The sequence below is a fragment of the Camelus dromedarius genome, chromosome 8 (assembly GCF_036321535.1).
Source record: "Camelus dromedarius isolate mCamDro1 chromosome 8, mCamDro1.pat, whole genome shotgun sequence".
Lineage (NCBI taxonomy): Eukaryota > Metazoa > Chordata > Mammalia > Artiodactyla > Camelidae > Camelus > Camelus dromedarius.
Window position 1 is genome coordinate 56157963 of NC_087443.1, and position 59832 is coordinate 56217794.

The 59832-nt window shown below is 48.8% G+C and overlaps 3 protein-coding genes across 6 annotated transcripts in view; 2 read left to right on the top strand and 1 right to left on the bottom strand.

Annotated features, from left to right (window-relative positions):
• The first annotated feature begins 16997 nt into the window (after nucleotides 1-16997).
• Nucleotides 16998-21213, top strand: MARVELD1 (MARVEL domain containing 1). Its single transcript, XM_064488314.1, has 2 exons — nucleotides 16998-19234; nucleotides 20685-21213. The coding sequence occupies exon 1, from the start codon at nucleotides 17155-17157 to the stop codon at nucleotides 17674-17676; it is 522 nt and encodes a 173-aa protein (XP_064344384.1). The 5' UTR covers nucleotides 16998-17154; the 3' UTR covers nucleotides 17677-19234; nucleotides 20685-21213.
• A 9036-nt stretch (nucleotides 21214-30249) lies between these two features.
• On the top strand, nucleotides 30250-51332 carry ZFYVE27 (zinc finger FYVE-type containing 27). 4 transcript variants are annotated; one of them, XM_064488316.1, is made up of 13 exons: nucleotides 30250-30452; nucleotides 31891-32088; nucleotides 35414-35484; nucleotides 37036-37222; nucleotides 39521-39616; nucleotides 41101-41213; nucleotides 41916-42055; nucleotides 42648-42719; nucleotides 44130-44150; nucleotides 44300-44444; nucleotides 48193-48239; nucleotides 48560-48641; nucleotides 49271-49679. In XM_064488316.1, the coding sequence occupies exons 2-13, from the start codon at nucleotides 31892-31894 to the stop codon at nucleotides 49333-49335; spliced, it is 1236 nt and encodes a 411-aa protein (XP_064344386.1). In that variant the 5' UTR covers nucleotides 30250-30452; nucleotide 31891; the 3' UTR covers nucleotides 49336-49679. The 4 variants fall into 4 exon arrangements, 3 of the variants coding, with proteins under 3 accessions (XP_064344386.1, XP_010972702.2, XP_031317401.2); XM_010974400.3 differs by lacking the exon at nucleotides 49271-49679 and adding an exon at nucleotides 49691-51332 and having other exon boundaries at nucleotides 30252-30452; XR_010381966.1 differs by lacking the exons at nucleotides 48193-48239; nucleotides 49271-49679 and adding an exon at nucleotides 49691-51332 and having other exon boundaries at nucleotides 30251-30452.
• Nucleotides 51333-57491: 6159 nt separating this feature from the next.
• The window catches only part of SFRP5 (secreted frizzled related protein 5), a 5660-nt gene continuing 3319 nt past the window's right edge, over nucleotides 57492-59832 (bottom strand). The window contains exon 3 of the mRNA XM_010974401.3: nucleotides 57492-58575. Within this exon, the coding sequence (XP_010972703.2) occupies nucleotides 58229-58575 (347 nt within the window). The 3' untranslated portion in view covers nucleotides 57492-58228. The remainder of the gene's footprint in view (nucleotides 58576-59832) is intronic.

The following is a 59832-nucleotide window of genomic DNA, read 5'->3' on the forward strand; positions in this document are numbered from 1 at the left end:
GTCTACTATCTTCAGCCCGCTTGCAGAAGTAACTTTTACTCTCACCTGCCTTTTGTGGTCTTGAGAGTTTGAGCCATCTCTCCCTCCCATTCAGACTTCTCAGATTTGACTCTCATTCTTCACCCTGCCTTCCTGCCTCACCTCAATAGTCACCCTCCTTCTTCCAGCAACTTCCACATTCACCCTGTCCCAGTTTCTAGGCCTTCTATCATAAGAACTCCCCGCTCTTTTCAAAACATTTAACACCTAAAATAAATCTGCAGAAGACTTTCAGATAAATTAACTTCATAAAAATTGTGCTTTTTATCTAGAAAATCAGAATTTTAAAATCTGCCTCTCCTTAGGCACAATTATGCGACTCCAGTTAAAACCTAATATGTGTGGTAAATAAACCCCCAGAACCGGATGATATAAATATACTGTGACCAGAACACAACAGCCACCAAAAATCCCAGGTGGATAAAGAGAGATAAAAGCTAACTGTGGGGTATTTAATCTGTATCAGTGATGTGCAAGGTATTATTTCATCCTCAAAGCAGTTCTTAGGAATCAAGTACTGTTATCCTCATCCCAGTTCACAGAGGAGCAAAGAGAAACTAAGATTATGGGCACCCATGGCTCAGCCAGGCCAGAACCTGGTCTAAGTGACTGCAACCCGAGCTTTTAAACCACTGAGTTGCTCTCACAGCCACGCAGCTCAAAACACATCTCTTTCCATCATTTCTGTGAGGACTGTTTCACTATTCTTACCTAATTCACAAAGGAGGAAACTCGCCAGTAGAAGAGGAAGAACAATGGATGTCCCACCAGCCAGGCAGGAATGGGGTTGTGGAGTTTATTTTAATCTCTTTGCTAGCATCAGAGCTGTTTACAAACTCCCCAGCCTCGAAGCTGTGAACCCGCGGCACTCTGAAGAGGAAGATGCCCAGCTTCCACAAAAGAAACCTGGAACCCAGCCCAGCACACGGAGCACCGGCTTATGAGTCAGAGGACTAGGTTCAAGCCCTAGTTCTGCCACTCACTGTCTGAGAGGCCCCGGGCGCTTCGTATGGCCTCTGTGGGCCTGTTTCCCTCTTACATGTGAAAGAACAGGCTGATGCTTTTGGTCTCGGAGGGCGTGTGCCGGTGTTGAGAGCCAATGATTCCATGACGAGAAAAGGTCTATACTGAAGCAGAGAGGGTTTTGGTTGTCTGCCAGAGCCTAGGAGCAAGTGTCGACAGGTCTGGCTAATTAGATGCCAGGGAACTCCTCAACCAGTAGCGACCCTTTTCTGCCCTCCTCAGTCTTCCCTGAAGGCCAGACGTTGTTTTGCTGCCATGGGCTGTGGGGTTAAGGTCTAATAGAAGACAGAGAACTCACTTCTCTAAAACACTCTAGTGACCTGGGCTGGCCACGGCCCAGCCCGGAGCAGACTTCTAGGCGGATCTGGGTGGTGGGAGAAGAGGTGATATTCCTTCTCTTAGACTCAGGCAATCTCACCTTCCCTTCAGAGAGAATGCAAATGGGATCAAGTAGCAGCAGCTGTCTCAGGGAGGAAATGGCTTAGAGCCTGACTTTCCAGATGGTCCCAGCCACCTCTGCCAGGGTTGCAAGGCCCTGCCTCCTGCCTCCAGCCTCCATTGGCCAAGTTACAGAGTTACAGTGAGTTACAAATGCATCATTAAGGAACCACCTGGGGGAGTCTGAGCCTCCAGCCTCAACCATACCCTACATGAACCTCGAGGGTGGGGGTAGCTTGGCACCTCCAGATTTCGAGGCCTTTCACTCTTGGTTCTGCCTCCTAGCCTGGAATTCAGACAGTGAAGTGAGTCTGGGAATAAAAATCAGTGCATTTCATGCAGGATTAGATGGTAAACTTTGAGGAAACTGCATCAGAACAATTTTATTATCAGAAAATTTTCCTGTTTTGTTCAATGGGTTACTTTCCCACTAATTTCCTGGACAAGCCCTGAGGCCAGGGAAGTCAGCGTATACTTGAACCATGGCACTTTTTGAAACTGGAAAATGAAACCACAGGACTATTAAAAGATTATAAATGGATCTTTCATTTCAGAGCTGACATAAAAGATAAGCATGGGTCTGTGAGCAAATGAGTAAAGACTAATTGCAAAACACTTCAATTTAACCCTAACTAGCATAAAAATGAACTCCCAAAGTAAATATCAAATGTTGAAAAAGATTCTGTTCAACTTGTTTTGAAACAGGCAATAAATGTAGAGCTTTAACAAAGAAATATATTTAAGATGTGACTCACCATGCACTGAATTTACAGTATATAAATATGGTGCTCAACTGAGCATTCTTTTTAATGTATGAAGCTCAGTTCAGACAGCTGTTCTCACTGTGGTCTCAGGGAGGTGCAGGAAACTATGACAGGCACAACACACTCGTGTGACCTTGGTGGCAACTGCGCCCTCACTCAACTCACCCCCTTCAGATAACTCTGGTGATAGTAAGAATCTGAGGCCAAGGGCCTCTTAGAAAAAAAAAAGCTGGAGGCTCTGGCCCAAGGCCCAAGTCAACACTTGTGGCCTTGGCCTGCTTCCCTGCACAGACATACCACTGGACAGCAGCCAAAATCAGTGGCTCCTTCCAGCGAGAGGCTCAGTCCAAATGGCTGTGTGTGCCGCCCCACCCGCAGGGCCTAGATCAGCCAGGCACGCCAGAGAGAATGGGACACACACGTTGACCTCCAAATCTGTGTCCCAGGAGGTGCAAAAAGGAAATGGGCCTTTCTCCCAAATCAATTGTCAGATATGATCTGGAAGTAAACTCCTACTAGATCTGGGAACCACTCCTTCAAGAGTTCAAGAACCACGAATTCTGGCTGTGCCACTGATAACTGGGTGACCCTGGCAAGCCTCAGATTTCCCCTGCCTCAGTCTGCTCATCATCAAAATGGTGAGAACAAATAATCCCTACCAGGACAGGGAGATAAGTATGAAAAGCATCTATCTGGGTACATTACATCACGAATGAATGATACAAAGGAGAGGCTGTTTAACCACCGCGGACTATAGAACCACTGCCATTTGCACCCTCACCACCTAATGAAACTCCTTCAAAAGGGGCCTTCACTCTTGGGAGAAGAGGGTAAGGGAGATGAATTCATCTGTGGACTTTAAGATCATAGCTGCCATTGAGGCAGCTTGCTCCCCGTCAAGGGCAGAACAGCATTTTCTGAGGGGTTATATCTGTAATCCTCACAACCCCCTATGAGGAGGCACTGTTATTATCACACCCATTCTACAGATGAGAAAGCTGAGCTCAGAAAGGTTAAGTTCCCAAAGTCACACAGGTCATCAGTGATGAGGCTCCCGTATGAACCTAGTCTGAGCCCGGTGCCCACGCTCTCAGCCACTGCTATTTTTGTTTCTGCCAGATGGCTGACGAGGTCTTCACGGGGAGGAAGAACCCAGGAGGCTCTGAAACCTCTTGGAGCCCGCTATCTGCTTCTGCGGGTTTTGGAAGGCGCAGGGATCGAAAATCAGGTCCCCCGAGCCAGCCTCTGTGCCCTCGGCACTCCACGGTCCCGTGGGGAGTTAGAGCGATTATTCACCACGCTGAAGGGCAGCGCCAATAGACGTCAAATCGGGATGGGGTAAGCTAAGATGTGCCCACCCCACCCTCTTCCACGACTTTCGAAAGGGTGGGCGCCGCTCTGGGCTTCCTGCCGCGGCAATGCTCACAAGGACCGGGCGGCGTTCATCAACAGGACGAGAGCCTGGGAGGGGGTATCCTGGCTGAGGTCACACAGCGTCATGCCCAGCACCGGTCGGCCCCCGGGGCTCAGACGTGGCCCCTTCGCACAACCACAGGCCCTAAGCAGACCTGGGAGTTGGGGTCCCGGCCGCATCCCTGTTCTGACGGTCCGCACGCCCACTCCCATCTCAATGCAAGCCCGGCTGCCGACCTACATACCTGGCCGTCCGAGGCGGGCCACCTCGGTCACAGCAGCGGCTCCCTGGAGAAAGCGCTCCTCAGCCTCAGAACAGCCAATCCTCAGCCGAGCCTTGGTGGGAGCTCCGGGCGAGCCTTCCAAAATCGAACGCGGAGACTCCGTGAACCAATCAGCGGTGGCAGAGGAGCGAGGGGCGTGTCCAGGCTCCACCCCCTTCCCTCCGCTGGCCTCGAAACCCGAGTGCGAAGATACCCCAGGTCCAATCAGCGGCGGAGCAGCAGCGAGGGGCGTGTCCTCCCAGGCCATTTCCCTACGCTCTCGTCCGGCCTCGCGCCGCGCCCGGAGGTGCCCCCTTCATTGACGTCAGTCCCCACGGAGAGCGCGGTTTTGCTGGCTCCGGAGCGGGGCGGGGCCGCATTCCTGCCCCGGGGTGCGGTGACGGCTGGCCCTGCCGGGTACACGTGACGGGTGCCCCCCTCCCCTGGGCCTTAGGCCATTGCGCGCGGTGCGGAGTTCCTTGCAGCGTGTGGTCCTCTGTAAATGGGCTCGCAGCTCCTTAAACTCAACTCCCAGACCACTTGTCTTATGGCTCTAGCTTTGAGGGAGAGGGAGGGACATTCAGTGCTGTGGTCAGACCTTAGGCTTCAAAGCCATAATGTCCTGGGTTCGAATCTTAAATCAGCTGTCAATCGTGAGCCAATCATCTAAATGAGACACTATTAAAAAGATTTCATTAATTTATTCGCAGTGATCCTTTAGGGACCCAACCTGTCTGATTTCCTTGACCAGCAGTGAATCCTTAATAAGCCTTGCCCTGGGGAAATTTACAGCTTAGTAAAGGAGGCAGACATTTAAAGACTTAAAACATTTAGTTGTGATAACAATTGTGATAAACATTTTGGCTGTAAGAGTTAAAATGAAGGAACCTCCCTGAGGGAAGCCCTAGAAGGTAGAAGTAACATTTCAGCTGAGATGTGAAGGAGGAGTTGTAATTGGTCAAATGAAGAGGAGTGGGTCTGGGAAGATTGTTTAAGGAAGAGAGACCGGCACATGCTATGCCCGGAGGTAGCTTGACTCAGGAGGACTTGAAAGGAGGCCCGGAGTAAGGCCAGCAAAGGAGAGAGAGGTGGAGAAGCAGGAGGCAGAGGCAGGCAGTGAAGAAGTTTCTGTTTGGTCCTCTGAGGGGAGTAGCATTATATGTGTTTATTTAATACTTAATAGCACTTACTATGTGCCAGTAATGCCAGTCAGCACTTTACAAGTATTAGCTCATCTTATCCTCATGACAAATTTGTGTTTTTAGAAATTCACTTTGGCTGCAGCTTGAAACTTGGATTGGAGGGGCAGGAGTGGATGCAGGGTGCCAGTAGGTCCTTGATAACTGTTTGTTTACTTCATTGGAAAATGAGGAGTTGTTTGTGCACTGGTTCCAAAATGGTCACAAAGGCAGCTAGGTCTCCCTGACTTCTTTTTCACTTCAAAGCTGACCTTTGCAGTCATTTTAGTTAAGTTCTCTTTCTGTAAAAATTCCGAGGGAGAAAGAGTAAGAGCCAGCACAGTGGGATTTGTGGCTCCCTTTTTGCAAGGTGGAGGCTATGTTTGGGAGCTGTTCTTTATCCCATGGTTCCTCTCTCTGTGCTGCACAAAAACATCAGCAAGTGCTTTGCTGTAGTTTAAAGGGTTTTAACAGTGGTTTCTCTTTGCTTTTCCTGAAGCCCTGTGGAAGTATTGAAACGAACAAAGAAGTCAACAATGTTCATCTCCAATAGAAAGTATTGATGCAAAGCCTTTCAGCCAACTGCTTGGCTAAGGAGGGCACTGTGTAGACTTCTAAACCAGGAGGCTGAGCTTCTGAACCAGGAACTTTCTCTACCCTATTCTCAGCAATATGGAGGCCAAACTCTTGGCATATTAGTGCTTGGAGAGCCTAGGAATTCTGACGCCATGAGCTCAGATGAGCATACCAGGGTGGGAACTTGTGGCTTTTAGGTCAGATGTGACTAAGGCTGGGTGGAGAATATCTGGTGTCTCCACACATCTTTGCAGGCATGTGACCATGTGCTTACCATGCAGTGGAACCATTTCTGTTGTTACAGCTTTATGATTCAGTATTTCTGATGAGAAAATGGGGCACTTCCATAGTTGTGTGGGCCATGCAGGAGTGGGGGCCCGGGATCCACAGAATGCGTCTGGGAGGATCAGGGCCCTGTTTAGAGAAGACCCCCTCTGGAGAATGGAGGCCTGGTGTAATTCAGGTCCAGACTTGGTTTTACCAGGGATCAGATTGAGGTGAGGCAAGCGGAACACTCCTCTGGTGCAATATTTAAGGGGGGGCACTAAGAAACTCACTCACTGAGATAAATATTTTAATGCAATACTTTAAAAAAATCAAAATTAATGTAAAAGAATCATGAACAAAATATCAATGTTTAACATAAAGACAGACTGTTGTTTGCTTTATGACCTTCATCATTTTGCAATTGGAATGGAAATTAGTCATTTCCAATCAGCCCTGGGTTCCCAAGCAGGTCACCATTGTGTCTGCTACCAGTTGGCTTTATGAGTGGTGGCAATAGCGTGCAAACAGATTGGGCAACACAGGACTTTACATACGGTCATGTTTTCCAACTGTAGAGTTTTATCCACTTTTTTCATTTGGTTCAAAATATGGAAGGATGTTTTGATAAGTGTATGTGGGGTACATTTTTCCTTTTGCCTTAGGCTCCCATACTGCTCAGCAAGGTGCTAGTTTTTAGGGGAGTAGATTCTAGGAAAGGGGTTCTAGCTATTCCACCTTAGGCAAATGACTTAAACTCTCTGCTTCTCTGTTTTCTCACCTATAAAATGGGAATAACCAAACCACCTCTGAGTGTTGCCTTGAGGATGAAGTAGGTACTGTAGGCACAGCACATAATGTAAACCTTGCTACAGACGCTAAGCCAGCATTCGGTTCCGCCCCTCTCTGTCCTGCAGGAGTTGTTCAAGTAGCTGGACAGCCACAAATGGCCCCCCAGTGGGGTTGAGACTTGTTCCTATGGGTTTGTTGTTGCTGAATATTCTGTTCTGAGAAGAGCAGAGAGAACTTCCACTCTCAGACGACAAGCAAAAGCATGGCTCAGGCAGGAGTCAACTCCGTTGTTCTTGATAAATGACCTGGTCATTCTAAACTTTTTAAAAAGTGCCCTTCTGCCTAGGATGTTACACAAGGCAACTTACTATAGCCCTCTTTGCTGAACTTACAACCTGAACAGGCCCCAAACATCAAAGTCCTACTGGCAAATGATACATTAGAGCAATATTTAAAAAGAAATATACCATTCATGTAGATTAGAATTCAAGGTAAGTACTGCATTTGTCTGCTTGGACTGCCATAACAAAATTCCACAGACCGGGTGACTTAACAATAGAAATTTATTTTCTCACAGTTCTTGAGGCTGGGAATTCAAGATCAAGGTGCCAGCCGATTTGGTTTCTGGTGAGGGCTCGCTTCCTGGCTTGGAGATGGCCACCTGCTCACTATGTCCTCACCTGACAGGAGGGAGAGACAGGGCTCTGGTATCTCTTCATATAAGGACACTAATCTTATCAGATCAGGGCTCCACTCTTCTGGACACTTATTTAACCTTAATTACTTCTTTACTCCAAATACAGTCACATGGGAGGTTAGAGCTTCAACATATGAATTTGGGGGGACACAATTCAGTCCCTAGCAACTATGAACTCATGGCTTTTAATATATAGATAAGTAGATATAGAAATAAATATAGCTATAACTATATGTGCATGATTATATTTGTATGTGTACGTGTGCACGTATACACTCAAACACACACAAGCATACACATTCCCCAGGTTTGTCTGTTGTGAGGGCCTAGAAGTAATGACACTCCAAGAGGAATAAGCACATTTAGCACCAGTTATTGATTTCTCAATACCATTCTTCACAAAAAGAACCATGGCTCCTTGGAGAAATGATTAATTCCACCACTGGGGTTGAGGAAGTTCAAGATGATCCTAGAACCTCTTGTGCTGAAAAGTAAGGAATTACTTAAAGAATGATGGAGATGTGTCAAAAGGATCAGGAGTCAGTTGATAAGGGCTCCAATTAGCCAAATGTAGAGCATCAAAATAAAGTCAGACAGTAACAGACTGTACCCCAATGAGTAAAATGAGAATATGTAAGGTCATAGTAATATCAATAAATGAATTAGTAAGTAATAAGGAAAAGAGAAAGCCCTTCCTTATAGTAGAGTGCCGGCTAATAGATGCAGAAGGAACAAGACAGTTAGAAAGTCACTGATGTTTGCTGAAACAGCCTGGTGGCTAGTTTCAAAAACAAAGACGGTAGTAGTTCTGCATGTTCTCACTTTGTAATGTATATACGGTGTTTTTGTGCATACCAACTCCCCCCTCCTTTTCCCATTTTCATTTTATATGTATTTATATGGAAGTTGTTGGAAGTTAATGTTACAGTTTAGTCATTCAGTAACAGTATTTTTTTGGACAACAAAATCTGAGAAGCATTTTATAGAGACTGTTGGGACTGTGTATCTTCTCATTTTGAAGAGAGGTGAGAACTTCATTTGTAAGAAAGGTAGCCGTATCTCATTTGATGGAAATATGCAGTTATTTCGCTGTATGGAAGTCCAGATGTATATAGAAGGTAGTGTATGGAAGTGGAGCCTCTAAAGGGGTGGATTGTGCCAGTTATCTGTGAGAACGTAGCCGAGGCCCTTAAGTATTTCTTTTCCAGCTGGCACTGTGCTCAGCTTTGCCAGTAGAGGGAGCTGGCAAGGCACCGCACGACCAAGAGTTCTGGCGTGCTCCTCACACGCGGCCCCTTCAGCTTGCCAAGCTCCTCCAGAACACCCTCGTGCAGCACATGTGGCTTCTCCAGCAGGTCCTGCCGCATGGGCTCCTGCAGCCTGAGTGGCTTCTTCAGCGCCTGCAACCCATACCACGGTGGCTAGCTGCTTCCTTTGTCTCTCCCCCCTTTAAGTGGCTTTGCAATGAGTTTTGAAGTGCAGTAGATCCCTGTGAACGACGTGCCCCAATACCCTAGATGGCAAATTTCCAGCAAGTTCTATTAGCACAGCACCTCAGTGAATTCCTCATCATCAGTGAACCACAGCCATGTCCTCTCTAATGACGTCTGAACCTCGGCCCTGGTGGGAGGGAGAGGGAGAGACTGCTTCCCTGGGTGTCTATCTCAGCCCCAGGGGTATTGGTGTCTTCTTTTCCTGCGTTCTTTAGAGTTCTCTTTATCCCTCAGCACTCCAGCCCCATTATACTAAACAATTCCTTATGTTGAAGTTTCCCTGTCCGACTGGCCGAGTGGTTTCTGCCTTCTGGTTGAAGTCTGACTGGTACCGTGGAGAATGGCAAGACTGCTAGGATGGTGAAAAGATGAAGAGCCACAAGTGAGAGAGGTTTTTGACTTGCAATCCAGTGATACATTGACCATTAGGGAGCAGTCCCAAGCTCTTTTAGAAAATAACTTTGGTAATAAAGCTAATACCTGTTGAGCTCTAAGCACTTTATATCTCCTTGAATCCTACAACAGCCCTCTGAGATTGTGCCATTGCTATTAATCGCATTATACCAATGAGGAGGCCGAGGTTAAGAAACTTGCAGGACGTCATGCGTGTTCCAGTTACAATTGCTGCATAACAAACCACCCCAAAATTTAGTGGCATAAAACAACCATTTGAATATGCTTCCAGATTCTGTGGGTAGGATGTTTTATACTGCATTCAGGATCCTGGTTTTATTCAAGAATAGCAAGGCCAGCAGATCAGAAAATGCCTGCCACTGAAAAGATCATTTGTTATAGTTTCTGAGAGGAGAGGGCAGGCCATGTGCACGGCAGCACGGGAAAGCACCAGGGTCAGGAGTCAGAAGAAGCAAGAGAAAAGCATGGGCATGTGTTTTTTTGCTTTTTTGTTTTTTGTAGCTTTTGTGAGAAGGAATGGGAGGGGCAAAGCAAACAGGTTAGACAGGTTTAGAATTGGCTAGTTTGAATAATTCCAGCAGGCTCTGAGGCATGGGGACTGTCTCTAGTGGTTTGATACCTGACCCTGGGATGTTTAGGGTCGAGAAATATTGCCTCCCGAAGTGTAAGAACCAAAATAGAGGAGGTGGTTTGAGGACAGGCCCAGGACTGGTTGGCTTGCATGTCAAAAAAGTACTCATAGGCAAGATGCTTGCTACCTCTAGAAATTGGCTAACCTGGGAGAGGCAGCCACTCCCTGGATCTGCAAGGTCCCAGAATGTCAAAACAGCATAGACACAAAACAATACAGAAAATAAAAAGCATGATTAAGACAGAAATTCAGAGCCTAGTGGGAGTGGCTCATCTCTGTTCCACAGTGTCAGGACTTTGGCTGGAAGTACTGAATGCGGAGGCTCGGGTTGGAATTATTTGGAAGCTCATTTCTCATATGTCTGGTGCCCAGACTGGGAAGACTTGAAGGCTAAGACTGCTGATTGGAGTTCCTCAGTGGTTTCTCAGTGTGACCTGGAGTGTGGTGGCCTCAGAGCAGTCAGACTTCTCTCCTGATAGCTCAGGTAGCTCAGAACTCAGTGTGAGTTCTGGTGAACAAGGCAGAAGCTGCACTGTCTCTGTTGACGTAACTTAGAAGACCCAGTGTCATTTCGGCCATTCCATTAATTATAATCAACTCACAAGCCTGCCCAGATTCAAGGGAAGGGGATTCTCTTCTTGAGGGAGAATTCACAGGATTTGCAGCCATTTTTGTTTGTTTGTTTTGGTGGGGGAAGTAATTAGGCTTGCTTATTTATTTATTTTAATTAATTAATTGATTGATTGATTAATTTAATGGAGGTACTGGGGATTGAACCTAGGACCTCTTGCATGCCAAGCAGGCACTCTACTGCTGAGCTATACCATCCCTGCTGCAGCCATTTTTTAAAAAACCACCATAGAGCAGAACTAGAATTCAGACCCCAGCAGATAGGCTCAGACCCCAGCAGTTAGTCTCAAACCCCACTTGCTTAGTTACAGCGCATTTATAAGAGAAGACAGCCTTGGGAGAGGTAGGCCTCCTAAAGCATTTCAACTCCACTGAAGACTTGTTGCTTCTCTTGGTCCCTGAATGTTGGCTAATTTGGCATCTTTCCTGATGGGTCAGGGCCAGGTCCTCTTAGATCTCTAGTGACTCTTGTGAACTTTGATCTCTTTGGGCCATGGCAGCAGTGTCCTACCCTTCCTGTCTAGGTTAGGGGACATTTCTGAACAGCAAAGAAAGAACCAGAATTGGGAAAAATCTCCATGATTCACCACATCCTTAAGAGGTCCAGTGATAATGGGAGGTTGGAGACCCAAATGGTAGTGGAAGGGAGACTACATTTGCCTTTTTTAAATTGAAGTATAGTTGATTTGCAATGTTGTGTTAATTTCTGGTGTACAGCCTAGTGATTCAGTTATACATATATATATATTCTTTTTCATTATAGGTTATTATAAGCTATTGAATATAGTTCCCAGTGCTATACAGTAGGACCTTGTTGTTTACCTATTTTATATTTAGTAGTTTGTATCTGCTAATCCCAAACTCCCAGTTTATCTTCCCCACCCATTCCCCTTTGGTAACCATAAGTTTATTTTCTATGTTTGTGAGTCTGTTTCTGTTTTGTAAATGAGTTCATTTGTGTCATTTTTTTAAGATACCACATATAAATGATATCATATGATATTTGTCTTCCTCTGATTTACCTCACTTAGTATGATAATCTCTAGGTCCATCAATGTTGCTGCAAATGGCATTGTTTCATTTATTTTTATGGCTGAGTAGTATCCTATTGTGTATACATACACACACACACACATATATATACCGCATCTTCTTTATCCAGTCATTTGTTGATGGCCATTTAGGTTGTTTCCATGTCTTGGCTATTGTAAATAGTCCTGCTATGGGCATTGGGGTGAATGTATCACATTTGTTTTTTTACTGTGTGGTTTCAGTGGGTCATGTCTTGTAAAGAGTCATTTGTAAGACTGGGGAAAAGTTCATGGCTAAAGTAGATTCAGGGAATTTAAGGCAGCTATAGAATTTCTAATGGTCTGGAAATCTAAATTTAGTTCCTAGCTTAATGAGTCTGAACCTCATTTTCCTCAACTGTCAAGTGGAGATAATGAACAACCTGTCCCACAAGGTGGCCAGGGCTGAGGAGGTGATGCAGGTTAAACACTCAGCACAGAGCATCATCTGACGGTACCCAGGGCCGACTCCAGCCCAGCCCTTGGCGGCCACTCCTCTTGTTTTAAAGCTCCAGCTGTGGGTGAAGTGGAGACACTGGGGCCCTTTCCTGGGGCCTCCTTGCATAGCAGGGTGAGAAATGGGAATCACATACACAGTCAGGCTCCCCAAGCAGAACTGGGGACCTGTGACAACCACACTCACTCTCGAGGCCCCTTGCCTGGCCCCCTACCCTCTGACCATCTCCACCAAATTGAGACCATTCTCTTTGCTGCCACCCAGGGGCAGCCTTCTGATGTCTTCCCACCTCCTCCCAAGTCCCAGAGATATGCAGTAATTAAAAGCCTGGATTTGGAAATCAAATATCTGAATTCCATCGTCCACTAGCTATGTGATATTGGAGAAGTCACATAACGTCCCTGTACCTCAGTTTCCTCATTTTCAAGCCGAGGTGGTCTGACAGCCCCAACCTCACAGGGCTGTCATGGGAAGTAAACGAGACAAGTGCAGAAAGCACCGGGCGGGTGCCTGGCTCACGGGCAGTGCTCTGCAGACGTCACTTTTACTCTTGGGCCACTTCCACTTTTATCCAAGGCTGACGGGCAGGCTGGTGGGACTGACTCAGTCCACCCTGGCTTGGGTGTCCATCCTCACGGGTGAGGTCCCTCCTTCCCCCAGGACCATGGACCACTGAGATCTGTACCTCCCCATCCCAGGTCCCAGCAGGAGGCAGCCCCTTGACAGTGTGGTTTCAGGGCCACCTACCTTGGCCACCCACAGTTACTGAGCCTTGCCAGGCAGTGTCCTGGGTGGCTTCACATAAAGATTGGCCTCAGGGGGTATCTGTGGCTCAGGTGTGGTCCTGGCCAGCTTCCTCTGGAGAGTGAGGGCTGAGCTTTGCCAGAGTCAAACACCTTCACTACTTACCCAGGCCCTGCCCGTGGCCCCTCGCCTCTGCCTCTGCCCAAAAGTACCCAGAGTCCTGGCTGCCTCATGTCTCCAGCAGAGGCCCAAGAATTCCTTGGGAGCTGGATTAACAAATTCAAGAGCCCCCCAGAGTCCTACCTAGCTCCATCCAGAGAGGGCCCCACCCACCACCCCAGTAGCCTGTGTTCCCACAGTCTGGTGGGAGCCACATTGGGAACAGGCCTGGAGGCATAAGCCACTTGGTCCACAGATGAGAGTGTGTGTCCTGGCCTGGCTCACAGAGCTCCTGCAGAGCCCCCTGTCCTGTAGCTGCAGGGAACTTCCTGTCTGGGTGCCATCCCAATGGTGTCACAGAGTGAACATGGACTGGATTGTGAGTCAGGAGACATAAGCTCTAAACTTGGCTCCACCAGCTGTGTGACCTAAGGCAAGTCACTTACCCTTTCTGGGCCTGTTTACCCCCTTCCATAAAACGAGAAGCCTGGAGCAAATGATCTTTAAGGCCTCCTCCAGCTCAGGCACGTTCTTCCTTGTAGCACAATGCCAGGCAGACAGTAGGTGTTCAGGAAACGTTTATCTAGTAATTTAAGTACAAGATTCAAGGCAGGATTCTCCAGGTCCCTGCACCCATCTGCTTTCTCACTCTGAATTTTGCTTCTGCTGCTAGCTGATTTGTGTCAAGTGCCAGCTCAGGGCTTGAAACATAATAGTGTTAAACCATGTGAGTTGAATCCGTATATGTAGTCTGTTTACAGTAACTCGGAGACTGACGGCAGAACAGAATCTTAGTTGAACAATAGGAGCTGATCATGGGATCTCAGGGTGGACTACACTTTCCTCCTTGGTACAGGTTGCCTCTCCCTCTGCGCATACTGCACGTCATTGCACTGGGGCTCAGTGTCAAAGTGCCACTACTGTTCCCTAAACGATCTAGCCCTGCTTTTGCTCACATTGTTCCTTCTGCCTTGTCCAAGACACCTATCCCCCACCTCTGCTTGTCAAAATTCTATCCATCTTCAAATGACACTTTGTTTTTGAAGCTTTCCCCTGCCCTCCCATCACACATACTCTCCCTTCCCTTTTGTATTTTCCTTGTAATTCTCATCTATGCCTCTCTTTTGTGTCCACAACTGTCCCTTCCTTGCCAGCAGAGTGCAAACACTTTGAGGGCAGGAGTTTGTCCTCTTCATTCCTGCGTTTCACCCAGACTGCATCCAGCAGGTGCTTAGACCACATCTGTTGATTTGGAGGTATCAAGATATTTGTGCATAGTTATGCTTTTGCAGAGTCTGATGGACTGACTGCCCCTTGGAATGTCTCCAAGATTCCAGAGGCTAAATATATCTCCCCAAAGCCAGGGCAGGGCACTTCCTTGTAAGGAGTAGGATTCATTTGCCTTGTGAAGCTGAAGGCTGTGTCCACCAGGTGGCGCCTCATCCTCAACTCTCCGGTTGCCTTTTTTAGAAGAGGAAAGGATTCTCTTTCCTGTCTCTAAATGTTTGTTGGCTTAGGTCCCCCACTTACAGAGACAGTTTGTGTGGCATAGTTCCCTGTTATCAGTCCAGCACCCAGATTCAGTGCCCAGCTACCCATTCTCCACTCAAGACTGGCACCCTGAAGAAATTGAGGGTGTCCCTCCAGAGGTTGCTAAGTGATGCTGAGGGAAAAGCCCCCTAAAATCGGTATCAGAAGACCTAGGTTTGTGTCCCCACACTGACACTTAGTGGCTGTGTTTCTTTGGGCAAGTCATGTAACCTCTCTGGGTCCCTGTGAGTGTGGCTGAGAATAAACTATGAGAAGGTACATAAAAGCACTTTGAATGTGGACCTGGAGTCAGCCATAACCAGGCTCCTGTTTGAACTATCACACATCAGCTCTGTGAGCATGGTCCACTTCCTCAACCCTCTAAGCCTGGCTTTCCCCATCAGTGAATCAGAGTTAATTCCAGTTGTTTTAAAGAGTTGGTATAAGGATTAGATAGAACAATAAAAGTACAGTGTACATGACAGTGCCTGGTGTAGAGTAAGCATTCAGTTCCTAACAATCTCATGTACAGTATGTGTCCCTAGTCCTTAAAATAGTGCCCAGCAGTTAGTAGGTGCTTAATATATATTTGCTGAATGAAAGGACTTCAAAGATGAGGAAACGGAGGCACAAAGAGGTTAAACACACACACACACACACACACACACACACACACACACACAATCAGGTGCCAGCACTAGGGAACGGTGAAGCAGTGAGAAATATCCCTGCAGTCTGTCTCCAGGAACTGCACCCTGAATCTCTATGCCATGCTGACAAAAATGAGGGTGGTACACACCACCCTTTGTTCATTTAAGATATGCATTTAGAGTTTTCTCAGGTATCTGTAGGTGGGGCTGAGTTGGCAGTGAGAGGCATTAGCTCCCTGAGAAGCCACATAGTTTTTCTCCCCCAAGGAGAGCCAGGGACCAGTGGCTTCATCCATGACCAGGAGACGAGGAGCTCTGCAGAGTAGGATAAACTGGGAGCTTGATGCACACACGGTCCCCGGGACAAGAGGGCTCCTCTCACTTCCATTGCTGTTCCTGTAGCCACCCAGTCATCCACTCCAGACATTTACTGAATCTCCTACGTGCCAGGCACAGGCAAAGATGGATAAGATGTGATTACCAATGATTATCATGTAGCTGATTCAGATCTACCACAGAGGGATCCTCCAAGGATGGGGCCTAGAAGAGCAGCAATCAACCATCTGGGAGGCTAAACCAAAGGGAGAAGCATTTAAACTGGGCATTGAAGGACAAATAGGAGTTTGCCAGCCAAGTGGGGTCTAGGAATGAAAGGCATTCTGAGCCTGTTTGGGAAGCTTAAGAGGTTTGAAGTTGGAACGCTGGGTGAGAGCATGGGTAAGAAAAGGAAGTAGAAAACCAGGGAACTGGAAGTCAGTTAGGGCCAGATTGTGAAATACGCCCATAGAAGAGATGGAACACTATCCTGTGGTCCATAGGGGAAGCAGTGTATATACAACCAGGTCTGTGTTTTAGAAAGATGCCACAGTGCACAAAGGTTGGATTGGAAGGGTAAGGAAGAGAAACCAGCTGCAATTACCAGCTTTGTGTCTTAACCCCTCTAGGCTTCTTTTTCCTCCTTAGTAAGTGAGGAAAATAGTTGTACATATCTCCTGGGTGGTTTTGAGGCTTAAATGAGAATACCTGCAAAGCACAGTAATAGCAATAATGTAAAGCATTGTTAGGCTCATGGGCTTTGCTGGGTTTGTGTCCTGGTCATGCTGAGAAGGCTGTTTTTAATACGCTCGATGGGAAAGAAGATTGAAAAAGAGATTGCACTGATAGGACTCTGCAGCGTGGGAGAAGCAGTGGGATTCTAAGTGAATGACGGTCCCTTTCTCTGACACGAAGAACTCGGATGGCTGAGTCAAGGTCTGAGCCCACCTTTGGAAAGAATAAGTCTGAGGTGGGCACTGGCAGGAAATGGTATTCCAGATGTCCAGGTGAGAACAGATGTCGGTTCAAGCCCCGCACTGCTCTCCTCTGCTCTCCTCGAGCGCCAAGGAAGGGCCGGGAGGCCCGGTGGGCAGTAGTTGAGAAAGAAAAGGGCCCAGCCTGAGGCTGACAGGACGCTCCAATTCAAGATGACAACTCTCCTCTTCGAGGCTGGACCGGAGCAAGGGAGGCAGGGCAGGCAGGGTGGGCAGATGTGGCAAACTTGGCTCAGTCGGACCGAGCCGCCCTGCCCTGAGGAGAAAGGAATCCGAGCTGGGAGTTTGGCGCCGATGCGAAAGGGGGGCACCAGGGTGGTGTGCGAGGCCCAGAGAGAAGGCAGGAAGCCGGGAGGAGGGAGTCGGGTGGAGGCGGTGGAGGGGAAGGGAGAGGGCGGGCAGGAGGGGTGGAGAGAGAGAGAGACCGAGAGAAAGGAGGGTTAGGGGGAGGAGTGAGGGGAGGAAGGGTGGAGAGCAGGAGAGAGGAAGAGAGGACTCCGAGGGGTGCGAGCAGGCCGAGGCGGGCGCAGGGGGACGTCGGCCCGGCCGCCCCCACGAGCCAGGCGCCGCCATTCCGCTACTCGGGGCGCCGCCGCCGCCGCCACCGCGCCCGGGGGCCATGCTCCCGCCGCCCCCGCGCCAGCCGCCGCCCCAGGCGCGCACGGCCCGCGGCGCGGTGAGCCTGCAGCGGGCCTTCCTGCGCGGCCCGCTGGGCGTGCTGCGGCTGCTGCAGCTGCTGGCCGGCGCCGCCTTCTGGATCACCATCGCCACGAGCAGGTACCAGGGCCCCGTGCACTTCGCGCTCTTCGTGTCGGTGCTCTTCTGGCTGCTGACCCTGGGCCTCTACTTTCTCACGCTGCTGGGCAAGCACGAGCTGGTGCCCGTGCTGGGCTCGCGCTGGCTGGTAGTCAATGCGGCGCACGACCTGCTGGCGGCCGCACTCTACGGCGCCGCGACGGGCATCATGATCAGCCAGACGCAGAGCCACAGCTACTGCAACCTCAAGGATTATCAGATGTCCTGCGCTTACCACGCCTTCCTGGCGGCCGCCGTCTGCGGCGGCCTCTGCCTCGGCCTCTACCTGCTCTCGGCGCTCTACGGCTGCTGCCGCCACTTCCAGGGCGAGCAGGAGGTGGCATGAAGCCGCCGCGCCGCGGGGCCGGCGACCCGTCCTTCCAGCCGCCAACGCCCCGCGCCCGTGCGCCCCGGCGCCCTCCCCTCGCCACGCGTTCCTGCCGCCGCCCGCGCCCCGGCGCCCTGATCGCAAATTCCAGCCCGACGGCAGCGCCGCCGCCCAGAGTCTGGACCGCTGCGCGGGACGCGCCGTCTCCTGGGACCATGGCAGGGCTGCGTCCGAAGGGCGGACTCACACTTGCAGACCCGCCGCCCCGAGGCCAAGCCTCGCGGTTCCTCTTCCCCTTCCCCGCCGAGAGCGAGACGTGGACAGGCGCCGCGTAGATCCGGGGGAGGCTCCCAAATTGGAACCAGTCTTCTGGCGGCGCCACTGCCCCCTCCCCCCCGCCCCGCATTGGAAGAGCACCCCCTTGCCCTGGCCCCTCTTCCAGCCCCAAGTGCTGAAAAAAAAAAAAAAAAAAAAAGGCAGGCGCGCCGCCTTGGGCGGAGCTGGGGACGGGCCTCCACTGGTCCAGGGATGAGCGACGAGTTCAGTCTTAGTTTGGGATTGTGCGGGCATCCTGCGCAGTCCTTCCGGATCCATTCCTTGGTATTTTGATGTTTTGGGGTGGGGCCCATCTACAAAGGTGAGGAATGATAGGAAGGGCCCGCGGGCTGTATGCATGCGCCTTTGGAGTCTTTCTTCTCGGCATGTTTGTCTTTGTCTTCGCAGTTCATGGAGGCCAGGCTCTAACGCCCACTAGCTTCCCTGGCCTCGCCTTCCCAGCCTTCCTCTCACAGGCTTCTGCTCCACCCCCACCTCCCAATACCTGTCAAGGAGTGTTAGGGGACCTCAGCCCTTTTTACAGTTGGAGACTCAGAGCTTGCTCTTGGGAACAGCCAGAGTAAGATCAGAACCCAGTCTTTAGACTCCCAGTCTAATGCTGTTTACATTAAAGCAGTGGATGTTTCCAGGAATCCTGGCTCAGGAGCTGTCCTCTAAAAGAAGGTTTCAAGACCAAATGGGCTTGTTAAAGGTGCTGTCTCCCCTTCTTGGAGATTCTTGATGCTATATTCACGATGCTCATAGCATATCAAAGGCTCTGAGAAGTCCTGCTGTAAAAGAAGCCCGAGGAATTTAGTTTGGTGTTAACTGCTTCTGGACCTGAATCAGTTTTTCCTACCTTAAGGTTCCAAGCAGTCCTGTGTTGTCCTGGCCCATTTATCACCAAGGGGCCCAACTACTTGGCTGTGATCTGTTTGAAGATGTGAGGCATTCCATCTCTTCCCCAGGGAATTTCTTTAGCAGAGGGACACTACCCTCCCAGGTCCCAGTCCCCCTCCGCCCCAGCCCCCCATGAGAAGATAGCTGCCCCTGCCAGGGACTTGGGAACTGTGGATTTGAACATTCCTCTATATTGTTTGGGAAATGAAGCCAAGGTTGTCCAGACAGTTTCCCAGTCAAAAGGAACACCACCTGTGAGAGATGCTGGCGTTGACGGTGAGCAGCTGGCCAGGAGTGGGTCACACCAAAGAGAGAAGAAAACTCTGGATCAGGGGTGGACAGCTGGCCCAGCCTCGGTAAGGTAAGAAGCTTCTTGGCTTTCTGAAGGGGTCTTAGGACTTTGAATAAACAAACAAAATAACAAAACCCAGTGCCCCCTCCTTTTCTAAAAGTTAAGAGATTTTTATTCAGAGAGAAGTTGCAGGAGTGACACTAATAACCAAAATGTCCAAGAAGTTGTGACAATTCAACCTTTTTGCTAAATCCTGCAGAAGTCTGCTCTTGGAAAAAGTTCAGCCCTCTCTGGGTTAGAAACTGGAATGGGGGAGGCCAGAATGTGTTTTTGTGAGCATGTTTTTAAAGCTTAGGTGGAGAGGTCTTAGGTTTCCCTGTTGTAGTGGTGAAGATCTGGGGGAGGTGTGTGTGTGTGTGTGTGTGTGCGTGTGTGTGTGTGTGTGTGTAGTGCTTATGTAAGTTTTACATAGTCACTGTCTTTGCATTTATCCAGCCCCACTGTGTGCCCAGCACTGCTCAAAGCACTTAAAGTATTCATTTCATTCTCTCAACAACCCTATTGACCTGGGTTCTGTTATTCTTCTCATACTCTATGTGACAAAAATGAATCACAGAGAGGTTAAGTAGCTTACCTTGTCTCCCAGCTGATGAGTGGTGGACCTAGGATTTGAATCCTGGCAATCTGACTCTTCAGAACCAGGCCATACTATCTACAGTAGGGGTCAATACATGTTAGATACTGTTAACACAGGAAAGTTTTAGGAAAGAAAATTTTTAATTGTGCTAAAATATTTATAACATAAAACCTACCATTTAAACCATCTTTAAGTGTACAGATCAATGGCATTAAGTACATTCATGCTGTTGTGCAGCCATCAGCATCATCCATCTCCTGAAATTTTTCATCTTGCAAAACTGAAACTCTGTACCCATTGAAGTTGTGGTTATGTGTATTGTTGTGGTTGTTTTCTCTCCTCCGGGAAATCCCAGAACACAGCCCTTCAGTGTATCAGTTAGGCTGGGGTCCTGCTGCCATACTCCAGGCAGGGTACCCGTTCCCTCAGCTCCCACTGCTGCTGTCAGCCGGAGACTGGGGGTGGGCTTTGCTGGGATACTTGGGTGTGTCTTGGAAGCCCAGCAATTTTGGTTCTTCTGTTGCGGATTTCCATGTTGCTGAGGCCATGGAAACTCCCAGAGCCAGTCATGCTGACCTCTCCCAGGGCCCACTTCCCTGGGCCAGCAAAACCATTCTGGCCTGGGCAGCAGAGGGCCTCAGAGTTTTGATTGGCCATAGAGGGAGGCAGAGCAAGGGAACAGACTTTGCCCAGCGGCTCCCTTTCTGTATCATTCAGTGGAGGAGCCAGGATGATAAAGATTTATTTTGCCTTGACACAGAGAAATCTCTATTCTCCTCCTGCTATGACTTGGGGACAAACTTCCGGATACCTGGAACCGGCCCTGTACCCTAAACAGTGGGTTTGGAGTTCCAGCATTTGTTCCTTTTCTCTTTGTTTTAGGTCGCTACATAAGCCGCATCCTCAGCTCAGCTCCAGCCCTCTGAGGACCTCTTCTTAGCCCCCAGCCCATGGTGCTCTGTCTGTGATCAGGTGACCTTACTCAGGAGCAGAAGTCTCCTTGGCCTTCGTGGTACCTTATCCATCCAGATGTGCCTACAGCATTCCAGAGCTCACTGGCTCTTCTCAGTGTGCCTTCCTGCTTGGCCTCCAGCTACTTCTCCAGATGTGAGAAGGACATGAAGATGGCTCCCACACCCACCCTCTCCTCCCCCTCGAGGCCCTGGGCCATGGGAATGGCCACCTGAGCTGGCCTGGAACTTTTGGATACTGGAGGCAGTCTCATTGGCGTCCCTCTTTGGCCTCTAGGACTCAATCCAACCTGAGACCGCTGTGGGCTGCCCACAGCCCAAAAACCCTTTCAGGCCCAGAAGAGGATTTCTCAGTGTTCTGCAAAAGGCCAGAAGAGAGGGTGGGCATGGGAGGGTGAGGGTGGATGGGGAGAGGGGACCGATGTGCCTTATTCAATAGTTTGGTGGTGATTACTAATAATGCTTTTCTGAATAATAAAGTTTGGTTTGTCTGATCTTGGTGCATGTGTTTTCTCCCCTGGCCCCCTGCAGTGACCTTCTGCCAGGTCCCCCAGCCTCACTCCATCTTCCTATTTTGCACACTGTTGTCTGCCTCCTCTCTGTCTCTCCAGCTTCCCCTCCTGGAGAGGTCACAGATTCCCACTACAGTTAGGGCAGGACACAGGAACCAGAGGGAAGAAAACTGCCTGTGTCTGTCCCTGGCTGAGGCTGGAGGGAATTCCTGAGGCTCCAGCTCCGGCTCTCAATGGGCCCTCTGTTTGGAAAGCTCCTTTGCCTGATGGGCAGGCACAGAATGACCAGAAGTGTCCTGTTCTGGTCCAAGCCCATCTTTTTATAGAAGGGGAAATGAACCCCAGGGTAGAGTGGCAACTTGCCTAATGTCGCAGGGCTAAATGGACTCTCTGGGAGCCCAGGCTCTGGTCCTTTCCTGCAGACCATTGTGCCTGTTTTGGTGTTGCCTCTTGGACACACTCATCTGGTCCTCTCTCCCCGCCCTTCTAGCCGCAGTTGGCTGACTGAGGTGCCCTGGAAAGGGCTGGAGGGCACTTAACAGGCTTCCTTGTCAGCTCCTCCTTCCCATCCCCTGGGCCTGAAGTCTGCAGCCAGAACAGAGAGTCTTACTGGCAGATCTCAAAGCTCACCTAGAACAGCCCCAGGCAGGGATCTGATGTGTGCTCTACACCCCAGTCTCTTCCAAAGCACCTTCCCCAACAGAGCACAAACATACCCTCTCATTCTCATCTTCCTCTTCATGCTTTGGATTTCCAGGGTAAAGGAAACCTCCACCAGCTGCCCAGGAGCCTCCCCTCCCTTCCTCCCCTCTTCCATCTATGTCTTTTCATGAATATGCAAAATAAACAGTGGTCTTTACACACAGGCTGATAAGTCCCCTGCTCTACTTTAGCTTGGTGGATCATTTGCAAATGAAAATGTGCTTCTGCTTGCATTATCTTATTTGATCTTGTCACCAGTCTCAGAGGTTGGCATTGTCATCCCCATTCAATAGAAGAAATAGAGCCCCAGAGAGGAGAAGGGCCTTATCCCGTGGGCTAACGACTGGCTCGTGGCACGGCTGGGCCTGGAAGGGAGATGTTCTGACACAACCCTTGGCAGCTAGCTGGTTGCTAAGCCCTGGGGGCCTCTGGCAGTCTCTGCGGTGGAGGTGGAGTTTGGTTTTCCCTCCTGGAGACCAGGTGTGCAGAAATGGTCTGATCTGACATTTCCTGTTTAATGGTGGGGGCACTTTTTGAAATAAGATACTGCTCCTTGGGGACATAATTGAGTCCAACTGGGTCTGGGGAATCCAAGGGATTTGTTCATTACTATTACCTTTCCTGCTTTTCTAGGGATGGGAGTAGGATGGTCGAGGGTGAGGAAGGAGAATTAATAAATCACCTTTTAAGGAGAAAAAGGAAAAAACAGGGATATGAGAGAAAGATCTGGTTAGCACTATTTGTATTTTTATTGTTTTTGTTTGTTATGATCACTATTTGTAGAATAAAACAGCAAGATATACCCATCAAAAATTTTTAACTGTACAGAAGTGTACAAAGTGTAAAGAGAAGTTATTCAATCATCCTAACCTCACACCCAAGAGATACACTTTTGTTAACTATTAACCCTCTTTCCTTAATCTTTTCAATTTTATTTTTTATTGACGTGTAGTTAATTTACAATGTTAGTTTCAGGTGTACAGTAAAACGATTCAGTTATACATATACATACTTATATATACATATATATTTTCAGATTCTTTTCCATTATAGCTTATTACAAGAAATTGAATATATTTCCCTAATTTTTATAACTAATTAAACATGTGGGTGCACACACACACACACACATACATTCAGACTCTTCGGGGGAGGGTATAGTTCAGTGGTAGAGCACATGCTTAGCATGCATGAGGTCCTGGCTTCAGTCCCCAGTACCTCCATTAAAAAAAATAAGTGAGGATAATAGTAGTACCTACCTCCCCGGGCTGTTGAAAGGGCTTGATGAGGTGCTGCACACAGAGCAGAGTGACTGGCAATTAGTCTGTGCAGTTCAGCTCTCAGCAGTGCAACGCCATTGGGAGAGCTTCATAAGACTATCTTTGTAAAATGCAAGCCTGAGCCATAGTAAGTTCTCATAAACATTAATTCCCTTCTCTCTCACTCTACCGGGCTCTCTCCCCACCTGAAGAGGGACAAGTCTCAGCAGCTATGGACTGAACCCTGTACTGTTCTTTCTTGTGTCTTGATTTATGCTTTTTTGAAAAGATAGTACAGAGGCATTAAAAAAGTATCATCACCTTCCTGAAGGTCAGGACCATCGCCTTCTTTACAGAATCTGGGATCCTTCTTTGCCCTCCTTTTTATTCCCTTTAGTAGTCCCTGGACTGTGCCTCTGTGCACCAAGAAGTTCTGCCTCCTTTTAGCCTGGAAGGAAGACTCACTGTTGTCATCTTGTTTTCTGAAGTTCAAGTCCATCTGCAGAGATGGACTGACCGTGATTTTTCAGGTGTCAGTAGTTGAACGTTCACAGACTCCCATCATTATGTGTTTGTAGGATCTGCCATGATTGCATTCGAGTCAAAACTTGTCCAGGAACATAGGGCATTTACAGAACAGTTATGTGCTTGGTTTCCCTAGCTGTTTCGTATATGAACATCTCACAACACATCTTTCCTAACATCCTGGTAAACTCTCTTGTATTTTTCAGCTTGTCACCATCTCCTCCCAGTCATCCCTAGGAACTACTGAACTCACTAAGTTTATTTTTCTTTTTAAGTTAAATTGATGAACTATCTCACTGACCTTAAAACAGGAAGCCAGAAGACCAAGATGATGGGGTCTTTTTTGTAGTGACTGTGATAGCGATTTTAATAATGATGCTATTCTTATTGATAATGGCATTAATAGTAATAAAGATTACACAATGTCCCAATGGCTTGTGTTCACTGTTTGCAAAAACATTTTTACATTCGTTATTTCATCTCACCTCATATGAACAGATAAACAGCATAGATAATAACCACATAATCATATTTTGTAGATGAGGGTCAGAGAGGTGAAACCGTTGCATATACATATATATACATATATGCTTAAAAACAGATTAATTAGGGTATACTTCTGCATTAAACTGCACATGGTTCAAATGTACACTTTGATGAGTTTTGACATATGTGTCCACTTGTGAAATCACCAGCACAATTAAGACTGTGGATGTATCCACTGTGCCCCAAGGCTTCTTTGTGCCCCTTTGTAATCTCTCTGGTTTTTCTCTTCCCAACTCCCCACCCTAGACAACTACGGATCTGCTTCCTATGACTATAGATTAGTTTATATAAGTGGAATGTACAGTATGTGCTTTTCTTTCTTTCTTTCTTTTTTTCTGGGGAAGGGTCAGTGTCTGGCTTCTTTTGCTCAATCATTTTGGGGCTCATTCATGATATTGTTGTAACAAGAGTTCATTCATTTTTAGGCTGAGTATTATTCCATTGTTTGGATATACCATAATTTGTTTATCCATTCACCTGCCGATGGACATTTGTATTGTTTCAACTTTTTGGCTATTGTAAATAAAGCTGCTGTGAAAATTCATGTACAAGTCTCTGTGCAGACACATGCATTCATTTCTCTTTGGAAGTAACTAGTGGTGGTATGGTTCAGCTGTGTGGTAGGTGTATTCTTTTTGTTATTTTTATTGTCTATGTTCCAGATGAAGGTTTTTTTTTTTTTGTATGTGTGCTCTTTGTCTGACATTTGTATCAGGGATGGTAATTCTGGGCTCACAATAAATTGGAAAGTTTTCCACCTTATTCTGTTCTCTGGAATAGTTTGACTAAATCATTTTATTGATGGGTTTGAAAAAATTGTCCACAAAATAGTCTGATGCTTTTAGGGAGTTTGTTGGTTGATTCTTTCAATTTCTTTAATGTGATTGATCCATACAGGTTCTTTGTGGGTCACCTGCTACTCTTCCATTGGTAGCAACTTGGGTTGTCTCTCCCATTAATTCTTCCATCTAAGTTTCCAATTTAGGATTAGAACATTTTGAGGGAAGAATTCCATGCTATTCTTCTCTGTGTTCCTGTGAAAGGCATATAATAAGTAGTCATTTGGCGGAATGAATGAATATTGATGTTTAGCTGCTATGACAAACACACCCCAACATTTCAGTGGCTTAATATAATGAAAGTCTATCTGCTGTTCACATACAAACCTCTTTCTTCCTCACACAGCTGACCATTGTGGGTGTTCCAGGTCAGCGGGAGGCTTTTCATTATGATTCAGGGACTCAGACTCCTTCCACTTTGTGGCCTGGCCATCCCCTGTGTATTGAGATGGCATTTGGAAGAAGACAGGGAGAAATGGATTTCTGACATTTTAATGCCTTGGTCTGGAAGTGACACTCATCACTTCCACTCACTTCCCTTGGGGAGTCACATGACCTGATCCATATGTAAAGGGGTTGGGAAATGTAGTGCCTGGCTGGGCTTCTGCTGCCCAGCTACAACCCTATACCATGGAAAGGGGAACAGGACTTTCTGGTGGACAGTTAACTGCTTCTTTCATGAGAGGCCACAGGTTTTATTGCTGAGGTTTTCATTGCCCTGCTCTGTGAGACTTTTGTTGTGCCCGCGTTTGATGAATGGTTGTTTTCATGGCTGCCAAGAGCTGTTGAGTAAGAGTGTAACTGCAGACTTTCATTTCCTTGCTGTGTTTGTCTGACAACTCACTGTGTCACAGCTGGAAAACTCATTACTCATGAGGACTTCCTTCCCAGGTACAAGAAAATAAAGATGTATTTATTGAACACTTTCCAGGGCCGCGGCAATGAGCGATTAACCCAAAAGTATACTCAAATATTAAATTTGAATGTGAGAGAAAAAAGCCAAACATTAAGAAAATCTAAACATGCATGCCGAATATTTCTTTCAATTATTTGTTCATTTTCAAAATGGAAACAATTCATATAACATAAAATTTCACACAGAAATTCTCAGTTTTAAAGTGTATAATTCAGTGGTTTTAATGTGTTCATGAAGTTGTGCAACTATCACCACTATCCATTTCCAGAATGTTCCACCACTCCAAAAAGAAACTCTGTACCTATTAGTAGTCACTCCCAAGTCTCACCCTCAGTCCCTCGCAGCCACTACTCTACTTTCTGTTTCAAAAGATTCATCTATTCTGGCCATTTCATATAAACTGAATCATACAATCTGTGGTCTTTTGTGTCTGGTTTCTTTCACATAGCATGTTTTCAAGGTTCATCCATGTTGTAGCATCTATCAATAGTTCATTTTTTTATAATGAACAATATTCCATTGAATGCATATGTCACAATTTATCCACCATTCCTTCATTTAAAAAAGTTTTAAACTGTGGCAAAATACACATAACATTTACCATCCTAACCATTTTCAAATGTACAGTTCAGTGATGCTTAGTATATTCACATTGTTGTGTGGTCATCTCTAGAACACTCCTCATTTTGCAAAACTGAACCTCATCCCCTCCTCCCTCCAGCCCTGGCAACCACTGTTCTACTTTCTGTTTCTACTAATTTGACTGCTCTACCTACCTCATATAAGTGCAATCATACAATACCTGTCTTTGTGATTGGCTTATTTCACTTAGCATTAATGTCCTTAAGCTTCATTCATGTTGTTGTAGCATGTGTCAGGATTTCCTTACTTTTTAAGGCTGAAAAATACTCCATTGTGTGTATGTGTACATGTGTGTGTGTGTCACATTTCGTTTATCCATTAACAGACACTTGGGTTATATCCATCTTTTGGCTTTTGTGACTAATGCTGCTATGAACACGGGTGTAGAAATATCTCTTTGAGACTCTGCTTTCAATTCTTTTGTGTATATATCCCAGAAGTGGCGTTGCTGGATCACATGGTAATTCTATGTTTAATTTTTTTAGGAATTGCCATATTGTTTTCCACAGAGGCTGCACCATTTACGTTCCCATCAATAGCGCACAAAGTTTCCTGTTTCTCCACATTCTCACCACCACTTGTTATTTTCTGTTTTATTAATTTATTTCCAAATGAGCATTAATTGAGTACCAACTACACCAAAGCTCTGCTATATACTTGGCAGAAACTAGAACTGGCAAGATGTTAAGTCACAGTCTCCCTGCTTTTAGGAACTCAGGGCATGATGGGGGAAATAGACATGGCCAAGAGAAAGACTAAAATGCAAGGTGACAAGTGTTTAATAGAGATGGAACAAGGTTTTGTGTAAATACAGAGGAGGAAGTGAGGAATTATTGGGGGCAGCCTTTACCTAGAACCTGATATTCAAGCTGGATATTAAAAGGAGCAAGAGGTGATCAGGTAGAGGCAGAAGAGTAATCCAAGTGGACAGAGGAGCACAGAGCTGATGGCCAAGATGGCCTCCAGGATGCCCCAATTATTCTCAACTCCCGGTAGTTAAGCTCTTGGATAATCTTGCCCTTATGCACTGAAACACTGAAGAGTTCTGACTCATAAAGCCAATAGGATATCGTGAAAATGATAGTATGTGACTTCCAAGTACACGCCATAGAAGACCTTGCGGCTTCCTGCCTTATTTCCACTTGGATCTCTCACTCCAGGGGAAGTCAGCCGTCATGTCTTGAGGACACTCAAGATGCCTTCTGGAGAGTCCCAAATGAAGAGGAACTGAAACCTCCTGCCAGCCTGTCAGCACAAGAATGCTAGCATCTACTGGCCCACCAATGGAGGAAGCCAGTCCTCCAGCCCCATTAAGCCTTCAGATGACAGCAGCCCTGGCCAACATCCAACTGCAACCTCACAAAACCCCCTGAGCCAAAAACACTCACCAAGCTTCTTGCCATTTCCTTATCAAAACCACCTCAAAGCCAAATAATATATATTTGTTATTGTTTTAAGCCACTAAGTCTTGAAATAATTTGTGACACAGCAAGAGACAACTAATGCAGCTAGAAGCATGAGAAGACCTGGTATGCTAGAGAAATGGTGGCATGAGATACCACAGCCAGAAACCCCAAGTTTACAGAGGCTTCTGAAACATGTCCGTGTAAGGGCATGGCAAGGGCGCCATCTGGTGGAAGAAGGTGTGCTTAGACATTCCTGTCTTTCCTCTTATTTTTCCAGCTTGTTCTACCTAACGTTTCCCTCTAACACTTCTCCAAGGGCCACAGTGAAGTTCAATTATGTGGGCCACATAACCCCTTGCTTATAGATGCAAAAGCTAACTTCTGAAAATGTTGATTTAAGGTATTAATTATCCTCTTTGTCTATTCTATTTTCTCCCTTAGTCTCTCTCACCTATCTGCTCTCCAGGGGAAAACATCCATGGCACCAGGATTTGAATCAAAAAGTGAAGACGCAGAATGCTGGAGAAGGGAAAGAAGGAACTAGGAGAACTTGATTATGAAAAATCAGAGTAGGTCTTGGAAAGCAGAGTCCAGCTGACAGTCTCTAGCTACCAGGGGAAGACTTTGCTCAGTGATGTTGGCCATGACTTTTGTCCCCTTCTGGTCTTTAGAGCCTTCCTATATCTTCCAATGTTCTCCCCAAATAATGTCTGGGAGTTCTTGAATGATAACCCTCAATTCTACAGCTGCCAGGAGAGAGAACTAATAAAACTATTAGCCACAGTCAGCCCAAGGTCAGTGGTCTAGGCAGACCCAAGGAGGAAGGATTGCAGAGAAACTGAAATTTACCTTTGGAGTAAATTACTGATGGTGGAATTTCAGGTAAAGATACTGAAGAAAAATAAAATTCTTTTCTCTACTTCTCTCCTAGTCTCATTCTAAAGAAGGAGAGACAGAGTCCAGTAGACTAGCCTGGCTCCGCCACAAAGTCAGACTCTAAGAAGACTCATTCCTCTAAGAAGCAGGGGGATTTCTGAAGATGATTCAGTGGTGTATGGGGGATTTGGATATGTCTGTGTTCTGGCTGTTTGGAGGGGGAAGTAATTACTTCTGGCTGGGGCAATCAGGGAAGGAGTGCAGACATTTGACTTCTGCTTGGATGAATGGGTTGGATTTGGACCCAACGACAAGTGGGAGAAGCGCACTCTACCAGGGCTCACAGCACAAGCAATGCAAGGGGACCCTAGTGCAAGGGGCACTTGAAGGTAACAATGGAGAAGTTCAGTTGACCGAAGTTGAGGCTCCTGAAGGCGAGTAGCAGGGGATGAGGCCAGTAAATGCAGACTAAGGTGGTGGTGGTATGGTTGGGGGAGCCAGTGTCAGATGACACATGAGGTTAAAATCCCAGCTCCCAGCTACATATTGGTGAGTGACATTTGAAGTTCCTTTGCATATCTCAATTCCTCATCTGTGAAATGGTGATAACCCTGGTAGGGTTATTGGAGGAGGACTAGATAAGTTAATGCCTATAAACAGCTTAATACAGTGCCTGCTTTCGGAGGTAAGCCCTTTGTAAATAAATGCTAGTGTTACTAATGCAAAGCCATCGGATGCATGCGTAAAGAGCGATTAACCGGGCAACGAGGCGAGAAGTGAGTTGAATTGGGAATGGCTTGCCCAGGACCTTTTATACAGTAGATACTCAGGAAACTTTGAATGGGATTGCATTCTTTACTAGATATTGGGCACGCAGGGTATGATTTCTGCCTTTTGTAAGCTCATGGTCCCCAAAGGGCGAGGTAAATGCCAAAGTTCGTGGGGGGATGATGTAGACGTAAATTCTTCAGTTTAGCTTCTCTCCAACTGTTCCCTTTCGGATCCTGAGCGAGGCATGGGTAGTGAGGGGTAGTGTCCACAAGTGCACGCTCCCAGGACTTCGCAGGATTTTACGAACCGTGGTGGGCAGGACAGAATTGAGCCGGGCCACTGCTGAGAAAGAAAACCGCGCAGGCGCAGTACAGATGAGGGCGCTCACCTGTTCTAGAGCGGGCGGAGCTAAACCCAGGAGCGGGGCCGGAGGCGGGGCGGACGCGATGACGTCAGGGAGCACGCCGCGGTACAAGCGCGTCCCGGAAGCGGCGGCGGCTGCGGCGGCTGCGGCGGCGGGGAAGGCAGTGGCGGAGGAGGTTTTCAGACCTGCGACTTCAGAGCGGCCCAGGGAAAAGGCGCGTTGTCGGGGTGGGGCGGGCCTGAGGAAACGCTCCAAGGCCCAGTTGGCCCTACCAGTGCCCCCTGGCAGTCCCCGCCCCTCCCTCACCGACCCAGCGACCGGGTAGGTGAGGTGCCACCTCCTCCTTACCCCGGTGTGTCCGCCGACGGTGCGGAGTTGGGGCCAGGGCGTCACGAGGGCCGCTCCCTTCTGGCCCAGCGACCTTGGGCGTGGCCTTCCCTGATCTGGGACGCAGGGTCCCAGCAGGCTCCCAGGGCCGCAGAAGTGATGGTTCGGCCCTTGCCAGCGCAGACCTGCTTCACCCCTTCGTGGGCTCGTAATTCTTGCCTGCTCTGGGCCTATTCGTCCTACCTCCGCCTGTGGTGATTTTGGGTTACTGGTGGCCCCTTTGTCACCTTCCCCTTCTCCCCCCAGATCGCAACCCATTGCCTGGGACTGGGTTTTGTTGCTGTGCACCGAGGTTCTACCTCCTGGTTTACTGCTTAGCGTTTGGGTAGGACTGTGAAATTAGGAAAGAGGGTGCGAGTTCCTGTGGCTCTTACCGTCAGAGAAGGGAGAAGGGGTGTTATGAAAGCGATGACTGTCCCGTGGGGTTCAAGGAGAGAAAAGAGGAGGGTAATAGGCAGGGATGGTTCAGGAGGTTGTTGAGAATAGAAGGGAGAGGGAAAGGTTAGAGGATGCAGCGGGGTAGGAGAAAGCTCTGGAGTCCTGGACGATGGGCAGGTCATTCACTCATTCAGTGAGCATTTATTACATTCCCACTGTGTGCAGAAACAGTGGTGAATGGAAGACAGTCTTTGACTTGGTGGAACTCAAAGTTAAGAGGGTCAGGCTGGCAAGAAAGCAGGGAGTTTTACTTTGGTGTGTTAAATGCTGTTATGGTGAGTACATGATCCTTTGGGAGCATTGGGGAAGGTCTCCCAGTCCAGTCTATGGGTGTTGGCAAAGATTTCTCAGAGCAAGGAAGTGATGTATAAGCTGGTACCTGAAGGATGAGTAGGAATTAACCAGGTAAAGAGCAAGAGAAGAGTATTTCAGGACATCGTTTCTCTTGAGACCCCAGGCTGCCTCCTGTCAGCAACCATGTGTGCTGGGTCTTGATAGTTTACACGCTTGATGGATCTGTGGGGGAAAGAACATTAGATGGAGAGTCAGAAGAGCAGGATTTTATACAGTTGACTTTTAAACAACAATGTGGGGGTTGGGGTGCTGACTCTCTGGAAGTCAAAAAGTGGACTATAACTTACAGTATGCCCTCCCTACCTGCGGTTCTACATCGTGTAGAACAATAGTATTTACTACTGGAAAAAATCTGCGTGTAAGTGAACCTGTGCAGTTCAAACCTGTGTTGTTCAATGGTTAGCTGTATCTGGGTAATTGACTTCACTTTAATGAATGTCAGTTTCTTCCTCTATGAAATAGGCTTTCTACCTGTAGCCCTGCCTACCTCGTAGGTTTATTTTGGCATCAATGAAATAATGCAAGTAGAAGTGTATTGGGTTTGGAAGTGCAATGCAAATGTCAAGAATTATGGTTACAGGATGCAGACCTCAGAGCGTGAGGGGTATGGGCCGGAGGTGAGCCCCAGCGTGATTCCCGAGGCTCCCCCTGAGCTTCCACCTGCTCCTACCAAGTCCCCAACGTTTGATCTTTTCAACTTGGTTCTGTCCTACAAGAGGCTGGAAATCTACCTGGAACCCCTGAAGGACGCAGGTGATGGTGTCCGGTATTTGCTCAGGTACAAATTTTATTTAGAATTGCTCTGACCTGCTGGACCTTCTGCCTTCCTGCTCTGTAGTTGTGCTAACCATTTAGGCAGTGGCTGGGCTGTCCTTTCTGCCCAGAGGAGCAGTTCTGGGAGGTCCATTGGGCCTCTGGCTTATTCCAGGCCCACACTGTGTCTCAGGCCCAGGCACTGGGAACCATCTGGCCTTTCCCCAGGGTTTCTTTTTTGTGGCTGAATAGGCTCATACCTCAGGACTGCTAGCTAGCCCTGACCGTCAGGCCTTCTATATCTAGAGCAGGCTTTTTTCCCTTTTCTCCCAATATTAGCATAATTAATATTAAAATTAAGATATAATTTTGAACATAAGCTAAAGAAATACAGATACCTTATGAATAATCAGGTACCATTTTCACTAATCCTTTAGGATTATGGATCACAAAATTTTTGTTCCTGTTTTGCTTTGATTTTCATTCTTGGTAATTTTATTTTTTCTCCTTTCACCTTGCTTTATTTCTTATGTTGCAGTATTTAAGTAAATCAACTGTACTTCAATTTAAAAAATTACAAATGTGTACCATACTGCTCTCTAAATACTTCAGTTTGTAGTGACTTTTAAAAATAAAGTAATGTCATACCTAACAAAATTAATGGTAATTCCTTGATATAGTCCTATACTCAGTTCATAGGCAGATTTCTTCAGTTGTCTCAAGAATGTCATTTATTATTGTTTTGGCCAAAGCAGGTTCCAATCCAGGACCGTGCATTCTGTGTGGTTATCAGGTGCCTTAGGTCTTTCTCAGTCTCCAGTGGTGTCTTTCATGACACTGACTTGCTTGAGACTCTGCTGACTGTCCTGGAGAATTTCTTACCTAGATTTGTCTGATTGCTTCCTCCTAGTGCAGAGTGGAAATTAAAGGTTAGATAGATTCAAGTAAAAAAAAATTTTTTTTTTTGCAAAGGTCATGTGTTCCTAATACTGATTTGTAATAGGAGTCACATAAAACCTGGTTGTCCAAAAGAACAGACCTTCTTAGTACAGACCTTCTTCATTAGAGCCTGTGAGGGGGTTTTAGGGGTCAGTGAACCTCCTGAAAATGCATGTAAAATTGCATCTGCACACATGTGTGTTTCTAGGGAGAAATCTTGTTTGCTTTAGATTCTTGTGAGGGCCTTCAGCCTTCTAAGATGCCTGAGAGAAATAGGTAGGAGGCAGAGTGAGTGAAGTTGGGTTAACCTCTCAGGGTGCTTTAGAGTATTCCAAAAGGTGCTTACCTCAGTCTGGAAATAATGGGAGGTTTATTTTGAACTCTGGCCAAATTTTTCTTCTTTACCCCAGAACCCCATTAATTTATGACATTATTCATAGAGATGAGCTAGTCAGTGTTCCAGAGCAGTGTTCTCTACTTTTAGATGACTGCTATTGGTAAGGGGTAGGGAGATGATGTAAGGAGGAACTTGTTTTGTAATCCCACCAAGACCAACAAGCTGAAATGAACTTTGGTCTTCCTTAGGGAAAGGTGTAAACTCTGGAGAGCACATGGCTGTGCTTTCTGGTGTTTTTTGCTGTGTGTGTTAGCACACGTGTGCATGCAGACGTATGTATGTATGATACATGTGTGTTTTGCCTTTTTGTGGCAAAGCACAAAAGTTAAATATATCCTGCCCTTCTCCTTTTCCAGCCCTGGTCGGTTAGCACTTCTTGGCACTACTGTGTTAGGTTTTTTCCATTTTATGAAATTAGAAATCTGCGCATGTGGTGGGACTGATTAAAGCTGAGTGGAGGAGGAGCATTGGGCCTAAAAAGCCCCCAGGAGCTGTGGTCTCCGAGCCACAGGGAGTTGGAGCACTGGTCTGTGAAAGTGGCTGTCAGATTAGTTTGTGCCCTTGATTGTTCTTTTCTTAGTAAAGAGGATTTGACTTTGAAGAGGGATCTAATCTTGAACTTCTATTAGGTCTGAAGCCTAGAGATGCAGCAGATTTTTAAAAGACTCCTCTCTTCTGGGATCAGCTACTCCAGTAGGTGGGTCTCCACGACCAAAGTGTCAGTGAAGACATGAGATAGAATGAGAGAGGCTTTAAAGTAAAGTCAGAGGGACCTCAGTGGCTATGTGATGTTTTCATTTCTGAAATGGGATTGGCCTTTGGCCTGACTTTTAATTTGCTTTTACCCTAGTAGCAGCTAGTAGATGGTTCTGAGGCCTAATGAGGGTGGTTACAGTTGGAGTGTATGGACTTTGAAGAGAAAGGAAGAGAGAGAGAAGAGAGAGAGGTCGTTTTACTCCCTTACTCATAACTCTCATTAAAAAAATTAAAGCAGCTCATAAATTAGTAACCTTGTTTAGTAACTGTGAAATTCCCCAATTAGAGCAAAAGAAAATGCATTGAAATTCTGAATACACTGAAGCTTACCTGTTGATTTTTCTCTTTGACTCTTCTCTTCTGGCTCACCTTACATATACTGACACTGCTCTTTGGAATGAAGGTATCAGTGGCTTCATCACTACACTTGTGCTCCATTTTCCCTATTAAATGTCCTTTATCAAGGACTAAGCCAGCAGCATTTGCTTGTCCTCAGCAACCCGCGTCTGGTTTTCTTCCGTCTTTGGGGGCTTCTGCATTGCTATTTGCTGATGGTTGGAGCTGGGTCTGTGTTTGCGTCTCTCTGTTTCAGTTCATCTTGGGCGTGTTTGCTGAGCAGATGCTGACCCTTGTTTTGTCTTCGTTTTTTAATATATTAAGATGAAATATTTATTAATTTTTCTCCTTTGGAATTAGTGTATGTTTAAAAGAAACTCCCACAATTAAAGAAATAAGAGAAAGTCACAAATGGAGTCAAAGAAATCCTTCGCATTTTGTTCCCTTGATTTCCGTGTTAGATGAATCTTACACAGTGAATACATATTCTTATGAAATCGTAAAAAGAATATGTTACATGTCAACTTTATCTCAATAAATAGAAAGAATAAAGGAAAAATTTAAAGAGGAATGTCATCAACACCTCTTCAAGAAAATAGAACATTGCAAAACACAGGTTAGACAGTATTAACTGGGTTATAACATTAACAGATGATGTTATAAATTCTTCCTCCTGGGAGAAAGTTCTACAGGTCTTCTGGTTCTGAGAGGATATCTTTTCTCACCCTGGGGACTAATGTGTGGCCTCAGCTCCACTCCCAGTCACCTGTCCAAGTGAGAGGCCCCTTTTTCATTTCTCCCTGATCCTCTGAGCTCTAGGTCCTCCTCTTGCTCCTAGCTTTGATGACCCACCTGTACACCCATCTCCCCTTCCCGGCTGGAGGGGCGGCTGTCTTCAGTGACCAGGACTCTTGTGTTGTAGGTGGCAGATGCCGTTGTGTTCCTTGCTGACCTGCCTGGGCCTCAACATCTTGTTCCTCACCTTGAATGAGGGTAAGAACTGCTTCTAGGGACCAGGGGTCTTTTGTGAATGAATGTGGGGTCGAATTTCAAGATGCAGCCCTGTGTTAGGGAGCCACCTGTCTTGCCCTGGAGTTAGCCTCCCTCTGTGTCTGCTTGATGTCAGAACATGGGCTTGGGAGAGACCTGCTCTGGGCTAGAATCCTGGCTGGGCTGCTGGTGCAACCTCGGGCAAGTTCTTTAAACTTGTCTGTTTAGGCCTCATTTTCCTCATCCCTGAAGCACTTACAACAGTGCTTTTCTCAGAGGGTGGTTGTGAGGAATGAGATAATCTACGTGTAGCACTTACTCAGTTCCTGACACGAAATAAGCAACCAATACATTATAACTATTACTGTTCCCTTCTTGACTGAATGCTGATACATTGACCTTTTCCCATTTTGGTTTCCGGGGTCATGTGGGGACATGACATGGGGTGAAGGTAGAGGAAAGTGAGCTGACCAGGGATGTTTGCCATGTCTTTTGCTTTTCTCTGGCTCAGCAAGTGAGCCTGGTAGGGGCTGCTGGGCAGTCACTGGTGGTGAGGGGTTCTGTGGCGTGAAGCCTTTGAGGCAGATGTGTGGACAGGTGGGTAGCTGTAGGGGTCATGGGTAGTGATGTCTTCTGGGAACCTTTCATGATAAGATATTCTGTTATCCAGCCCTTTCCCTGGTTGGAACTGGCAGACGGCCACAGAAAAAGCCAAACCCCTCAAGGGAAATGAGTGAAGGGCCTGGGACAGAATGTTCTGAGGAGCTGGGTCCTTTTTTTAAGGCATTCATTGAATTCACATTTCTCAAGTGTCTCCTTTGCTCCCTGTGATTTCAGTGGGTTGAAAATAAGCCCAGTTCACATAAGACCTCATCCTGTTTCATAGTACTTTTCTTTGCCTGGCTGAAACTCAGACATCCTTCCCAGGCTGTTAGGTTTTTCTGAATACATTTCCAAAGTAAATCAGTTCAGATGACAGACATTTAACAAGCACTTCCTCTGCGCCCAGTGCTCTGTTAGCTTGCTTTGGGGGTACCATGTTAACATGGAAGAAGTTCCTTCTTTGGATTTTCTTTTAGCCTCACCATTTCTCAATGCACAGTGGTCTGTGGGATCCTAAACACCAAAGGAAAAGCTTCTGATCTGCCCAGTGGCCCAGAGGTCAGAATGTTAGGCGTCGGGAGCTCCCAGCGGCCAGATTCCAGGCACAAGTCACCTGCTGTGTGCTAGTGTAGGGTTTTTAATATTTAAAAAAATGTGTCTGGGGCTATGGTAGTGACCAAGCGGGCAGAGTCCCAGTACTCAGGAGCCTACATTCATGGAGGAGCCAACGACCATACCTGTAATCTGCCATGTGGTGATAAGTGTTCTGAGAAAACTAAAGCCGGGTTAGAGGGCTGGTGAGTGGGCAGGAGATACTGTATCATATGGGCTGATTGGGGAAGGTCAGGCAGAGCCCTGGGGGAAGTGAGGAAGTGAGCCTGTGGACACCCGGGTGGGCGGAGGCTCCAGGTCCTTGCTGCCTGTTTATCTGCAGTTCTTTTACTCCCATAGGTGCCTGGTACTCGGTGGGTGCCCTGCTGATTTCAGTGCCCGCCCTGCTGGGCTACCTTCAGGAGGTTTGCCGGGCGCGGCTTCCTGAGTCTGAGCTGATGCGGAGGAAGTATCATAGTGTGAGGCAGGAGGACCTGCAGAGGGTTCGCCTGTCCCGCCCCGAGGCCGTGGCTGAGGTGAAGAGCTTGTGAGTATGGAGAGGGCCAGGGAAGTGAGGGGTGATCACCGCACAGCTGCCACCACACCGAGTGCTTGCTGGGCACCAGCCACTGTACTGGGCAAACCATGGATGTTACCTCCTTTCATCTTTTTAACAGTTCTGGGAGGTAGCTGCGATGATTATCTTCCACTTATGGTTGAGGAAAAAGGTTTACCCTGGAAAGTGGCCACGCTGGGATGGGAATCCAGATCTAGCTGATTTCACAGCTTAGGGTCTTGACTAAGTACATGCAAACATAAGCCACTGCCTGGGTTCAGATCCCAGCTTTTCCATTTACTTGCTGTGTGACATTGGGCAAGTTGCTCAGCCTCCCTGTGCCTCAGGTTCCTCATCTGTTACATGGAATAATAATAGTCTTACCTTATAGGTTGTTGTGAAGATTAAATGTATCTGGTGCCCAGGAAGTGTTTAGTATTAGTCTTTGTCACTAAACTATGGAGGAACTTCCTAGTTGTGACAGAGCTGGTACTTCTCAGGAAGCACCTGAAGACTGTTGGGTGATATTAACTGTAACAATTTTAGTGGCTCTCTTGACGTACAGCGGGGGTTCTTTCTGGGCAGCAGAGGCTCCTGTGGAGCTCCAAAAAAAAAAACAAAAAAAAAAAAACAACTTATTAACAAGCTGGGGTCTGGGCCCTGCCCCAGAAATTCTGAGTCAGTTATCTGGAGTGGGGCCTGGGTGTCTGCAGTGTTTCAGAAAACCTTTTTACTTTGAAATGATTTTCAACTTACAGAAGAGTTGCAAGAGTAATACGAAGAACTTGTGCCCTTTACCCACATAGATCAATGATTAACATTTTGCCACATTGGCTTCATCTATCTCTCCTCACGTAGACGTTATTTTCTTTTTCCTGAACCATTTGCAAGTAAGTTACAAACATCATGCCTATTTACCCCAAATACTTCAGCATGTATTTCCTAGGAACAGGAACATTCTTTTCCATATCCACAGTCCTGTAGTCAAAATTAGGACATTTGTATCAATTTCTCCTGACCTAGGATCCAACCCAGACTCGTACATTACATTTAGTTTTTATGTCTCTTTGGTCTCCTGTGACCTGGAGTAGTTCCTCAGTCTTTGTTTCTCATGACCTTGACATTTTAAAATAGAACACGTTTATATTTTGTAGAATTCCTCTCAATTTGCAGTAGTTTAGTTCCTCATCATTAGATTCAGGTTTTGCATTTTTGGCAGGAATGTGACCAGTGATGTTGTCATTGTATCATATCAAGCAGTGCATGATGTTACTGTGTTACTGTGGGAGATTCTGACTCTGATTACCTTGGTTAAGATTTCTTCACAGTAAGATGACCATTCATTTTATCCTCTAGAGTTAGTGATCTGAGGGGGGATACTTTGAGACTTTGTAAATATCTTGTTCCTCATCAAACATTCACCCACTGTGTTGAAATCCATTAATAGGTCTTGCCTTCATCAATTTATTACCATGATGGTTGCAAAGGATTTTCTAATTGTTATTATTAGCTGGCATTCTGTAAGAAAGAGCTTTTCCTTCTTACTTAGTATCTATATGAATTCAAGATTTTTTGCTTTATTCAATGGGTTATAATCTGTTATTGTCACTATTAATTTTGATCTTATATTGTCCTAGATTTGGCAATGGAGCTCTTTTGAACTGGCCCCTGTATTCTTTTGATACATCCCCATCATTTTTGAGTGGTTCCTTATTTTATGGAGCAACAGGATGTTCAAATTCATCTTACCTGTTCCCTGTCCTAGCTCTCGAATCATTCATTTCTCCAAGGAAACCCTTCAGAAACCAAGATCTGGGTGCTCGTTGCACAAGTGTGTGCTTGATGCTTTTGGGGTGCATCCATTAAAAAAAGACAAACCTTCCAAGTGAGTCTCCCCTACACCCCAGGTGGAGCCACATTGATCTACATCCTGCCATTTATCCTCACAGTTCCAGTATATCTGTGAGGTGGGTACCCTGCTCCTTATTATTATAGAGGAAAACTACATTCTTGGAAAAGTTAGGTACCCAGCCTCACACCAACAGCTAGGAAGAAACCAAAGCAGGAACCTTAGCAAGAGTTCCAAAAAGGGGGCCAAAGTGTATGAAGTTTCCCCTGAGCTCTCTGACCCCTCCAGTGGGTCTGAAGAGACTGGCCGTCCCTTGCCAGCTGTGCCTGTGAAGTCCTGGGCTCTGCTGCCCCAGAGCTCTGTCAAGCCACATGAGCCAGTGAGGCTGGGCGTGCAGCTTACACAAGCCCCCCCCCCCCGCCCCCGTGTTGTGTCTGCAGCTTGATCCAGCTGGAGGCCTTCCTGAGCCGCCTGTGCTGCACCTGCGAGGCTGTCTACCGCGTGCTGCACTGGGAGAACCCCACCGTGTCCTCACAGTGAGTGCCCCTCTGCTCCACCGCCGGTCCTGGAGGCCCCCGGGCAAAGCCAGCTGCCTTGGGAGAGCCCCTGTCGCCCTAGCTCAGGGGAAGAGACCCTTAGGCTCCTGTATGCAGACCCACACGTGGGCTGGTGGGCTTGAACGCACTGCTTTTGTTTAGACACTTTTTCAGTGTGGTAAAAATACTTTAATGAGAGAAAAATAGCTCGCCATTAATCTCCCACCCTGCTACAGCAACTGTTCTCACGTTTGGATTGCCTTCTAGAGTCTGTCATATACATATGCTCTGTAGCTCATAGTGTATGTGAGGTTCCTTTTTTTAATTTTCCACTTATCATTGTATTATAAGTGGTTTTCCACATCCTACATAGGTTTTGGAATTACTTGTAACACCACATTAGTAAAGATGGTGATTATACTGTAATTTATGGAGCTATCCTGTTATGTATTTAGTCAGTTTCTGCTTTTTAATTATTACTAACCCTGTAGTGCCTGGTTTTATGGGTTTAGCTATAATCTTTTGAAATTCTTTTCCTTAGAATAAATTCTAGGATGGAACTATTGGATCAAATGAAATGAATGTTTTTGAGGCTCTTTATAGATGAACAATAATAACAACTAGTATTTGTTTGGTCTTCCCTCTTCCCCTGGTGCCAGGCTCTGTGCTCAGTGCTTTGCATGGTAGTGTCTCCACCTTGGTAGTGACTCTTTGGGGTCACTATTTTAATCCCCACCTTAACGTGTGGAGGAAGTAACGCTCAGAGAACCAGGTGGCTTTCGTAATGTCACACAGCAAGAAGTGGCAGAGTGGGATTCAGATCCAAGCCTGTCTTATTCTAGACCTGGAGGAGTGATGTGTGTTGAGCCAGCCTAGGTGGCCCCAGCCTTGGCCACCGCTGCTGCCTCACCTGTCAGTTGTTACCAACCGGTGACCTGTTGGTGGTTATAGATCCTTCTTCCTCACTTTATTTTCCACTTGTCTGATTAGCAGATCTCGTCAGTTTATTAATTGTTCCCAGAGTTGTTATTTGCCTGAACCCCTAGATGAGTGTGCTCCAATCCAGTTTCCTTCTTTTTTTTTTTTCCTTCTAATACTTAGAGAGTTTTGCTTTTCATATTTACATATTTAATCCATCTAGAATTTTTTTAACATTTTGAGTTACAGTCATTTTACAATGCTGTGTCAAATTCCAGTGTACAGCACAATTTTTCACTTATGCATGAACATACATATAATCATTGTCACTTGTTTTTTCGCTGTGAGCTATCACAAGATCTTGTATATATTTCCCTGTGCTATACAGTAAAATCTTGTTTATTCTACATATGCCTGTCAGTATCTAAAAATTTTGAAATCCCAGTCTGTCCCTTCCCACCCCCCCACCCCCTTGGCAACCACAACTTTGTATTCTATGTCTATGAGTCCAGTTTCCTTCTGATCTTATGAATTCCTGATCCTGTGGTTCCTCTCTGTCGATCCAGATTTTATGGGGCTCTTCTGGGCACGGTTTGCATGCTGTATCTGCTGCCGCTGTGCTGGGTCCTTGCCCTTTTAAACAGCACCCTCTTTCTGGGGAATGTGGAGTTCTTCCGAGGTAAGCCCTGGAGAGTCTGACAAAGGTGGGGCCCAGGCCAGCCAGCTCAGGGCTGGTTAGGCTCCTAGCTGATTGTCTGTTTGCCGTTCTTTCCACAAGGGGGCAGCACCACACTAGGGTCATCCCTTGGAGAGTGGTGGGTGGTGGGCTCTGACTCAAATGTTAGGTGGGAGACAGGGGAGGCTGCTACTAGGGGTTCCTCTTCCTTCCCCAGGCAGAGGAGTCATTGCTTACATGATATAGTGGCTTCTGGGAGATGCGGGAGAGAGGTTTTCCCAGTGTTGCCACCCACCTCCCAAGATGCAGCCCCCAGGAGCTGCTGCCTCAGTGAGCAGTGAGGCAGTGCGGCAGTCTGGAGAGGCCTTCAGTCATAGAAGCCTGGGCCTGTACATATGTTTGGGTGATTGCTATACTTGTTTTCCTCCCTGTGGTTGGAAATTAATTATAGAAGCCATGATTTATCAGGCACTTACTACATTTAATCTTTCTTAAACAATCTCATGGGGTAGGTGTTGGTATATCTGTCTTGTTTATGAAGCTTAGATTAGGTGACTTGTTCAGAGCTAGGAGGGAGACTCTTTCCTTTAGCAGAGAGTTGGGTACTGGAGGAGGAGGCCAGCTCGCTGCAGTAGTGGGTACCCCAGGGTTCCACTCATTCCATCCTGTTTCTGCCTCCCACCCTGTTCTGCCTGCCCTGGGTAGTGGTGTCTGAGTATAGGGCATCTCTGCAGCGGCGGATGAACCCCAAGCAGGAGGAGAATGCCTTCGAGAGCCCGCCACCGCCTGATGCTGGGGGGAGGGGCATCCTGACCGACTGCACACCTGTGCCCACACCCACAGAGGTGAGCCCCCGACCATCAGGGCAGAGCCTGCTGCGGGCAGGTTGCCTGGCCTTCCTGTTACCAGCTTGTTTGTACTGCATAGCTCCTGGGCTGGCCTCTGTGTAGTTTCTGCTCCTTCCTAGGCCAGTCTCCTCTGAAGTGCTTAATGATAATAATAATAATTACAATAATAAGAGCTACGCTGTGCTTTATTGAGTGCTTACTCTGCCATTCCGGGTACTTTATAGGCATTAACCCCATGAGGTATGGGTTATTTCTGAGAATGAGATGATTCTCCTTTGCAGAGGAGAACGCTGAGGCACAGAGTGGTTGTCCAAGGGTGGCGGGGCCAGGAATCCGACCCAGGCCCTGTGGTCCTAGAGCCGTGCTCTCGGCTGCTGTGCTCTCCACCGCTGTGGGTTGTTTCGTGCCTTGGCCCCGTCTGTCTGTCCCTGCTAGGTTACAGAGAGCTTTCTTTTTCGTGACTTCCTTCTTTCTGCAGTTGTGTCATTTCCTCTGGGGCAGGAACTGTTGTTTTGAGAAACCTGGATGCTGGCTCAGGGGAGATGGCCTCTACCTCAGGGCAAGGCTGTCATAGAGTCTCTCTCCCCAGGACCTCACGCCAGGCAGCGTGGAGGAGGCTGAGGAGGCCGAGCCCGATGAGGAGTTTAAAGATGCAATTGAGGTGGGTGGCCTTCCTGGCACCCTCAGCTGACCAGGTCAGAAGTTGGGTGGTCTGGGAGCCATGTGGCTTCCCATGTTCCAAGTCTGGGTTTTTAAAATTCTCTTTTATCTAAATGAGAAGCTGAAACTTGCTCTGAGCTAGAACTCACTGGTTGAACGGGTGCCACTGAACCTCTGCCTGTCCACTTGTTGACCTAGTCATCTGTCCTGGATGCCCAGGGCAGGGGTGGCTCTGGAAGCCTTTGGGAAACGCCCTCCTGAGGGAGGTGGGTCATTTACTGCCCTGGCTGGGGACTGTGGGCTTGATGCATCTGATGTGGGGAAGGCAGGCAGATTGGAGGAGGGCATTGCCTGGGTCTCTGACTGCTCTTCTGCAGGGTGAGGTCTGTAAGATGTCCTTTTTGAGGGCAGGAAGTGGAGGGTTGGAGAAGGTGGTTGCATGGCCAAGTGCTCGGTCAGAGAAAGTTAAACAGTCTTCCTGGTTTTAGGACAGTGGTTTACATGGGTAGTTTGCAAAAGTGTTTTATTTAGCATGCAAAACTTTAAAATAATTTTTGGAGCCAATATTTAAAAATGGAGAGATTTTAGTGAAAACTCTGGATTTTCAGTTTCTCTAAAAAATCAGAAGCTCTGAGAGCCCTGAGTCTACAGCAGCGAGTATAGCTGAGGAGTGACTGTCTCCTCTAGAAAAGTCACAGTCCCCACCACTTCTTGTTATCCCTGTTTCATGAGTCCTAGTGACGGTTACCATTTATTGTCACATTTGCACTATGGCTTTTCTTACAGTAGGAGATCATTTCTCTTTATGTCTCTTTGTAAAGTGGGAGATGCAAGATATGGAGATCTTGTGAGTTTTTGCCAGGCTGATTTGCACCCAGCCTGCTTTACATTAGCCTCGTCCATGGGGACATTTACGTTTTCAACAGCTAAGATTTCCCCAAGACTTGAATATATGACTGTGGACTCTGAATCTTGATGGTGGTGGTAGGGAATATAGATAGAGCAGGGGCTTTCAGTCATTTTTGTTCATGACCTACAGTAAGGGACACATTTTACATCTTGACCCAGTTCACGCTTATGTCTGTGAAATACATAAAACTTAATTGAGACACAAGTTTCCAAAAAAACACCTTGTAAGGGATATTTTCTTTCCTGTTCGAGTGTGTTCTATTAAGATAATGACCCACCAAGTTAATTTTGCTCATTCTGAAAGACAGTAGTATGCAGCTTCTCCCAAGCTTTTTTGATGTTGGGATCCTTTTATAGGGGCCTCTGTTAACCTTGTCTTTTGGGATGTGCTCAGACGAATTCAGAATAGCACTTCTCTTGGGGTCCCCCTCCCAGCAGCTTCCTCCTCCTTGCTATCTCTCTCTCTGTTTTCTTTCCTTCTCCCCCGCACCTTGGGAGGCAGGAGACCCGCTTGGTGGTGTTGGTAAGTAGGAGCCTTGGTGAGGTGGGCAGGGGCTGGCCAGAGGGAGGGGGCCAGGCTGGCGGTTGCCACGCCTTGTGGGTTCTGCTGCGCACACAGGCCCCGGAGCCCTGCCACGAGGCGGGCAGGACTGGAAGGAACTGTTCCTGCAGGAGGATGATGAGGGGACCCCATGCCCAGCAGAGGACGAGCTGGCCCTGCAGGACAACGGGTTCCTGAGCAAGAATGAGGTGCTGCGCAGCAAGGTGTCTCGGCTCACGGAGCGTCTCCGCAAGCGGTACCCTACCAACAACTTCGGTACGGCCTGGGGAGGATGGGCTGGGGCGCCCTTGTCCCAGTGCCAGAGGAGCTGGGTTTAATGAGAGCAAGGAGTAAAGCTGTGTCCATGGGGCCCTGGGAAGGTGGCAGATGCACAGTGGGACTCTCGAGGGAGTGAGCGTGGGTTCCCTCTTGTGCCTCTGTCCTTATCAAACCTTACTGAATCTTGTGGAAGGATAAGGAATTCACTTCTGGAAATGCCACTTCAGGACGGTAGAGGTGTGATCCTGAGACAGGCAGAGCCACGGCAGGCAGGGCTGCAGAATGACCAGGAACTGACTGTGGAGTCCGATAGCCCGGTGCACATCCCAGCTCTGCTGAGTGTCCTTGAACAAGTTATTTAACTTGCTTGTGTCCAGTTTCAGCTCTGTAAAAGGGAGATAAAAAATGTTCTTACCTCAAGTATTGTTGTAAGTCTCGAAGAGAGAATGCCCATTAAGTGCTGGCACAGTGCTGGCTGGTACATAGTAAGTGCTTAATAAAGTTCACTGTTAACGTGAGGGCCCTGGTCCATCCTGCTGGTGCCCAGGAGCCTGTCTGGATCTTTCTGACCTGGGTAGAAGCAGGTTGAAGCAGACAGTGTCTTTCTCTGGACATGATAGATCCCTGATGTCCCTTTTCTAGAGCCGAGTTTGTAGATTGGCCAGTTCTTATTTTAATGGGCATGGGGCTGGTCCAGGAAGGTGGAGAAGGGCAGACGACTGTTAACACAGCTTGTAGACCTGGTTCTGATCAGGAGGCGGGAGCCAAACCAGGTAAAGTTACAGCTGAAGCCTGGAGAGCTGGTGACTAGGGAGTCACCCTGGACCTGAAGCAGAGCCTTGTTTCTGCCTGGTGTCAGCTGACAGGGAAGAGGATGGTGTGGCTGCACTGTGAGTTGTGGGGCTGTGCCCTGGGAGAAGCCCTGGGGTTTATCTTGAGGCATTTGACCCCAGGCGCTCAGGGCCTGCCTCCCTGCCCCTGCAGCAACCAGGGCAGTTGTTTCCTGAGCATTAGATCTCCTGGACATGCTTTTCTTTCTGCTCGGTGAGTGCCCCCAGTCACTCAAGATCCCTTTCTTTTATTCGTGATGATCGCTGACTTGCGGAGCATTCTGTGTTCAGTGCACTTTCATGTACGTGGTCTCATTTAGTCCTAACGGTAGATGTGACAGGAGCGGGCAGTTCTGATGGGCTGAGAAGCAGCCAGGTTCCAGAAGTCCCAAGTGGCACTAGACAAGAATTAATACTCTTGCTCTGGCAAATGATACTTTTATGTCTATGAATTTTAAGTAAAGTCTTCCACTTTACAGGTGAGTAACCTGCAGTTGAAAAGAGTGATTTGCCCAAAGTCTTTCAGCCAGTACACAGTTGAGCTGTGATCCAGGTCCTCTCATCTGACTCCCATGTTCTTTCTAACTCATCATCCTCTCCTTGCCCTGTTGTCTGAAGTGCCCTGGTATTATCCCGTTTCTGTATTTGGTTCAGATAATCCTTGCCAGGATGGGTGAAGGCCTTTCGGGTTCCCATGAGGATGGAAAGGCAGAAAATGCTTCTTTTCCTAAGCCCCCCGTCCATTGACTACTTGCTGTCCCTTCCCGAGATGTTCTCGAGCTCTTGGCCATGAGAGCAGGTGTAGCAGCTCTGGTCTTGGGTCTGCCTCCCACATGCCGGATGAGTGAGCTGCTTTGGGGGCCATTCTGTTCTGGCTGCCAGTGGCTGATGGGGTGCACGGAAGGAGTGAGGACAGGCTGCTCACGAGCTTCTCTGTGGCCTCCAAGAGGGAAAGTCCTAGTGGAAAGGGCCTCCTCTCTCCTGGAGGCTCCGTGACTTGCCGTGGCTGGGTGGTCTAGGCTACTCCCTGCTTTCTCTGCCCGCATAGCATCATCACATGGTGAATCAGGACTTTGGAAATCGGGGCAGGAAGAGTTGGTAGGTTTCAGAAGGGAACAGGGGTGCTCTCCTCCTCCTTGTGCCTGCAGGAGCTGGTGTCAGCACACTGAGCCCTCCCTGCCCCAGGCCTGTGCCCTGGACTGCCTTGAGGTGCTTGGCCTTGATACTCCATCCAACTGAGAGGAATCTTTGGACATAGGCCAGAGTGTCAGTCTTTAAGTAGCACCTTTCCCCCATCCCATGCCCCTGCCTTCCTTGCTAAAGAGAGACAGAGGTGGGCTGCCTTGCCCAAATTCTGGGTGTGGGGGACAGAGGCTTGGAGCAGCCTGTTTCCTGGGTTGGCACCACCAGCCAGTGGCCCTGGCTGTGCTCTTCTCTCTCCTTTCCTCTGCCAGGGCCCCGAGCTGACTGACAGCAACAGCATTTACCTTAAGCCCGCTGGTCTCAGGTTTCTCCTTGCTCTAGCTAAGGCCCCTCTTTTCTTGAATGCAGGGAGTGTCCTTCAGCATGAGCTGCAGGGGATTCTGGCTGGACAGAGGAAGGACTTATGTAGCTGTCAATATCACTGGGTCTGTGTGTGAAGGTGAGACCCGGTGCTCTGTACCTCACCAGACAGGTGTCTGGGGAGGCCTAGCGGTGTGCCCTGAAGCTGATAATTGCTCTGGCCAGGTCATAGGAGGCCTTTGGACCCCAAGTTCTGGAAACCTTCAGTGGTTTTATCCCCTCTCAGGTTTTTCTAGGACCCAATTCAGCTTCCTTCTGGGCCCACAGCCCTTGGTTGGTCTTTCTGGTACCCTCTTGGGAGTACCTGCATGCCTGCTGTGGCCCCCTGTCTTTTCTCCCCTGGCTCAGTGCCCCCTGCCTGCGTGGAGATATACATTGAATCAGTCAGGATTCCTGGGGCAGCCCTTGGAACCTTCATTGTTCTCATTAGCATTTGCTTCTGCGTCTGGAGTTCCTTGAAGTCATAAGGGCCTACTGTGGCCTTTCCTCTCCACCATCCTTTTGATTTCTTCACTCACCTGCGTGTACCCTCTTCATCAGACTATGTCCTTTTGCAGCCCACCTTTTCCATCTTGAATTTTCCTGGAGCACAGCTTCTTTTTGGCCCATTTCCCTTGATGTGACCTGTAAAAGAATGATTGGTCCCTCCTTCCCCATCCTTCATCTCTTCTTACACCCCCTTGCCTCCTCCCAGCCGTTTTCTAAGCTGCTGTTGACTCCTCTGCCATTATCTGAAACCTTGTCATCTCGTCATGTCTGGTGGTCTAGGCAGGATCTCTCTCCCAGCTCTACCTTGCCCTATCCTGCACACCACTCAGCGCCTGTGCCCCTTGCCCTGCAAGATTTCTTGGAAGGTGCCTGGTTCAGAGCTTCTGTCTTGGAGTCTTCAGGTGACAGAAAGCATCTGGTGTTTTAGGAGGCATTTCTCTCTTTAGCTGTGGGTGGAACATTTGTAAGGAGACACTCAGAAGGGGTCGTGTCAGGCAGGTTTCATGTGAGATCGCTGGATGCCTGTTGACAAGTCCCTGCCAGCTTGGTGTGATTTCCAGGGGGTAGGTTCTGCTGGATGCTCTTCGGTTTTGGCTGGACTGACAGGTGAGGCCTCTAAGTGCCAGGAGGGAGCAGGGATGGCAGCTGTGTACAGATAGTCTGGGACATTGATTCCCAGTAGCCATCAGTTTTCCTTCTTAGTTGAATCCCTCCTTCTGTCTCTGGATAAGGACTTAGCTCACTTCTCCCAGCCAAGGAGTTTGGGCTGGGCTGACGTCCTGAGTGTCCCCATTTAAAAGAGCCAGGAGCAGCTGGGAGTTGAGAGGCTAGGTCAAGGCTGAGCTGCTGCCTCTGTTTCTCAGGGAGCTGCACGAGCTGCTCGGCCACTTTCTCAGTGCTGAAGAAGAGGGTAAGCCTCCTTGAGGGTGTGTTTGCGGGGGACTTGGGACAAGATATATCGATGAAGTCTGGCTCCTCAGGCCACATGGGGCCTGGGGTTTCAGGTTTGCTCAAATGAGCAGGTCTCCCCCTGCTCCTCTGCCCACTCCTCCAGCCTTCTGGTGGGATGTTCTGTTTGCTCTCAGTCCTGCCTTACTCGGGCACCTCCCCAGTCTCACTGTTGTTCCAGGTTCCTTGGGTGGGATCAGCTGGTGGAAAGGAGGGGGTTCCTGGGGGCTCTAGCTGCCCAGGGGTGGGGGATCTGATACTGACTTTGGCTCTTGTGTGCAGCGGAGCTGCAGTAACTGTGGAAACAGCTTCTGCTCTCGGTGCTGCTCTTTCAAGGTGCCCAGGTCCTCCATGGGGGCCACAGGTGAGTGATGCGGGCTGGGGGTCCAGGCTGCGGGTGGGTACGCCTGCTTCGCATGTCCTCTGAGAGGGTGCTGCTTGTGGGACGGGAGCAAGGGTTCAGTGAGCGGTCAAGGGAACTCGAGATCTCCATCTCCCTTTAGCGAATGAAAAATGGAGGTATCTGACACATGGGCAAGAGTATGTATAACGAATCTGAATTATGAAGCATAATAATGAATACCTGTGACCGCTCCACTAAAGTCACAGAATAGAGCCTGAGCACCACCCCAGCCCCCCAGTGCCACCCACTCCTGCCTTCCCCAGCGACACCGCCGTCCTGAATTTTACTCTTTTTCTCATCACCTTGGTAATGCTTTTAACAAAATAAAAAAGTAATTTCTTTTCCTTCTATAAAAGCATTACATACTCATTGTAAACAAAAAAGCCAAAAAATAGAGATAAGGCAAAGGAAGGAAAACATTCCTAATCTCTCCCAGAGAGAACTGTCCTGCAGTCATTAATGCCATCAGACACACAGGATAAAAACATACGCACGTTCTAAAAAAAGTGGGAGCATGTGTTACGTACTGCTTTGTAATATGTTTCAATGTTAAATGGAGTTTTTTTTTTCTCCATCCTTTGTCATGCTAGTACCATATGCTTATTCTAGAAGATTTGGAAATTACTATACAGAAGAAGAAGAAAGAGAAAAATAATCTTGTAATCTTACCACCCAAAGATGATAACCACTGTTAAAACATTTTGGAATATTTTCTTCTGGTATTCTATTGAAAAAACATTTAAAAAGTTATTCTCCTGGTGCCAAAATAATTTCTAATGCATAGAACATCTGGGAGAGGCCTACTGGTGTCATGGTTACCTGCAGAGTCCCCGGTTCCCATGGAAAGAGAAGTTGCTGAGGGCAGGCTAAGGAGCTGGGTCAGGAGGGTGTAGGCTGGGCGATGGGTAGTCTGTGTGGGGCTTTGGGGGGCGAGGAGGTGATGCTAATAATTGGGGCCATGAGCCAAAGGACATGAGGAAGCGTCTCACCAAGTTCTTCCTCCTTTTCAGCCCCTGAAGCCCAGAGGGAGACTGTGTTTGTGTGTGCCTCGTGTAACCAGACCTTGAGCAAGTGAGAAGAGAGAGGGGCCAGGGGTCCAAGTGGGCGCCTGTCCCTGGGGCCAGCAGTAGACCTCACTCTCCCCACCCCTAGCTCTGTGTGGCGTGTGCTGGGCAAATGTGGCCTGAATGCTAGGTAGGCCTCCCCTTCCTGTCCTCACCGTCTCCGGCCGGGCTCTAGAACTGCTCTCCACCACTGCCGACGGCCAGTAATGGCCGTTCTCGAACCCTAGATGGGAAGGAGCCCCTGGAGGGACTGGTGTGTTTGCTCTACTCTGCCCTGGGCCAAGTGAGTGGACAGGGCTGGGCAGGGAATATAAGCCAGGGGGCAGCTGTGAGCCAGGCCTGGTCTTAACTGGGCTCTCTGAGGCTCAGGGCATCTCTGGAAGCCTGGGAATTCTAGGCCAGAGGTCAGAGGTTGGGAAAAGAGATTCTCCCCTGCTGGTTTTTGGGCCAAGCCCCTGGCCTTTGAGAGCCTCAGAAGGGCTTGTGTCATGCCCCAGCTCTACTGTCTCGATATCCCTCCAGGCGTCAGGATCTTATTTCCCCACCAGAAGGTGTGGCCAGGGCTGACAAGACCAAAAATACTTCTAGAAACAGGGTTGAAGTTTCCGAGTTTCCCCAGAGGAGGATGGGTCTGGGAGGGCCTGGTAGAGTCTGTTAGTATAAAGCAGAGCTAAACATGGGGAACCCCCACAGCTCAGAGGGCCTCAGACCCACCTTGCAGAGACTTTGGCTTACAGAATCTCAGGCCACATCTTCCCGTGGTGTCTTCTGCTCCACTGGGTAGGTGCCAGGCGCTCAGAACACTCCTGCTCCCCTTGTTCAGAGCCTCAGGCACCTCCTCTGGCTCAGAGTCACACTTCCCCTCCCTGGCCCCTTGTCCCATGGAGAATGAAATCAGGTGAGCAGAGCAGAGGTCCTGAAGCCCTCGGCCCTAGGGGGCCTGGGAAGTGTAGGATCCCACTGGGCTGGGTCCCAGATCCCAGGGCTGTACCCCAGCAGGACAGTCTCAGTTAAGGGCTAAGGCCACTAAAGGTCCCCGTCCTCTCTCCAACAATTTCACGTTCACTTCTGGGCTCTTAGGGGCACAGTGTCTCTCCCTTTGCCATGAGCGGGCTCAGGCACCCCTTCCGTCCCCCAGGAGCTGGCCTGCTGTTTTGAAGTATTTATTTATTTATTGCGTGGTTCCTGGGAACACATGGCACAAGGAATGGAATGAGGAGGGTGGGGGGCTTCTCCTACCCTTGGATGCTTCCCTGGAGTCATGGGCTGCCTGGGACCCAGAGCCCCTGGGAGGTGGAGACATTTCTATATGCTGAGCAGGGACCTGAGGAGGCAAGCTAGGGACACAAGGAACATCTTAGGCTGCTTTCTCTCCAGGCCAACCAGTCTAGGAGCTGGGGGCCTGCTCCAGGCCAAGGGGATGAAAGTCCCTGGGGAACCAGGCAGGCCTTGGTAACCCCCTTCCTCAGGTTCCTTTGTCCTCTAAGAGGTGAGAGTTACATACCCCCACTTTATTTACACTGGAGAGGAACTAAAAGGATGTCTGTGTATATGGAGAATTGTCAATAAAAAGGCCTCAAGCTTTCTATGTCTTTGTCCTGGTCCTTGCATGTACTCTTTCCCTGAGGCTAGAGAGCCAGGTTCCCCCCACCAGCACCAGCCAAGTTTGCAGGACAGGGTGGAGGGGCCGTGGAGGCTGAAGTCAGGGTGTGAACTGGGGGTGGGGGAGGAAAGCCGTGCCTTGTGCAGGAGGTGCTCAGCACGGTGTTTGTCGGATTGAATTGAGGCTCCGTCTTGTGACCAAACTGTGAGGGCCGGGGCTTGGGGTTGTGACCAGAGCTTGGTAAATACTAAGCAATGCAGGCTTTAGAATGGAAAGATTTTAGCTAATCCCTCTGAGAAAGCAGAATAGGAGCAGCCCTCAGGGAGGCTGAGAAGCAAGGGAAAGAGGATTGGCTGGGAGATGGGAAGTATAAGCAGTTCTCTGAGAGCAGGGCTGTGGGGGGTGTTTACTGGGTGCCAGGCACTGTGATGAGTGCTTTACACACATTTTCATTTAATCCTCAACATGGTCCTATGAGGTAGGCACTGTTTTTCTTCCCACCTTACAGGGAAGGAATTGAGGTCCAAGGAAGTGGCTATGAAAGGCTTGGCATGGCACTTTGCAGACCAGAGCTTGATCTGAGCTGTGTCTTCCAGGCAGTCGGCCTGGGGCAGTAAGGAGGGGAGGGAGAGACCCTACCCTGGAGTTGAGGTTGGGTTGCAGCCACATCCTCATGGCTCCGTGCATGTGCCGGAATGTCCTCACAGCACACTGTGAGGCCTTGATCTGGTCTCGATGGGATTCTGCCTAGCCCAGAACCTTCTCGTATGAGGGAGCCCCACCAGTTCCCAGTGGGCCCCAGGAGGCAGGGAAGCAGCCAGAACTTTGTTCTGGCAGTTTTTACAGAAGAGCATGTTCACTTTAAAAAGTACCAAAGCAGCCTCAGCAGCCTGGTGTTCCAGAGGAACAGTAAAGGTGCTGGAGGAGTGGAGAATAGGGCCTCTGAGCAGAAGGGGCCAGCAGTGACAGCGCAGGCCCAGGAAGGAGGTGGCCGGGGCTGTGCCCGGGCTCCTTGTGGAGGGCTTGTGTCATGAGTAGGTAAGTTGGAGGGATGCTCAGAGATCACTCAGTCCAGCTTCTTACTGCGGGAGCAACACCACATCCATTTGAAGATGCGTGTTCCCCACAGCACTGGAGGACAGAACTAGAAGAGACTTCCCTTAAAGCAGGAGCAGCCTGCATTAGCTCGGGAGACTCCCAGTGGCAGTGAGGCAGGTGCTGTGATGGGCCAGCTCCACACTGGGCCTTCCTCTACCACTGTCTGCAGCCACGCTGGAGTGAGTTGCCCCAGGGGCCTTGCCCCTAGGTCTTTCTGTGCTGCTTTTCTCATCTGTGAAATGGGTAGAGAGTGATCTCTACCTAGTATGGCTGCTGTGAGGATTAAACGAGGTGGTCCACTCCAGGTGGGAAGCGAGATCCCTGGCACACAGTAAGTGCTAAATAAACGCTGATGCATTTCTGTCATCCTGGCAATCTTCCGAAAGGAAACAAAACTCTGCCCTGGATGGCTTGGAACACTGATTTTTTTTTTAAACCAGAGAATAATCATAGATTATTACTCAGGAAAGAATGAAGCCAGAGTGTAGTTTGAAAAAACAGTCAATATTTTACTTTGGGAGAATGAAAACAATGTCTAATGGTGAAAACACAGACTATAGCACGAGTAGCTTTCAGGACATGGGGTACAGGGGCGTGAGAAATATGGTTTTCTTCATCTCGGGTCAGTGCCCTCACAGAAGGGAAGCCAGGGGGCCAGGCCACCTCCTTGTCCCCTTGAGGTCCTTGTGAGGGCCTCAGAGCAGTCTGGGGTGGACCACTTTAAAGTGCAGGTACCACTGGAAATATGAAGCCAGGGAGGGACTTGCCAGGATTGGATTGTGCCTTCTAGCTGGCTGGGGTCCACAATGTGAAGGGGGCTGAAAAGCAGATTGTCTGTTGTAGAATTGGATGCCTGGTTTAAAAGATGCCTCCCAGTTTGTTCTCAGGCACCCAGCGAGAAGGGACGGTAGCCAGGTCTGCTACATCCCTGGAGCCTGCTGGGATAGACCTGGGATGGACCACTACCCCTGGGCCCGGCTGGGGTTGAGGTTTCTGTCCATCTTCTCATGGGTTGGTAGTGGCGGGGAGCAGCCTTTGGTGAGCTCTGGCAGACCTTGAACTGGCTGTGGTTTCTGGGGTCTTCAGGATTTATGGTCATTGATCACCTGGCCCTCAGAGCTGAAGCCAAACAAATAACCATTTTCTTCTCTTTTGCCTCCAAGTAACCTTCAAGGCAGCCCTTTTGAGGGGCCCTGGCTCCAGCATCTATCCTGCAGCTGGTGGCTCTGAGATCATGATAATACCTACGTTTATTGAGGCAGGCAGTATGCTGAGTGTGTCCTCTCATTTAAGCCTCATGCCAGTCCCCACAGCTTGGTTCTTTTATCAACTCCATTTAACCGATGAGTAAATGGAGGCCTAAGGAGATTAAATAACCTGCTCGAGGTCACATAGCTAGTAAGCCATGGAGCCGTGTTGTGAACTGTGCCACAGGTGCTTGTGGGTGCCTCAGAGAAACTGGGTCACTGTAGCAGTCCTGGCTGTCTCCTCCCCTCTGTTCTGCCTTGCCCCCACTGGCTCCAGGAGATTCTGAGCCACTGAGCTAACAGGACAGGCCTGCCCACCACCAGCTCTAGCGAAGTGGGCTCAGCCTCCAGGGGAACAGAGGCAGCCTTGTGGCAGGAGCTCCCCCAGCTCCCACCACTGCCCCACCTCCTTGGCCGGGCCTGTTTCAACCCCCCAGAGCAGCACATTCCATTCTCTGGCATGGTTGGGGGCTGGGGATTCCGGATTCCCCTGGCCCCAGCAGAGCCTGCTCTCTGGGTTGGGACACTGGGTCCCAGCCACACACATTCCAGCAGCAACCACCCCCCACATTGGATTTCCCAAGGAGTGAACTTTAGCCAGGATTGCAGCCGACTAAACAGTTGTGGGATGTGAGCTTCCTTTGTGGGACCCAAGAGGCTGGATGCTGACGGGGCTGAGAGGGGAGGAGGGGATTCGGGAGAAAAGCCATGGTTCAAGGCTGGCTCCTTTGCTGCTCTCAGGGCCCTTGGAGTGGGATCTGAGCAGGGCTCCCAGAAATCTTCCCATGAGGTGTGGCGGCAGAAGCATGGCTGCCTGTGCACCACGATGGCCGCCTGTCCTTGGCTCTGCCCCTGCAGGCAGTAGTACAGGGGTAAAGAGCATGGGGTCACATGCTAGCCCCACTACTAAGTACAGCTGTGTGTCCTTCAACAATCATTAACCTCTCCGAACCTCAGCCTCCTCATCATTAAAACGGGGATAATGACAGTACCTACCTCAAAGAGCTGTTGGGAGGCTTACGTTAGAATGCCAGAGTGCTTGGAGAGTGCCTGCCACCCAGCATGGGCTTAACATTAATGAGCACCGCTACAGTATTGTATGTCTTCTCCCCTCTATTGCCTTACTTACCTCCTGGGGATATATTTTCTGATGCAAAACCCCAAATGTAGATTCTATCCCTCTTCGGAAAGTAACAATTTTGGCTGTTAGATAAGATGTTCCTGTCTTTTTCCTGCCTTCTTGCCAGTAGCATTTCTTAGCTGATTAACAGATCAGTTAGGAATTTACTAAACACCTATCATGTGCAGGCGCTGTGCTAGGTCAAGGCCTTTGGTTAATAAAAATACTAATTCCCATTTAATGAACATCTTCTAAATGCTTCCAGGTACTTGTCATACTTTTCCCTACTTAACATTCAGCCACCCTGTAAGTGGTGGCTTTATCACACCGTTTTCCAGCTGGGCAGTGTTCCCAATGTCACATGGTCATTTAGGCACAGAGTCAGAACCTAGAACCTAGCTCTACTGCCTCTTCTCATCTGATCCGGAACGTCATGGGCCTCCCCAGATCCTTTCTCCTGTCTATTGGAACTCTCATTTTGTACCAGCTGAAACACTTGACAGCCTCTGCAAGCTTGCAACTAGGGCTGGCGATGTGACTTAATTCTGGCTGGTGAGCTGGAAGTGGAAATCTACCAGGTGGGACTTGTTGGGAAATTACTGTTTTCCTGATCAAAAGGGCCAGAGGCAGCTGACGTGCTGCTTCTGCTCTTAGCCCTTCCCCACCTTGCTCCCTGGAATGTGGTTGAGAAGTTGGAGGAGAAGGCACCAGCTTGTGACCACGAGAACAAAAGCCACCCCTTGGCTGACCAGGAGGACAGAATGAGCCTGGGATATGGACCTCCCACCTCCAGGCCTCTTGTCGGGGGAGGCCTTGCTGTTTCTGGGGGTTTCTGCCCCACGCTGTTGGATGCCGTCTTTCACCTATACTCAGCCCAGGTGCTCGCTGGGTAGCACCAGCTGTCTGTCTCGGGCCAACCAGGAGGGAAGCGTTTTGTGCCTGAATGGAGTGAAGGGTGGGCTCAGGCCTTGCAGGGCCTCCCTGGTCTTTGGTCCCATGGAAGAGACTGCTGGGGGGGTCTGACAGCAAAAGGTGGGGACAGAGCCGATGTGCAGAGAAGGGCCTGACCCCTTTGTCGGGGTGGGTGAGGAGTGCCTAACTGGGGCCTCCTGGGATGGGCTGAGGGAGCCCCTCCCCACCCGCTCCCTCTCACGGGCTGCCAGCACCTGACAGAGGTCAGTATTATGCTCCGGCCAGAAGCAGCCCGAGTCCTGTGTGTTCAGTGGAAAAATAATCCCTGGTCCTGGTTGACCATAGAAGTGTCCATAAATATTTGGTTTAGGTAGGAGGCTGAGAGACAAGGGGTGGATTCAGGGAGCCAGGTGGGCTGGGCAGGCTTTGGGCGAGGGTGGGTGGCTGCGGCTTCCTCAGAGGTGAGGAGAAACAAGCAGGCCTCTGCCACTGCTGACCTGTGGTGGGGCCACCTGACTGCCCAGGGAGGTGATTTACAGGCAGGCTGTCAGACCACCTGCTAGCCCACACTGGCCCCTCGTTTCTCTGTGGCAGCATGCTCCTCTGAGTGCCATGGAAGCAAGAGAATGCGGCTCCATTGTCTTGGAGGAGCAGCAGGCCTTGACTGGACTTGGCCTCCCAGCTGGACCCCCGCCGGTGAGGAAAGCCCTCGGGGTGTCTCCAGCCCCTGCTCTGGGTACATCTGCCCTGTCCCTCAGCATCGGCCAACGGTGCCCCCAGGGACTCATTCTTGGCATCATTCTTCCCAAATTTTGGATGTATGAGTGGCAGCAGCCTGTCACGTCCATTTCAAGCCGCCTCCACTCGCTGCCCCCTCCAGCTTGAGGTGGCAGCCTCCATCTGCTTGGAGCTCACTGAAGAAGCCCCTCAGGCATTAGAGCTGGTCCCGACCCTCTATGCAGGACCCAGACCCTTCCAGCCTGAGGTAACCTCAGCCCCTCACCCTCCTCCTGCCTCTGCTGTTGGCTTATCTAGATGGAGGTTCTCAAGCCCAGCTACGGACCACCCCAGGGGGCATCTATGAATGCTGATTTCTGAGCACCCTCCAGAGGTTCGGATGTAATCGCCTTAGAGTAGGGCCCAGTATTATGTAAAATCTCCCTGGATGATCTGCAGGTTTATGTGTTAAAGTGCAGATTCTGATACTGCAGGTCTAGGGTGGGGCCTGAGCATCATTTCTAACCAGCTCCCAAGTGATGCTGATGCTGTGGTCCAGGGACCCCGACTAGAGTGGCACCTGTCCACACCATCATCTCCTACAGGTCCGGTGCCCAGGGGTGTCTGAGTGCTGAAAGAGTGACATGTTTAGGCTTGTGGCTCTAGCTCCCTGTGGCCCAGCCTTCTTGGGCTCCTTGGTGCAGGCACTGCTTGAGTCGGGGAGATGCTGCAGGACCGTGGGAACCTTCTGACTGTGGGAGAAGGCTGGGGATCTTGGCATCTGTGTCCTTCCTCTGAGACAAAAGGACACTCACCTCCATCACTCACTTAGTCCCACTGTGGGGGTGAAAAGAGCGACCCTTACTATCTGTTCTCGGGGGATTCTGCAAAAACAGACATTGCTCTCTTTAGCCCCTCCAAGTATGTCTGTGGACAGGCAGTGGGTTCCAAAAGGGCCTCTTTCTCAAAGTCCCCTCCAAACCTCCCTATGCCCCCTACTCCAGGGCACCAGCTGACAGAAAAAAAAAATCACCTGGTCAAAACCAACTATTTGTTTTCTTTGATTTAATTAAAAACTTAAAAAAAAAAAAAAGAAAAAGAAAACCAAACCCTACCTGCATTAGTCTAGTACCTAGGGCCTTGAATAAGTAGCAATAATTTACTGGTCATCAGGATAAAAGGGACATGCGGAGGCTGAGGGGTGAGCCTCTGAGAGGCGGTTGGGCAGGGCTTCTCCCCAGGCCAGCGGGAAGGGAAACAGGCAGAGACAGGGAAGGTGGGGAGGTATGGCTGGAGGGCACTGTGACCCCAACACCTTTCCTTTGGGGGCCTATGATGAAGACACATGAAGGGGCAGTGGGGGCTGAGAACTTTCCCCCAAGGAGCTCAACCTAATTCCAAGACTTTCCCAGGCAAGTCCCCACCGCCAAGAGAGGGGAGCTGACACCGCTGTCTACAAGGGCTGCTCAGAGCCCCTCCACCCTTCCCTTGCTCTCTCTTCCCTCTGCCTACTTTCTGAGACCCTGGGGTTTCCCCCCAAATGAGAAAGCCCTGCTCCTATGGGAGGAATCCTCCAAGGACCCCAGAACCTTGGTCAAGGACAGCCTGGTTAGATGCCCATCCCTTAGGGCCTGTGCCGGTAACAGCTCTGCAAGAACCACTCTCTGGCAGGGCCTGGGTCAGCCTGGGAGTCGGGGAGGCCAGGTGGGCAGGAGGAGAGAGTATACCCCAGGGGGGGGACAGCAGGCAAGGCACAGCTGGCTGGGTGGGGCAGGGAGAAGCGCCCTTCAGTGGGGCTCTGCTGCCCCATAGAAGAAGGGGTAGTAGAGGGAGCAGGGGTAGGAGAACATGAACTTGACTGCGAACTTCATCTCCTTGTTCTTCTTGTCCCAGCGGTAGACGGCCATGAGCAGCAGCTGTCCGTCCACTTTGCGGCCCATGACCAGGAAGCTGCCGGTCAGGCTGTCCAGCTGCGGGCAGGGGCAGCCGGCGCTGTTCTTCATGTGCAGCACCAGCCTCTTGGTGTCCTTGCGTTTCAAGGGGCCCGGCTTGAGCAGCTTCTTCTTTTTCTGGGCTCCAATCAGCTTCCGGTCCCCGTTCTCTATCTTCATCTCCTTGATGCGCATTTTGACCACTGTGTGGGGGGTGGACAGAGGGACAGTGTCAGGTTTGCTCAAGATGCTGGTGTCTGCACGCTTGGTGCTCATGCCTGAAGCTCCATTTCTGGGGCTTGGGGAGGTGGAGCTTCTACACGTACATTTTAATATTCATGAAGCTCCTATCATGTGCTGGACTTTTACGGACATTATCATGTTTCATCCTTGAGGTATGGTGGGAAAATGAGGTTTGGAGAGGTTGTGACCTGCCCGAATGCTAGAGCCTGGGTTGAACTGAGGTCTGGCCTGTGCCTTTCCATGACACCAGGTGTGAAGCAGAGCACTTTCTAAAGGGAGTGGAGTGGGGTGTTGGGCTCCCTGGGAAGGGAAATACTGTGGGTAGAGCTGACCGACTGGAAGAGGGGCTTGGAGGGGCATCCTTGTGATGGAGGGGGGCTGGACTTTATGATCGTTGGGGATGCTTCTAAATAGGATTCCTAGCCGTGTGTGTGTGTGTGTGTGTGTGTGTGTGTGTGTGTGTGTGTGTGTGTGAAGTGTGAGTGACTGGAGCCATGGTGGGCTGGAAAATGCTCCACAGCCAGCTCTGGGGAGGGGGCTTGCTCAGTAGCATGTGCTGGTTTCCATGGGATAAGTACTCCCACTGCACCAATGAACTCGGGGTTGGGAAGCACCACACACAACCAGCTCTTGCTGGAGTGAACACATCACTGTAATCTGTGCGAGGCTGTGTAGTGTGGATGAGAGTATGTAGTGTGGTGCTGTGTGTTTTGCGTGTAAGAGAATGTGGTATGTGTAGGAGTGTGAGCATGTGGGGGGCAGTAGGGGAGGTGGCTGAAGGCCCGAGAGCTAATACAGTTGGGGGCAGTCACTTAGGCCAGCGTCCTCTTTCTTCAGGCCTCTGGATCCCCATCTCTGGGAGCAGCCAGGGAGAACCCTGTCCAACCAGGGAAGGAAAACCTTATAAAGTCTCTTTCCTTCTCTCTCTTTTCTTTTTTCTCTTGGCCAGGCGCGCGCGTGTACACACACACACACACACACACACACACACACACACACACACACACACACACACACACACACCTTTGCAATAGTAGTGTCCTCTTTCCAAACAGACTAACAACATAAAAGACCTGCTGCAGTGAGGATTTCCTTGCTATCTCTTTTTTTATAGGCGGGGAGGCTAAGACACAAAACGGGAGCCAACTTGGCAAAGACCACATGCTGGGCTGTGTGGTCCACACAGGAGCCAGGTCCTGACTGCCCCAGGAATGGGG

Excerpts from the sequence above, each read along its gene's own strand:
- ZFYVE27 (XM_064488316.1), top strand. The coding sequence starts at position 31,892 with ATGCAGACCTCAGAGCGTGAGGGGTATGGGCCGGAGGTGAGCCCCAGC. Across the intron at positions 39,617-41,100 it reads AACCCCACCGTGTCCTCACA|ATTTTATGGGGCTCTTCTGG; the intron begins GTGAGTGCCCCT and ends CTGTCGATCCAG. Across the intron at positions 42,056-42,647 it reads CTGTGCCCACACCCACAGAG|GACCTCACGCCAGGCAGCGT; the intron begins GTGAGCCCCCGA and ends CTCTCTCCCCAG.
- MARVELD1 (XM_064488314.1), top strand. The coding sequence starts at position 17,155 with ATGCTCCCGCCGCCCCCGCGCCAGCCGCCGCCCCAGGCGCGCACGGCC.